This window comes from Varroa destructor, unplaced genomic scaffold, assembly GCF_002443255.2.
Source record: "Varroa destructor unplaced genomic scaffold, Vdes_3.0 BEIS01000006.1, whole genome shotgun sequence".
Lineage (NCBI taxonomy): Eukaryota > Metazoa > Arthropoda > Arachnida > Mesostigmata > Varroidae > Varroa > Varroa destructor.
Window position 1 is genome coordinate 28,960,182 of NW_019211459.1, and position 63,079 is coordinate 29,023,260.

At 41.9% G+C, this 63,079-nt stretch overlaps 1 long non-coding RNA gene across 3 annotated transcripts; it reads left to right on the forward strand.

Annotated features, from left to right (window-relative positions):
- The first annotated feature begins 14,310 nt into the window (after positions 1–14,310).
- LOC147755089 (uncharacterized) lies at positions 14,311–35,232 on the forward strand. 3 transcript variants are annotated; one of them, XR_015330167.1, is made up of 7 exons: positions 14,311–14,400; positions 15,282–15,372; positions 22,840–23,102; positions 23,485–23,880; positions 24,372–24,708; positions 32,097–32,173; positions 32,417–35,232. It is a non-coding gene; the product is annotated as an uncharacterized LOC147755089 (long non-coding RNA). The 3 variants fall into 3 exon arrangements; XR_015330168.1 differs by having other exon boundaries at positions 22,840–23,049; XR_015330166.1 differs by lacking the exons at positions 14,311–14,400; positions 15,282–15,372; positions 22,840–23,102; positions 23,485–23,880 and adding an exon at positions 25,905–26,011 and having other exon boundaries at positions 24,575–24,708.
- Positions 35,233–63,079: the final 27,847 nt, after the last annotated feature.

Sequence of the window (63,079 nt, forward strand, 5' to 3'; positions counted from 1 at the left end):
GGAAGAGAGAAATCAACTAATGCAATTTTGTCTATTTTGCGCCCACAAACATCCTTTGTCTTTGTAGCATCCACAACAGCCGGTGTCAACTGAGTTTATACAGACATACATATCTTGCGAAGGATTAGACCGTTGGTTGACAATATATCGGCTAATGGCTACAGCTTTTATGCCCTACCCGCTTTCGAACTAAAAGTTATTTATTATTCAGTTTCTCAGCGGTAACGCTCGACCATTATTTCCAGTGCAGCTGCCTTTACTTCCGGAAATTTTCGAGGTCCAGAGCTATGTCTTTAACGGTACTGCCCTGACTACACCTGGCCTTTTTTGTCCGTCAGGTCTTTTCCGCAAGGACTAATCCTTGACAGCAGAGTCTTGCTCGGCGCCGGCGACCACATGCAGGGATTGGCTAAATGGAAAACCCGTTCAGGCTTCGTGACTCCCTTACTTTCGCAGGTATGGTAGACCGTGGGCCTCGTCCTTTCCGCTAAACTAGAAGGGACAGAGTTGTAGATCGAACACTGGCAATATATCAGCTAACATCTAGGATTTGTACACTATAACGGCGTCCGAACTGGTAGTTATATTTAATTGTTTTGCCTTACGATTAATATTTTTTTATTCAGTTTAGGAAACATTAAACTAAACATTTTACGCTTATTGTACATAAACAAGTTGCAGATTAGTTTAATGTGTCTTTATCTGTTTAGCTAGTTATTAAGGATCTACGAAGCCAAGCGCTTTCTACCATCTTGCCTGACGAATTTAACATAATTCTGCTAACTTTGACCGAAGCCCGTCATTCGCCATATGTCCTTTGCTCCAAATTTCACTTTCCAAGTCACCTCTTTCCATATATCTTACTTGTCTTCAGTACAAATACGATGCCATGCACATTGCCTGTATACCATAAGCAATTTGTTCTAACTTTTCTACGAAATTTCTAAGCGTCTTCCTACATTTTGATCCGTTGGCAGTAACAGCCGCTTTTTACAAATCGTCTGCACCGTAAACACTCCAGCCCATTTAAACTGCATCATTGGAGCCCTGTTTCTGTCGATTTATATACTATTACAATAGTATCTGATTCACTTGCTTGCTGATAGCAAGTCCTCCCAGTAACGTCCTCATCCATGAATTAGTATTTGGTTAGTCTACCTACTTGTTTATTTACAGGGAATTCTGCATAAGCTAAAGTTCTCTGCAGTCTTATAAATTCCTTAATCAAGCGTCGACGAGATAATATGGCTTGGGTAGATTTCACATTATACCCTAAGGGGTCGGCATCCTAAACCGAATTCAGAGCCGCCCGTAGTTTATGTGCTATTACACCTAAACTTCGCTTAGCAGAACTTCGTAGATAACAGCTGGTTTCTGCAGCTGTTGAGCTATTGCAGTTTTCGATTGTGTTTCAATTGTGGGTTAGGCGATATACGGTACCAGCTCCTGCTTGTGTCGCGCCCAGGAATCTATCTGTGAAGCAGACCTAGTTCCATCAGCGTGCGGCGCAAGCGCCGCAGGTAACGTTTTAATTCGTTTCCTTGCGATGTCCGGCGGCGTCGTTCTTAGCGTTAGGTTCCCGACCTGCCTGTGACATTCATCGCAGGGTGCATCGGACACATGCAAGCACTAGCTCACGACGGGCAGTTTCCTTAATGCCTTCGCTGCTATATTTGATTTTTGTCAAAGACAACATCGATCAGTGAGTGCTTTTATTTAATTAGATAAAATGCTTTATTAGCAAAAATTTCCTGCCAACTGCATGCGATACGTGCGGAAATTCATAGGAAAGCCACGAGAAGTCGGTCTTCTAGCTTCTTTTCGTTAGGTCCACTTTCACCCAATTCAAAAGAGTACCAGTGGAATCTAGTCCATATATTAAAAATATGAATTTGAGTTCTCTTTCTTTGGCTGATTCGCGAATCATGCGAACTTACGGGTGGATTGTTAGCGGAAGCGTGCTTTTTGTTAAAGTTCACACTGCATGTACTATGTGTTCCCTGCAAGCACAAACTGTATAAACAGTATAATCAAGATTGACCGTTTCAGTTACTCAATTGTTTTATTCTAATTCATTTTTTTGACTATGCGATACTTCCAAACATGATCATACATTTCCTCTACACCGATATAGAAGCGGTCAATACTTGCGCGTTATATGGGACATTACATGAAAATCATTATTCGCTCTTGCCTGTCTAGCATCCGTGTCATGAGCTACATTTAAAACAGGCGTATGCCTTTTTTTCGATACGTTTTACTGGAATTATTGCCTCTTCGAAGCTGCTAATAGTCCTATTTGTAGATAGTTTGGTGTATACAACTAAAAATCATGTTCAACTTGTTATCGCTACCATTTACCGTGATAGGCCATGCACGCATACACACATTACCAAACTGTAGGCTATATAAATCTGTTTGTCAAAGTTTGGAAAGGGCGCTTTGCAAGGCTCTCACATTCGACAGAAAAAAAGCAACGACTCATTCCGCCAAGACGCGACGTATACACAGTGAAGAATTCCACTCTCGAGCACCTTTTTTATTTGTTTTTTTGCCTTTGCTGTGAATGGTAATGTTTTGTCGATGTAGTGTACACAGATTTCAAATATGCGTTCAAAATTTTACTGCATATATCAGTAGTCTCTGTCCCGCCTTGGTCGGAGACTGCTTGGATCTTTTCCCTACTGGCAAAATTTCTTAACGCTAAAGTCAACTACCCATTCTTCCGGACGGGATACGCGACTGCCAGGTGTCCACGAGGCAAGACAGTATACAGAGTTGTTTGCACGCGTTTCATTAACATGGTCAAGATTGTACCAAAGAAACAGATCGAAGACATTGTGTATGGTGACGACTTCAAGTCAATTAGAAACCCTACGGACCATGTTGTTTTACAAAATTCCCTTAATGACTTTGTCCAACGGTTCAAAGAGATGGCGCCCTTATTGTGACACCACTAGTGCAATCTCTTTTACTTCTGCAGCAGACACTCCGAGCTTAGTTGCTGAGATAAATCCAGTTGCCTAACCCCAAGGTTGCTGAGAACCTCGGCGTCTGATTTTCGGTGTCTTTTACGTTTAATAAATCACTTGAATTTGTAGTGCAGTGACGTACTTAGGGTATTTTGTCTAGAATCCTTAACGATTTATGTGAAACTGTATGACGCACCCCCACTCCTTAAAGCGTCCATAATCCGAAATTCGTGCAGGTTTAAGGGCTCGAACTTACTTGCAAACATTTGTAAAAGGGTTTAAAAGGGAGTTGAGTTTATAGCGATCGTGACAGCCACGAACTTGGCAAATTTGTTCAATAATGGAATTAGGGACGTGGATCTCTACGAGTTCTTCAGGTCTTTCCGCATAAATAACGGAACAGAATTTATACTCAATCCAAAGCCAATTGTCCAATCTGAAAATATTGATATTCTTTCATGGTGTGGGTCGCGGGAGTAGCCAATTAATATAATGTACTGTAAACAATTTGCTAGCAAATAATAACCTTATTACCAAATACTCTGACGCTGTGCAACAAAGCAAAATATGGAACTGCAATTTATGCGTGTAAATGAACACTTTTGTGAAATAATAACAGAGACGTTCTAAATTCAAAAGTTTAAGGGAAAGATCACTCGGTCGCTTTTTCGTTTCTTGCTTGAGACTGGCGGTGGCGTTGGCGGCAGTTATGGCAGAGTGGTCGTGGTGGCAGAAAATGACGTCGATGCTGCTGGTGGTTGTGGCGGCGGCGGCGACGAAGGCAGCCGGAGGATAGAGGAGAAAGGAAGAGGTAGAAGGGGCTGAATCGAGGAATAGAAGGAATGAGGGGCGGAAGGGGTGCCTGCACGGTTGAGTTAGATGGCTCTGCCCTTCATTGGTCGTTCGACGGAACCAGCGTTGAGCGCCTTGGGCGGCGTCAAATGATGATTTTGCTATGGAGGCTTCTAAGCTACTAGCAACCGTCGTCAGGGCACTTACGCCCCATGGGAGCTGTGCTTCGCGAGATACACGCGTTTCTCTTATCACTCTGGATGTTCAATCTTTCGGGATTGGAATATGGTTGAACATTCTTTTCACGAGAGTAGATTTCAACCGTGTAACGATTGTATTCGCACAGTCCTCTGATATTCGCCTTCTGCTTTCCTGCTCACTAAGTCGACAGACGTTCGTAAAGGCGCGCGGTATCGGCGCTAAATATTCCAGCTGTATTGCTACTGCTGCTATTACCACGATTTGGCCCTGTCCGGTCGCCTCATCCCGCATATCCATCTTGCTTCTCCTCACTTTCCTGTTCAAAAGGGGGAGAGCTGTCTACGAACAAAATTCTACCTTCAATAATGCTCCGCCGTACATCCGCCCGCAATACACAGGGATGCTTGACGTATGTGCATCGGATCACTTTAATACGAGGAGTGAACGAACTGTATGCGCATCTTGCGGTGCTCCTTCCCGCCTTTGCGACGCTGTTGGTGTTCAGTTGTAGTAATAGTAGTACTACGCTGGCGTGTTCGACGAAACCAGCAGAGCTCCAAAGAAACGGTGCCAATGATACTGAAGTGAAGGGAATGAGGGTGGAGGAGGGGGTGGCAACAAACGGAAAGGATCGTCTTGCGATTTGGAGATAGAAGAGGGGGGTTTCTACCATCGCCTCCAGGGGCTCAGCAGCAGTAGTCATAGTGGCCGGGTAGGGTGCTGTTATGGCTACGACTCGCTGTTCCCGGGCTGCCGAATCGGTGTAAATATTTAGGCATTTATGAATAAATATCTCGTACTTGTTCCCAGGCTGACCAAGCGGAATCATATATCGGCTTAGTTCATATGACGCTGGCTGAATCCCCTGTTACCTGCTGCGATTTCTGATGCTACAAACCCTTCTCGAATTGAATACTGACGTTAGCTCGTACAATCAGCGCGGATTTACTAGTTCCATGACTTCGAACCGAAATGGACTGGAATTGAGCCTATTGACTGCCACTGTTATAAAGCGTTAGTTGTTTCGCTGGTCGACTGGTTCACTAGCTAAGCCTACAGACCGCCACTGAGCCTTCTCCAGTTGTAAGGCCGACAGAACATATTTTACTGTGAATTTTGCAGATTTCAGACACCTAGGATGAGACTCCCTTGGCCTGGCTAGTATCTTCAGTTTGAACAGTTCACACTCTACTGGCACGTCACTTCCAAAAAGGCCCTATGTTCAACGCAGAGATGGGCAGCAGTTCTACACGATCATCCTCGTTCCACGTACACGTAAAAAGGATAGAACCTGAAGGGTTGAGCTGAACAGACACAAAGGTTTTCACTCAGTGCTCTGTCGGTTTTTCCAAGCGGTCATTTCACCAGGTCGAACTATTGAAGTGAGACCGCTGCACCCCCTTTAAATCAAACAGAAGCCCTGCGCGCCATTTGTTTGTATCGTTGTCTAACTTCTCTTGCTACAACAAAAGAAAGGCCTTGCCTTGATGCGTGTGAGCTGCAGTTGCATGCTGGGAGGGGGTTTCGGCCGAGTGGATGTGAATTGGCTGTTGGCTGGCAGAAACATCTTTTCTGCTCGCAAGCCCAAAGGTTTCGAGGTAGTTTTGCTGCTGCTCTGCCCTGTGCGTGAGGAGATTGACACCGAGTGACCGGTGCCGCTTCGAGGTTCTGTCCGCGAGAAATGCTAGCACGTGGGTGAGCAGAACCAGAGTGCGGATAGTGGCAGCAGGACGGACAGCGATGTGATGGCGGCACCCCATCGAACAACCTGACTGACGGGCCGCCCTCAGAAACAAGCGAGGTTACGGGGACAGAGAACGAAGGGCAGGCAAGACCGTGCTCCGCGCGCCCATCTCAGGCGGTGGGCTATGTACAGAACACAGACAAAAAGAAACACATTTGCGAATTGGGGCATTCGTCAGAATCAGACGGCATTGCTAGCGGGCAGCATCGCAAACAGCGACGCATTTCTTTCTTTGCTTTTGGCGTCCCTTTCTCTACTGTTCGTTGCAGACAACGACGAAAAGAAGAAGAGGAAATGCCCATGTTTTGGTGGCATCCCGTCCTGTCTGAACGCATCCCGTCTTTGATCCGCCTGGACTCCACCGAGCCCCTCGACACAGAGAAGAGCCAGCGCCACACTCAACCCAGCATCCTACGGCTGGACTTACGAATCGATGGCAGTCCAGTCGTTCGGGCCAATTCAGTTCGTGTGGTCAGGTCTCTCGGCACGAAGGCTGGGCTAATCTGGGTCGATCGTCGTCGGCCGTTTGACAGACGGCCACCTAAATAACCCGACCAGGAAGTCAAAGCGCAAACTGCATTTACGCCAGCATCAACAGCAAAACAGAAGGATATACTATACCACACTCCAGCCACTGGGATAAGCAGAGTCCTTTCTACCATTATTATCAGCAAGTTTGACGTCATCGCAGCCCCACCTTCACAGCTACGCTCTAAGCAGAAGTACAAATATGGCTTTGTCAGATACTAGCGCCCCCTACTCACCCTTTCTACCGGCAACTATTTTCTAAGAAGCAACCCCTAGGTTTGTGTGTGCTATATGAGAATTTTGCGGCAAGCGCGAACATCGACGCGAAGGCAGAACTTAACTACTTCATGAGGCATAAGACATTATTGGAAAAATTAAATATGCGAAAAAACCGAAGTCTGAGTAACGCGAAGGCTTTCGGTTTTCCGCTGACCTAAAAATGGCTTTTCAGATACACGTAACATTTCACGATAATGTACCTTGCTGTCGCTGTTTGCTTCTTATCTTAAAGAGTAACGAGAATACGTAATTCCTTAAGCATGGCGATGTATTCACGTAATACGCAAGTTGATGGTGGAGTTTTTGCTGCTGTCATCATCACCATCACTGAATAGACGTGTAGCAAGGCAGAGTGTCGCTGGTGCTTCCAGTTGAGGGCACGTTTATCTGTCACTGGAAGCGCGTATTTTGTTGTTGTTGCTGCTAACACTTCTTCTGGCTAGGCTAGGGGCCGCCGATCTTTGACGGTCGATCCGTGTGTTGTCTGCGCATCGTTTGCGGAAATATATCTTCTTTATCGATCCTCTTATGCATTCTCTCCTCGTGCGTTTCGCTACTACTCGTTTGGTTTGGTCGTCATTTGTTTGACTCGTCGCCGCGGCCGCCGTCTTCGTCACAGTTGACCGTTCAATCGATACCGTGACGACAGCGTCAATCGTTTCTTCTATTGGTGGCGCGTTTTCAGTGTTTAACGTCGACTCTAAATCCGCTGATAAAGCTCCTCCTTCGTTTTCTTCGTACTGATTGCTTTATCCGCCGCTCTTTTCGTGGTCATTTGTGAAGCTGTTATTGCTAAGAAGTTATCAAACTGTAGTTATTATCGCCTTTGTGTGGGCTAGCGGAGACCGTCCATCACTTGCCACCGCGATATCAAGCGATTTCTGCCGCCAAAGACTCTTCTGTCGATCGTCACCGCGCACTGCACCAACAGCTGCTATTGTATCCACCAGCAACGACGAGCTTATCAGCTCAGTTCATGTCAAAGATGACAACGCGCTCCTGTTGGGAATAAGCGGCCTATCATGTTTGTCCTCTCTTATCACTTCTATAATTCTACATTTTTTCCCTATTATGCCACAGCCATACGTGCCACCAGCCCTCACCCGATAGAGGATGGTGTTGATTAAAATTGAACTAACAGATATTAATCCAGTGTTAGGAACAAAGCTCTCGATGAACATCCAAGTCCTCAGTCGAGTGACGGTCATGTCAAGAAATACACAAATTCATTACGTGTAGTCGTATGAAAACCCAGCACATTTTTGAAACAGGCAGACTTTACTTTCCCTGCAGCAAATAGGCCTCTTGTGGAAAGGCCTTTCCAGATCACTTGAGTTACATGTGCAGCAGCAGTAGGGTGATCTTTATGTTGAACGGTTATTTTTTTTAAGTTTTTTTATTAATTTAATATAAATTTTATAAGGTACATAATCATTGTTACTCATAATGTGTTCTACGATATAGGCGCCTGATAAATTTGAATGCTGCTTGTGATTGGCATTATTCATCATTTTAATAACTTAGTTATGGGGACACAGAAAGGAAGAGCATACGTGTTTATTACACGTATGCTCTTCCTTTTTTCCATTACACATACAAACCTGCCCCACAGATGTCGGAACTGCTATAGAATGCTGTTTTTTTTACTTCCATGGGTGTTAGGAGAAAATTAGATAGGTAATTGCATCCTTTCGTCCACTACCTGCGAAGGTCATTGTCCTGCCCGACAATAATGACAGCCATGGAAAGTTAGGACAACAACCAGGACATAAAAAAGCCACGCGCGTGCAAAGTTGTTTCTTTCTCAATAATAATTTGACTTGTTTAATCTGCTTTTTTAAATGCTTTACTATTACACCTCGTGCATGATTCGAAGTATCTGCTGTCAACATAATTAACTTCGTATAACTTCCAGCAGTTCGTGCATCTGAGCCGATTGCTTTTAGTGTCAATCAAAAAAATGGTTGAACACGGAATGCGGCTATGGAACGCGTTAGGTAGACAAACAGATTTTTTATCGCAGAGCTTTTTGCTCCAAGGTGTCAGATGGGAAAAAGAGGAAGTTTAAACCATCATATGGCTTAGTGCGCGCTTTACGGGGTCTATGCTTCATTGACTAGATGAGATGTTGTGCAGACATCTTGGAATTCCATTCGTTTTAGAGCGTGATTAGAAGTCAGATGAACGTCACCAAGGTTGATCAGAAAAAGGGTAAAATAATAGGGCTGCTGCTGTCGCACAAAGACGAACCCTATGCCTTACCAATAGCGAAAAAGCTGTTAGTCCAGAGTACAGAAGAATATAGCATGTGTTGTGAGATCCGCCGCAAATTCGCCTGTGGCCATGGATCGGTTGGTTGAAGGCAGGCTTCCTTGTTTGAGTGAGACTGCGAGAAAACTGCACAGCCGAACTTGGTAGGCGACGAACTCGTTCCCTTAAGAATATATATATGTACATACGCTCGAAACAGTTCCATGTTCCAGTCAGTGATTTATGCTCCTCTAAACAAAGATTTTCGCCGTGCCCAGGAGTAAAGATCCTCCTACGAGCGCGTGATCCTTTATTCGTCTTTTCCAAAGCATATGGCCCATCTGACTCGGTGTCCCCACCTCCATCCAGCCGCCGCCTTTGATCCCTGGAGACAACCCCGGGCCCGGGCGTCGTCGTGGCGGTCCTCTCTTTGGCCGAACCGCACCGCCTCCGCGCCGGTAACGATAATGATGATAATAATAATGTCGCGATGTCACCGCTCGAGGGGCGGAGCAAGCGCGGCTACCTTCTCGCTGTGATTGGCTGTTTCTCCCAGCTCGAACCCTCAGCAGCTCCAGTGAGCGCTGCGGCCGTTCTTGTGGCAGTAGCAGCAGCATCAACTCTCGCTCTGGTAGCAGCCTCCCAACTACCACTACAGACGACAACGACCGTGGCCGGTGCTGCAGTGAATGTCGTAACGAGGGGACTTTGGCGACCATGGGCATTGCTGCTATGGCCAGACTGCGCTGTGGCATTGTGTCCTGCCGTTGTGGCGCTGTTAGCGCCGGTGGCCTATTTTGAATTTTGGCCCTGCGACCAATCGTTCCGTCGAAGTAACCGTGATGCTCCAGCGCCAGTGTGGTGGAAACTCTAAGTCAACGCAACAGAAAACAACTCGTTCTGCTGCTTAGCACTGCTTGTATCGTCTCTCTTAGGTCTAAAGGCGCATATCAACTGCTGTAGACGGTCGATGGTTATCGTGACCGTCCTTGTTTCGAGAAAGCATGTACTTCACCAAAATGGGGACACATAGAAATTATTTTTTTTTATCTCACAATCAAGTAAGACTATACTTGAGCTCACTTCTTAGCAGTGTTAATGGACGAAGGGCATACGCATTTTGGCAAGAGGACGTACCACGCTAGGTCTTTCGCAGACTATAAAATTAAGCTTACCATTGAAACTATGGATAGTTACTACCAGCAGTTACTTTACTTACAAGTAAATTCGAAATAATTCCGCTTGACAAATTGAACATTTCAACGCAATTAACGACTAACGCTTATTAAATTACAAACGTATTTCGATGTTTGTTTTATTATAATTCTGTTTTCTTTCTGCCTAATTCCATCGTAGGTTAGTATTGAAATTTGAAAATTAGACCTGCTACAGGATTACATTTTTGCCTTACAAAATTACATTTTTGCCAACCCCGTTATTAGAATCGTAGCTTTTCTTGTAAAAACCTCTGTCAATCAACCAGGGATGTATAAATATTTAAATCAGAACCTGTGATAATATCACGCTCGCGTTGTGTTAAATTTATTGCGGTTGACCGCACTTGAACAATCCAGTGAATCAATATGGTTTAGTAACATTGTGTTCGCCCGACGGATCGCAAAACATTTAAGTTCTTATCAAAAAAATCACCCATCATACATAGCTAGCTATTCAGTATGTTTCAATTTTTGGACAGGGATGAGGCCATCTTGCGTCACTGATCACTACGATACGCTAAAGGTGACTGGCTTGAGCTAATTTAATCGAACTTCAATTTCAGCCTAAAATTTATTTTCTCGAAATTTTTCAGCTGCGGTCTTTTCATAAGTAAATAATCCTTGGCGGTCCGGTATTTCAAAACTATTGATTTCATTGCTTCTGCATGCCACTGAATATATCAATTTTTTTCATATGCAAATTAGCAACGGAAGTAGAAATTTTCCGCTGATAGAAGTGTAGTCTGTGCATGAGTCACAACTCTAAAACCGGACCAAAGGCTGCGCACAAATGCTTGTTGGTACTTTTCTTCATTGAATCATCGTGATTCAATGGCTATACAGATTTTACCGATAGAAGATCAGCGAGAGAAAACGTATAACTTTGATCCCGGGCCTAGAATTAATATTCAAATATATTTCCATTGATTAGACGTATACGAGCAGCGAAGCTACGCTCCTTCAACTACTTTTACTGGTAGGGTGTACTTAAACCTCTTCGTCGTAGAATTTCTGGGGGTGCGCACCTTCTGGACTGAAAATTTTGCTTGTGTTTATCGCTGTTAAATGTGTTCATGTGATATTTGTTTAGGTTGATCTTAACACCTTCAACGTGGTAAACATAACAAAGCCGTAGGTAATACTATACATATGTAGACAGGTCCGAATTATTTCGAGTACGGTTGTACTGAGTTTGTGTGCTTCTCTTTCGTGCACGTTTGGCTTATCCAGAGCACATTCTACTGAAAACAAATTTCTTTGGCTCATATAAACTCAACTGAAAAAACAGAAATTTATATAGACCTTTAACTTACTGTTTACTGAACTTAGTGTTGAGGAGCGGCACGAGCTATTCGATCCTGGTACAATACGCAAGCCACACGTTTACATGACGTGTACAAAGCAATTAGGATCAGTACGATTTGATAGTTCTGCCCATATAGAATTTTCTCTGTTATGTGTGTCAATGTGCGTTCCACCTCAAAGTGGAAGAACGAGAGGGTTTCGGCAGCACTTCTAGCATCAGCATATCCTGAGGGGTGGTAAAAAGGAGGAAAGCTCCGCAACCAGGCTGAGCAGTCCTCTCATCATCTTTTGCCTACTTCCGTTACCTTCGTTGTCAATCTATTGGGATCGCTCAGGCCGCCACCGCTACTAACACTTACTCACACTCTTGCCATTGTTTTTGTTGATGGTGGCACCGCCGCTGCCATTGCACGTGCCAGGACACCATGTGCATGTATGTAGTGTCGTTTCAACTCTCTTTGTCCGGCTCAACCATCATTGCACACCAACGACTCAGACCGCTGCTGCCGCTGTCGCGTGTGGATATCACTGTTTTCGACAAGTTTTGTCTGCTCTAAGCTTAACAGACGATTGGGGGAAGGGGTCGGGAGCGATGCGACCGAGCTTAACTGATGCCAACAATTCGAATTAAATTGCTTACGACGACGGGGCGGACATATATGTATTTGTGTGTACGTGCGGCCACGGCGCCAGCGGGCCGAACAGCTTAGATGTCCATCTAGTGGACGACAATAGCACCAGCGAAAGTAGCATTGGTTTATGAAGCAGCCGTATTATGTATATAATCGTTACTGTCGTTATTTTTCTTGCTGTCGGCCACTACCGAAGGAGGGTCAAAGCCGCTCGTCTTTTTAGAGCTCTATCTAACTATCGTAAAGGCGCATCATACCTATTTCTGGCTTATATACAGAGACTGGATAACAGCAACAAATCACACTACCTCTTTTTCGATCGCTGTCGCTGGACGGTTGCTTCTGTATGGCACTCTCGTATCCTCTCCTCGCTCGGCTTCTATCCCCTCCCGATTCCCTGCCCCCCCCCCAGTTCAGCTCGTCCTTTGCGTTCCCTTTCGTTTTAACTTTCACACCATTTCTCTATACGGTCAGCTACTATTGACTAGGGCCACAAACTATTGCGTGTTCGTAATTAGATAATTGCTATTCCTGTCGCTTCTGTCGTTGCTGACGACGCGTCGGATCCCGATTGCTCCGAGCCCGTTGCATGGAGTCTGAGTTGGAACCAGGTGCTACACGACCCTGTCTATGGTTGTCAGGATATTTATCAAATGACAGAGACACGTACACGACACGACACGACACGATGTCCCTACATGGTGGTCAGCGGACCGGGACCTACTGGCTGCTGTAACCCCGGGGCGACTTCAGCTCATGCACGGTAGTCAATAATATTCATCGCTGTTAGATAAACTTACGGATCGTTGATCGAAGCAGCAGTAGCCATTTAGTGATTTCCAACTTTGCCTAACTAACCCTCACTGAACTTGTGTCATTAAAGTAACGTTTTGATATTAATATAACCTTACAAATTCTGCCTTTTTGTGAATAGCCAATGTACCACAACATATATACTACCGCATCATTTTACAGTACGAGTATGGAGAAGGATTCACGGTATGATTTAAAATCACAAACGTGTTGTTACTTTTGTTCTGTTTGAAGCAGGCAGGCTCTACGCTATGTGGCGACACCCGATGTGGCCTAAACTTTTATACTAAGTAGCCCAATGTTCTCAATTGTAGTACGAAAATATCACGGAGCCTTTGTGCTTTATTGATATCCGCTACAGTAAAAATATATCTCTGCCCATATCGTTCTAGAGTCAACGGTTTTATGAACAAGAGGCATCGGCTGCTTACAAATGTCAACCTTTTGTGATTGCCTATAAGCTATAGTGTGTATAAACTTGTGTGTAACAGCTGCTTGAGTCGTTAGATCGTACTGAGGCCGTTGTCTGTCCATTTGCAGCTGATAGCCGTAGGCTTGCATGACGATTTATATCTAAGAAGAATCGACGAGCGAGATAATTGACAATCGCTTTATTAGAGCACTCCTTGGCTAATTATTTCAATTATACGAATGCAGAACGAAAATCTGCTTATTGATGCAAAGCGACGTTTTATTTAAACAAGCTACTGCTTACGTTGGTTTTAGTTGAACGACCTAGCCTAAGGTGAGAATGTCGACCATAATGGGGCGTCTACGGTTGACGGTTTTGAAGACTTCAGTGGACATTGTGGGCTCCTAGTAGTTACAGGCAAGTGGCACTGAGTCAGGGACTCAGAGAGGCGGCAGACTACAAGAGAAACACAAGCAGCATATATATACATATGTATACTATGTCCATCCGTTTGAGTACCGTCTACTAGTGAGTGCGCTTATGAAGTACAGAGTCCGCGAAAGTGAACCCGATGTTATTCGCACAGCTTTATGGGCTAGCAGGATTTACTGGCCAGGTTACCGGGACTATTTCCTTCTGCCTGTACAGTCTTTACAGGGACACAAAAGAGACGATCGCAGAACAAGCGAACGTTGTCGTCGTCGTCGTCGCCGTGCCTCTTTGGGGTACCATCTGCCCAAGTATGTCTGCCGAATGCTATGGCGATATGTCCGCTATTAGGGACGGAGCTGTCGCGACCTAGCAACAGAGCAAAGGACAAGAAGACCGCAGCTTGTAACAGTAGCAGTATGACTAGTAGAAACATTATTTGTTTGAGCTTTGACACCCGCGGTTGATTCATAGTACTTGCTTGTGTCGTATGTTAACAGACGACATAGAATAACGTAAAACCATATCAACAACTATAGTACAACCACAAAACATCGAAGAGAACAACGAGTAGAACCAGAACAAAAAGATGGTTGTTACCCTTCCTACGTAGCGACAGCTCCTGCTGCTACCGCTTGTGTCGTTGTTCTCCGTCGAGCTTTCCCTGACCAAGTCCAAGTAGTAGCGACGCATGTCGCGCGATAGCAGACGAAAAGAACATCCGCGTGCTCGCAGCTGACAGAAAACGCATACACCTATCCTTTGCATCTACAATATGCTTGTGGAATTAAAAATGTGACGAACGGCACGACGCAGAGTCAAGAACGTGAGTCATTAACCTAGCGCGGTTTTGAGAAGCTTGTTTGGATAGGTTTCAGGGAAGCGATTTGCGTCGAATATAGAACTATTGTGATCCCGAACGCATCATAGTGGTACTTTATCGACCTCAGCAAATACTGCCCACGAAGCGTGCGCAGAAATTAGAACGAATTTAGGCAGTGTGTATTTGTCCCTACCAATACCGAATCTGTATATGATTATTACGAGCTCGAGAAGGAAGATAGGCTTTGTAGTGGGACACCTGTAAGCTGTAGTTGCAGCGAGTAGCGAGACGATGGTAGCATTAATAGAGCAAGGAGCGATCTCTATAATGCAGCTATCTAGTGTATCTTTTATCATGGCCTACTTGCTAAGCCACTCTGGCGGATCAGTCTCTACGCTTGCTTAAGTTTGATCTGCATGTGTCCGTGCGTTTACGCACGCAGAGTTAACAACCTACTGTCTCGTAGAAACGTAGACGGTGCTATGCATTCGTCCGTCTGATAAACGAACAGAGGCAACTGATGACAATGAATGGCTAACCACTAAGTCATCCATTACCAGGCTCTAGTCGTTCGCCTAATCTTTGAAAAAAAACTATTGTAAATATTTACATTCATAGCTACTGCCATGCTTCTTAAAATCCTTTAGACCGCAAATGAACTTTTCACGTTATCCAAGCCGAATAGATCTGTAGAGCCGACTGATATTCTCGGATGCGCGAGATATAGGTTTTTTCAAATACTGTCCCAAACCTGATATTTCATAGACATCTGAATAACGTGACACAGTTTATTTTGTATTTCTAAGAACAATTTTGACGTTATATTGTTACAAGTCCTAAATGAACCGCTATGTCGCTCTACATAAGACCTCTCTGCTTCGCAGTATTTTCAGTGCTTAAGGACCACACGAAACAAAGCATATGGACCAACGCGAAAAAAATGCCGCTCAAGCCTTTTCGGAGGGTTTGTAGAAAGTATGCAATTTAAAAAACGTTTTCCGCTATCAGGGAACAGCATGTTACTACCGACATTCCCATATACTGTCAAGCGCAAGCTCCAGCAGTTGTGTAGCAATGAGACAAAGATACTCAGTTAATCGGAAAAGCCCTTCAAAATTTTCCGTATAATCTTTACATAATGGGCAGGCTGTTTGTGACAGAGTAGGTCCCAGTAGCGAGGGTTTGAGCAAAAAATAACTAATTGGTACAAATTGGTATACAGGTTAAACCTGACAGATTCTTTGACACGTTATTGCAGATATGTATAAAATTATATTTAAGTTTAGATTGTAATACCTGGGTAATTTCTTATATCTCGGTACTGGCTGAGGCTCCAATGAAGCACGTGTCGTAAGCTATTTTGTATGAACTAAGCATTCGAATCTGGGCATCAGTGCAAAACATTCTGACAGACATTTATTTCACAAGGATGTGTTTATAAAATAATGAGAGAACGACGCAAGTTGGAGGGCTGGCATCTACAAATGTTGCTGCCAGGTGCGCGCAACTTCAAGTTCTCAAAGAGACTTGGAAGCACTCTAGGCTAAAATGGATTTAGTATTTCAGAAAAATATTACACTGTCTTTTTTTGTGTCGAATGCGCAACCAAATATAATTATCTGAGTAATATGTAATCTACGTACAGAGTAAGACAGCTGCTTTGTCACTAAAAGCCCTTTAACTCTCACTACGAATGTTTATGCTATACCTTTTCGCTATATAAAAACAGCAATGACAGGCACAACCGATAGCAGCAATGTTAAACAAACGATAATGACAAAATACCAAGAGGGCTATTCTATTTACAATATAAGGAATAATACCCACATAAATAGAGGCACTGCTCCAGATCTCTGGCAAAGGCTAAAAATACGTATGCATTTATTATTACTGAAATCGACCCAGTAGACCAAGTTCAAAAGAAGTTGTCGAGGAACATCCTGTGCTTAAATTATCGATTCTCTGTTCACTTTTATATCTGAGGCTAAGGTTGAGACTTGCGACTTCTAAGAGGCTCTTTTGGGGCTGACGTGCCTCTTTGCCGATAAGTCTCTAGCCAATGTTCCGCTCCCTGATGGCAACCCAACCTCACAGCTAAAGCAGGGCTTCGATTACTGTTTATGGCTGTGCGGCATTTGGTGTAGTCGCTGGCGCGGTAGCTGATTCTTGACAGACGCAAGACCGCAAAGAAACGCGTGCGCGTTCGCTCACGGCCTGCCGAGGGGAGCGAGGGACGTGCCAGGAGGAAAACAGGACAGCGACTGCGAAATGCGATTACCTTCCATTTTCTCCCGTCGGATGTGCCTGTGCCTGTGCCTGTGCCTGTCTTTGTAGGACCATACAGCCTTATAGTCTTGAATGCATTGTAGTTTTGCTGCCCTACCATAATCACATAGACGGGGTAGCAGACAAGCAGTTACACACTGCAGATATATATATATATATATATATAACTGCGGAAAGCTATAAGTTCGCCAGCACTTAGATGTGCCGTAGAAAAAGGAGGGAGGAAAATAAGAGGAACAGAAGGACACAGAACAAGAAGCTTGGAGGAAATTGAGATGACGAAGGTAAGGGGGGACGAAGGTGCTGCGCCCCTGGTCCAAGCTAGGTCTGGTATTATCCACTAGGCGTTGCGTCTTCTCGTAGTTCAGTAGCACACCGAACACTGATAGCTGCAAAGCGCTACCATCCCACTGGTCGCCACAGGAAGCCAATGAGAATACTGCAAAGTAGCAGCTGCAGTAGAAGGCTCCGAGGTTTTTGAACTATGACGCGAAACATCGGCACGGACATGCGCATGAAAAGATAGAGAAGGAGCGTCAACCAAATCGACGATGGCTAGATAACAACGACGGTTCGGGACTGAGCTATTTTGTCAGTCAGTCAGTCACTTCAAAGGACGACAAGTGGATTGGCTTGGATCCTGACCTCAGGCGATTTCTATTCGGTGAAGGCAATAAGTAACGATGCCTCAAATGCCAAATAAGCTGCTCACCTCTGTACATCCTAATCAAAAAGGACGAGCTGTTGCATGAATGGAAGCATTCACTGCCGCTGTCGTCATTGTGTAGCCTGAGCTGGCTTCTCTCTCGTCTCTCCTCTTGTTTCCTCTATGAAGACGCTTTTCATCGCGGACACATGTGGCCTCTAGGCCGCTATCGGCCAATCAGGCAGGCGGTGGCCAGCTGCGCCATGCTGACACGAACCAACCAGCTTTCATGTATTGCGCTGGCCGTGATTGTTTAGCATAAATCAGTCTTTTTTTTTCCATAACATCGTTATTTGATATATAGTTTCAGAGTCACTGACAATCCTGTATGGATATAAAGTTTGAAAGAAAATTCAATTATGCTACTTATTGTATTCGGAACTTTTTCAAATTATATACCACTATTGAGCATTACTCCGTTATTAACGCTTATGATAAAATTAGTAAAAAATTGTAAAATAATTTATATTACATTGTTAAGTTTCTTAAGGGCTTTCATATCCCATATAAAAGTTTTCCCGCAATTTTTTAGTACACTTTTTAGATGAATATTATCCACACAGGTTAAATGAACACCGAAAGAGTAGAATATCTATTAGATAATATCAAAGATCGCACAAGGGCCAAAGTAATTTAGAGATGATTTCAAGGAGGATCTACATGAGATTTGCTTCTTCCTTTGTCTGTAAGTCCTTGTCATTTCACTTCGTGGGTTTCCGTTGCGTCGAACTTGCCACAAAAGGCTCACTGAATCTGGAGATACCTTTTATTGAAATTCTAGCAGATTGAACATAGCATCATGAACGACAGAAACGAATAGAACGAAGATGCCTAGTTAAAAGCATAGACAGGATTACTATACTTTAGCTGGTCATTCGAAGTGCAAAATCTGGATCTTAAAAGGGGATGTGTTCGGAATTTCTCTAAGGCGTTTCGCGATCGGGACAAATCATACTTTTTACTCGGATAAATCACTCAAGGAGAGTAAAACCGAGTTATCTGTGGCAATTTGTTATGCAACACACTGCAGCAGACAGGTCAGTTTGAAAACTTCAGGATTTTAGGTACTAGTAAGCAGCTCGGGGTGCTCGTATTGAGTTTCTTAATTATTATACAACAATATGTATACCCAAGCCGTTGTTCTGTTTCCTGTGTTGGTAAAAATTTAAGACTGCTTCTCTAAAAATGAGCGTCTAGGAACGTATCAATAATAAAAACATTGCTTCTGCCTAACCTAACAACTTGACCATACGAAATTTTCGCAAATTTTTAAACCAGAAGAGCTTCGAAGAACTATTTAGATCACACAGTTTCGGACAGCTGTAGAATTTCCTGCACAGAATGACAGTGGGTTAGAATTGAGTCGTCCCATTATCTGTAAGATAAGATCTGCGATGTTTACAGGCTTATAGTTGTTCATTTGGGTCGAATCTGAATTTCCCTTTGCAAGTTCTTTTTCAACATGCTTATTTCAATTTGTCTAATATTGACTTAAATTGGCTACATCTTTTAACATCAGTGCCGGACGGGTTGACCAGTCATTGTAGTCTGGACAAAGACGAGCCTGTATTTGCTGTCACTTGAAGTTAACTCGTAAATTATAGTCTTCTGAAGTGTGGGGCCGTCATGTATATACATATATTGTATCTAATGTGTTCCATTGGGGGTAGTAGCTATGTCATCAGCAAAGTGGACAGCATTAATGATAATCGTGGTGGTTGTTGTACGTTGCTTTGCATGCTCACCCCTTAACCCTTCGTTCTTCAGTTGTTGAGCAGCACTCATCTCAATCTTTGCGATGCACTCCATTCCGCGACACGCGCTCTATCTAGAGTAAATAATCAATGCTCTACCAACGTTGCCGCACATTATGGGAGCTTTGAACTCGAACACCGAATTATTGTCTCACGTATATATTTTCTCTTTAAATGCATTCTTTTCATTAAATTCGATATATTTTGGATTGAGGATTTTTTGTGTATTATTCCTTGGTCATCGCCTGAGGGTCGCCACTCCGAACAGCAAATGCTGGATGAACACGATGTGTTAGTATAACAAGGCTTGAAAGGTAGTACGGGCTAAGGAACAGGGCGAGAGCTGAAGGCTGAGGAAGCGGAAATAGTCAACGGGTCATTACCTCAGACTGAAGGGTATACAGAGAGCACTGCCTTAAGCTGCATCAGCTCACCAGGAGCAGCCTACAAGTTCTTCGTGAGAACAGTGAGGTCAAGTGAAGGGTGTAAAGAAGACGAACAGTATACGCAGAATAAACATGTAGCACTGTGACTTTGCCCGCCCAGTCTCCATAGACAGATCCGCTATACCACTTTTCTACTCGCTTGTATTATATGTATATACATATGTACATCAATAAGAATCACCAAGTGTCACAAACTATTGGTCGTAAGCAAAACATCGCGTCCCGCTGTTTCAACGTGGGCTGTACCCGTACGCTTTTCACAACGTTATGGATGTAATAGTTACTATTGTCAATCAATCCCACTTTACTTCATATAAACGTACTAGAAGTTGGCAATATTCGACGCTGAAATACAGCGCGATAAACTACATATCCTGATTAACGTCTTCTCAATTATAAACGGCTACTTTTTCATTTGTCAAATACACCAAACAAACAAACAAGTTTGTAATACCAGCAATATCATTTGGTATACTTTGACCTAGTACGAAAGACTAGGGGGGGTTATTTTAAGACCACTTACTTATTAGACCAAGTTGCTTGCAGTATTACATCTAGGGCTGCTATAGTAAAGGAACATCAACGGCAGGCGTACCTTTCGGAGTCATATTTTCATTGAAGCCTAGACTGATTTTCATACTGTGTTCATAGCTTTGATTGTGCTATAATTTTACATTTTCTTAAATGAATAAATAAGCTGCACGTAGAAAATTATTTAGCTGTGGGGTTCGTGTACAGACGCACGGGTTCCGCTATCAACGATTTGACACACACAAAGGCAAGTCAAGTCTCCAAAAGTACTCAACGATTCGTCCATGATGTAATCGTCTGAAAAATGCTGGCAATCATCATAAAGAGTCTGCGCTGGTAACCGTTATGGCATTTTATTACGGTGATAGCTTTTTTTTGACCATCGTCACAAGTAAAAGTCGAAGACTGGCCGTCAAAGAAGTTGAGTAAAATTGCATCTGGGCATGTTGTCCACTTTTCCTTCGCGCTGAATTGTTTCCCTTCTCGAGCGGCTTTTCTTCTTCGTATTGGCTGGCGTCTTCGTTTTATTCGTCGTGGGAAAGTTGTGCGACGATGGACAATATAACTGAAGGGAATGACTACAGTAACCCCTCTTCCAGTTGTCTTCCTTGGATTTGTTGCTCCTACCAGGGTCGCTAGTGAACTGGGTGAGTTTATGCATTGTTTCGCTCTGCCAGGTCTGCTGCAACGGCGCTTTCGTTGCCAGGGGGCAGACGGTGACAGGAACAGTGACAGCCTCCACCAATCGCTAAATGGCAACCTGATTGTTGTCCGATGCCGTTAGTGCTTCAACTGCTCAGCCGTCTTTGTGTCGCTTTAGTAGAACGAGAAACATTTCACTGTAGTTTCATTTGTGATCGACACCTCGTGCGCTTCCGTACGCTCGCTCTCGTCAGTCGTTTTTCGACGGCTAGCCACCGTCGTTTTGGCCTTTCCTGACCTTCTTTCTCGTCTTTCGACTTTCAGCAGTCAAAGTAAGAAAATGATTCTCAAAACAAGCAGACCATTCGTTCTACGCCGAAGTGCCCATTTGTACATTCATTTGTATTGCACAACATGCATTAAGAAATGTGCTCATATAATCCATAGCAGTGAGTACTAGCGTCCGTGGCGCGTATCGACGAGAACTGAATTTTGCACAGCTGCTAACGGAGTCATATATTGTGTGCATAATAGGCATTTAACCCGCCTTGCGTGTTAAATATGTCATAAAATAAATTGCGGTTCACTAATAAAACAAGAGGAATACCTTCCAGCGATGAGTAATAAAAGCAGCTGAACCTCACCTTCGTTCTTTGCAGTTCGACACTCCTTCCCCTACAGTTTCGAAATAAAATAAAACATATCTCGCTGGTACTGGGGCCGATTGATCTTTGACAAACTTCGGATTGATGATAGACTTTGAAAATTCGGATCCAGTTGAAGCTGAAAGGTCCAGGCCTTCCCGACCCTACTTTCGTTCGCCATGGCTTTTTTAGGCCGCATTCGATTGTTGTTCATTCTCACCAGCCTATTCTACATTAAATTTCTTTCCAACGCATTTGATTCTAAAATGGCTTTGCTTGGGCGCGTGTAAGTACGAGACACTCAAGTAGCCTTAGTGACACGTTTTCAACCAATCCAAAAACGCTCTACGTGTTCCAGTGTGAGAGCGCGCTGCCGTTATGATGTTTCGTTTTACATGAGACGTTCCTCATTTCCGCCAACTTGGACGGGGAGCGCTATATATAGTCAATAGTTTACAGCTACTGGAAAGCATTTCGTGGTGAGTCTCAGCCACTGGACCGGTATTGGGTAGAGGGCAGTGATATATTATCAGAGCTAAACATTATTCTAACCTTGTTCTCTAACGAGGTCCACCGGTTTACATTTTACTAAGTAGGATAATACAAATTGCATTGCTTGCCGGGCTAGCTCAATGAAGATTTAGCACTTGCGCAAGTAATTCAGGAATCAAAAACACTTCACGAATTTTAGCTTGAAGTGTTCGCATAAAAGGTTCCAAATCAAGAAAAGAGGGCTACGGGGGTAACTCCTTTGAGTATATCCCGATCGGCTCTTACATTGATTTGATTGATTTAACTATCTTGTATCTTCATTGGATAACCGCTAGTGACTTGAAGCCGTCTTTGCGCTTTTACCTCAGACCTAAGCCGTGAATATTAAGCAAGATCATTATGCGATCATTTGGGGCGTTAAGGGAAGATTTTTTTAATCAAAAAACTTTTTTCAAGTTTCTCATTGAGGTGACATTAGCGATGACACATTACTTACTTTGAGTCTGGTGGCGGGAAGGAAACGTGTAAAGGTATAACACGTCATAATTATGCTACAATATTGAAAATTGTAAATTATAGCTAAAAGTAAATCATCGAAAATCACTAGTTGGAACAACGAATTTGAATGAGTTACCGTCACTGAACACAGCCCGCTCTTAAAATTAGGTTAGTACTTTACTCACCATGAACAGCCGTCAGCCTATGATTGCTACCATCAACCTAGTCAACAAATCCAGACAAGTCGCGCAAGGACTATAAAGATGGCGTTCAACTCTACTACAGTATGTGTATGCATGAATGGCGGGGCATTCGAAGACGAAACAAATAAGAAGAACATTTATTGGAATACTTATTAAGAATACTTATTATATCGAACACCTAAGAATATGTTTTGCATTAATGTTTCATTTTACTGAATTTGTCCGAAATATGCTTTGTAGAATCGCTCTGTCGAAATCGAAGCCTGGCTTGAGGCATTCCCTGTATTCGGCCATGCCACATTACTATGATAGAAGATAAGAAAGGAGAAGGAAAGGGAGGCTTAGACAATCACGGCTTTCGCGGAGGTTCAAGCACCGACCTCTGTTGCGGGGATTGCTTCGCAAGGGAGTCCTATTATAGATTGGCTGTCCTGAACAAACAGGAGAAAGGTTAAGCTAATGAGTTACCGTCCCGATATGCACTAGGTCCTACTCCGGCACGAGTTAGTATTACTAGGATGATAACTTTTCTAATTGCATAAATTGCGTTTTCGAAGGTTAGAGCCCGTCTTTTTTTTACTGAGAAGCGTGAAATAAGTGTCGCATCTTAGTGACACTCATCGAGATGATTGCCGCTCTAAACTTGATTCGGAATAACTTTGATAACTTGGCAATTACTAATGCCAGTCGACTAAAAACGAAGCGTCACTACTAACAATTTACGCCAATAAAAGTGCCAGTGAAGGAAAAAATAACAAGCTGAAAATATATCACAGGTTTGTGCAAAGATGAAGCAACCCTCTGCAATACTTCTGAGTCTTGCTCTATATTTTTTTCTGATTAAATGACAGGAACAAATTGGAATAATATGCGTAAACCTTACAGTTACAAATGAAGGAGACCATCATGTAGGGACGGCACGTTACACACTGCCTCGACCAAAGGTAACTGACAGCAGCAAATCATCGGTGGCTAAAGAAAACGTGTCGATTCGTTTCGATGGCCGTGACGAGCATAGGTCGATCTGTGGGCTCTTCTGCTTTTTATTATTTTTCTGATGATCTCTGGAGAGTGACGAACGTGTGGTCCCATGGTCCTGCTGTCGCCATTTCGGGAATGTCTCCGGAGCCCCTGTGGAGCGTCGACATCTGGCTCACGTAATTGAATTAAGTCGACGACACCACTCCAAAGAGGTGGAGAAGGAAGCTGTTGTTGGTGCGCCTTGTTCTCTTTTCTCATGCGTTCGACACATCGAAGCCACAGAAACTGCGACATGGAAAGGTATCACTGAAGACTATCACTTTTTCGTGCAGTCAGGATGGAGTGTATTCAATTTTCTATAGTGTAGGCAAAATGACCAAACAAAATTTGTGTTTGTTTATGCACTAGATATACAATAGCCATATATGTTGCAGTTGTGACAAACGAACGAGAAAGAACTTTCTGTTGAACACCAGATATCTTAACTAATTTCTGACACCCATATCTACCTGTAAATATGTTCCGTGAAAATGAAATGCTGTACCACATGTATTTTTCAGTTTATCGGCGTAGATTTGCGCAACTAAAATGCTAACTGGACGCGAATTGGTCTACACCATTTTACAGGAGTAGAGCAAAGATTTTCTGTCGTTACTAAAAGTTATGTGGATATTGCAAATGACGCTCGTGGGCTTTGTCAAGAGCTGCTTTTCTGCTAATTCTTCAGGTGGTTTTCTTTATTACCAATTCACCCATTTTTCCACCTCCTGGTGTTTCGTGTTTTTCTTTAGGTTTATCGGTGGATCTCAGCTGCCACATCTTACCCATTCTAATAAAGGCTGCTCTATCCAAATTACGGTCACTCCGGTACTTTGAATGGCAGATTATTGCGGGAGGAGAATCGTTCAAAGCTGCTAGACGCGTCGTACTATATTTCTCGTGTCCTACTCGTCATCATCATCGTCGTCGTCGTCGTCGTCGTCGTCGTCGTCGTCATGATTGAGTCTAAACGGTCGCTATCATCTGGACTGTTAGATTCACTCCACTGGGGTTCTGTCCCAACGTTCCCCTAAGCAGTCTGTGGAACCCAATTGCCTTAAGTAGACCAGAAGCGCTTCATTCCAATGAGTAAGTAATTGAACGCTGTTGATGTACTTTTTACTGTGGATATTGCTCTCTTATTGCTGAGCGCTGCGTTGGAGCATCGGTCGTGATGGGGTTCTGGGAATGTTTAATTACGATCTAACTTCGACCACTTCGCTCTGTCGTTCGAGAAAAGACTAACGACGAGAATGAAGAGAAGGATAGAGATGAAGGTGGACCTCAGTCGGGACGAATCTGGCCGTCGCTGTTGCCGCCACTGCCTCGATGCTCCGCTCTTTCGCATAGTAGCGGTTGACTGACGTTGCTCGCGACAGCATTTACACTCGCAAATCATTAGCTGACGCTCCTCTTTCCTTGTCGTATTGACAATATGGACAGGGCCACGATATCGGACTGACGTGTAGATGAACGGAGATCCCGAAGATATAATAACACACCGAGGAGCAGAAGCCGCAACAGCATTCGGCGGACGGAGCAGAAGTAACGAAGGTGACCCCTGAAGGTCACGATTAGTTGTACCTTTTTGTCGGTTCATTCACGAAATGAGCATCGATGCTCTGTACGCTCTTCATTCCCGTCGCACTAGTCCTCCAACCCGGATGCGATGACTGCATAACATCAACAACCAGCAACAACTACAAGCGATCTGTGAAGCTGCTAGGTCTGCGTCAACCGATGGCACTAAAAATTCTCAGATCCAACCTTTCTTGATTTTCCTTGCATGCTTGAGCCATAGTTTCAATTTTTCCCATTTAACTATACGGTATAAGCCAATGACGCGGCCTCGAGACAGATAGCGCCGTTAGGACAAGCAGGACCCTCTCCAATTATATGCAACGATCCTCGCACCCCGATCCAGTAGATCGCCTTTCAGAGAAGAATGCATAATAAGCGCATACACATCTATTAGGTAGCAGCAAGATAGTAGTTCTCGATAGCAGTAGCACTAGTGGATAAGTAGATATAGACAAACAGTCATCTGCATATCATACATATGCATAATATTTTATTATACATATGAATCAACAATAGCAAACACAACTCTTCCGTTAGGAAGTTTGCCTTTCTCTCTGTTCCGTACACAGGATGTAGACTGTACTAGGCGAACCAAAGCCTAGAAAACGTGTTGTCTACATTTGAAAAAGGTCCTAATGTATACACAAAAAAAAAAAAGTAAATGCATGTGCGTGTTCAAAACACTGCGTCTGGTGCATTCTAAGTTCAGGCTATTATTGGTCGTCAAGTAAATGCCATGGTGACATCATTGTTTGGGATCAGCAATTCAAGTCTCCTACAGACATGGAGCTGCCATCATCAACGTTTTAAGGTACGTGGGTTTAGCTTGAGCAATCTAAAGTCTCCTTGGAAGCATAACTTTTTCTATGACTCTCGATAATTGGAGTTTCAGTAGAGACCCATATGCCAGTTGTTTTCCGGTGTGACAAGACTGATAAGTTCAGTGATTTCTTCCTAGCATGCTGCAATAATCTCCGGTTTTTCACTACAAATTAAAAGGCACCTTTAAAGGCCTTTGAGCAAACGTTCTATATATATTCTGCGGTTTTATCCTAGCGTAACTGATTTTGTGTTCCGAACTATCCTTCAACCCTGAGTGAGCTGTGAATAAATGAATAGAAGCTTTCATCGGAAGAGACGCCTTGTCTATGGCCAACGGCCACAGTTTTGGTGTGCTGGTATCGAATACGGTGGTTTCGAGCCGCCGTCAAGTAAAGAACCACTCCAGATCACAAGGTACTTTGATAGAGAGCTAGTTACCTTTAACTTGTTGTTGAATTTAGGTGCGATAGAACAACGACAGAATTATAGAGTACTGCGTCTATGACGTATTTCATTAAAAGGTGCTGCGACCTTTAAGCGATTTACAAGGGTAATCTCACGCAGAGGTAGTGAAGGTAACTTCCCGAAGACAGTGAGTGGTCACCGATAAATCACCGCAGTGTTGGCGGTACAGACCAAAGAAAAAGTCAATTTTTTATCGTTAAGTTTGAGGTGAACCTGAATGTTGCGCTTATCAGCAAAGGTAAAACCGATTCAATGGATAAATTGTCAAATTAGTAAGAGTAGATCGAAATACGTCGAGTCCGATATTTTAATTACTTCAAGCTATGGCGGGTGCACATTACTATAGGGGAACCATGCGGGGTCTATATTTCAATGATCTATTGTCACTATTTCGCTGACGTGTCTAGTCAGTACGCATGATACATGCATACAAGATTTACGGATCGAGAGGTAGCGCGTAAAGGGCAGGAACATTTAGCTAGAGAAAGGGAGCGGTGTGCTTATTTTCTTCTAACTTTAACCTCTTTAGTTGATTTTCAATCGGCCTTTGACGATGTATTGCTGCAAGTCCGTGCAGTAGTAAGTCGCGTAGCAATGTGTTGTCGTTAGCTACTGGCAGTTCCACGATTGATAGGCTGATGAGTACAGCTGGATAACAAGGGCGTTAAAATAGGGAGGCATTGGGCAGCGCCGTCCGCTCCTAAGTCGAGCTTCCTTGCCCTTGACAGCCCGACCTGAGTGCTGCTCCAAAAGAGTAAAGACAGAAATGGCCGCCACGCTCTCGGTATAACTACCACTCGCAGGCTTACCCTGCTGCCTGTTAATTACGCTTGCTGTTGCCGCGGGTCCCGCCGCTTCGCGGTCGTCGCCTCCATTGCTGCTGCTGTACTGCTGTTATCGACAGACCGACCGGAAAGCGGTGGCAGACACCAGAGCGACTGAGATTATCGTCCATTGGAAAACGATATATGATGAAAGCAAAGGACTGAAACGAACGTTGAGGGAGCTAGCACCCACCAACTAACACCTAACAGAACAGCCAATTGCCCCCTTCTTACGAAGACGAAAGGGCAGCAGCAGCAGCAGCAAACACGATGACGAAGAAGAAGAAGAAGAAGAAGAGAAAGCATAAAGCGCATATTAAAGGGGCAAAAAGGAACAGAAGGGCACTCGGAGAGGCAAAAAGGTTGATGCTGCTGCTGTTACGAGTGTGGCAGGCGTCGCTTCAGTCACTACTTAGCTACGTGATAAACAGCCTCGCCAATAAAAGAACACCAGCTTTCGTTTGTGACAGTCGCACTTTGTGCAGGAGGAAATAGAACGACGTATTGCGACTGCGAAAGCTACTAGCACAACTGTTATTTTCATATCGGCAGGGAGTACGTTCTCACTGATAGAAGAAAAACAACTACAATTTTCCTATGCAATGGGACCGTTAGAAGAAACCACCGACTGTAATTATTGATACGTGTGTTTTTAAGAGCAGTGTTAACGAGTAACCCGTCCATATCGCAAAGAAGGGATCATTCATTTCGGACTAAGGCCATCACTTTAGATCTATTCGCTAACAATCCTTAAATTCTCTCAGCATCTACTTTACGAGGTAAAAGGCTACGACAGGAAAGAGTTAGACGTGAAGGGAGGAAGAAGCAAGCCGAAGAAAGGTGATCTAACCTTTGAAAATGGCCACCATCGCACAAAGCTGCCCTTACATTGTTTTATCGCATTGTTCTTCAAATAGAAACAACAGTTATTCGAGCTCATGAATATATGATCCTCACATCATCTAAGCTTCATTGAATAGCTACACCATTTACAACTAATATTATGGCTTCGATTTCTTGTGAGCGCGTTGGATTCATTCACTCTCTAGCCCGCGAAAACTTCAATGATTTTCATGATGTACTATAATCATCCGTCTAATTACTAGAGATGACACTTTCAATTATTCAATTCAGCCGGATGCTCGATATACCTTTTCTTGTCCTTCTGCCTGCTGCCTACAGGGGGGCCGATTGATACCTGTAAGTAGCATACACGCTCGCCGCTAGCCGTGAAGAAACCTATTTTTTTGAGCTCAAGCAAACTGATTTGATTCGTCTAATCGAAATGGGGTAACGACAACATGACTATCAATTTATCCATTCTAGATGTACAGATATAGATAGGTTAGTAGGCAGAAATGTGGAACAAAGTGGGAGTGGCGGCTCTTTACTAGGTCTCCGCTGCCCCCTCTCAGCCCCTTCCCACTGCTTTTCGCCCCCAACTACTCAGCGAAAACGGTAAACCGAAACAGCGAACTGTCTCCGTCTAAACACTCTGGGATCTTCAGAACAGTCTATTTGATGGCGCCTGTACATGCATGGTACCGGAGAACTAACCACTCCTCTGAATCTTCGAAAAGACTCAGATGATTTCGACTCATTTCGCTTCTCAGAACTGTCGCCGGCCTAAGAACGCAGGGCCTCTGTTAGAGAAGCAAGTCGGCTGTTCAAGAGGTTGGTTCGTCGACTTAGCTCGGCTCGACACACCAAAAGCCATTTGCTGCGGCTGCTGTGAAGGAAGACGACGTTTTTGTTTTGCTACAGAACAGAAATCTTGTCTTACGAAGTGTTAATGCCCATTTTGTTAATCCAATTTCCCTTCGAGGTCACCCACTCGATTTAGAGGTTCGGATCACATTTATCTATACGTGCACATGCTACCGAAATAGAGTTCGGTGAATAGGATCAGGAGGTACGCAAAGTACACGTGGTCAACCAAAGACGTTGACCCTTATTGACTTTCTTTAAAATTTGAACCCGAAGATTGTGAGGGACACATAGTCGAAAACAGCTCCAGCCAGTACGACAGAAATCTTCATTCAGACTACACGAATGGTACTACGTCACTGAAAGTGTTTTGCATCTAAACCTTATGGCTTGTCGCTGGATGCGCATCTGCGCCACCAGATCTGGTGCTACCATCGAGACGCTCCGTTTAGATTTAGGACGCATATTCCGACACGTTGAATCTACAAGACTGTTAGATGCCCTCGTATAGAACAGCAACAACTTAAATATGCCCGCAGCAAGTCGTTTATATACATAGATGTTTGACTGAACAACTTTTTCTTATCAGCGCTTTACAGTAGAGTTTGACCATTGAAAGGACTGGCCTCCTTTTTTTTTTTTGTTTTAGAGAAACTAGTAGTTTTATGGCAGCAGTAAAATAATGAAGCTTAATATTAGTGGTGAAACGTCGTCGAAAACATCTGCCATATGTAACAGTGATATACTGTTATCGTGTAAAGGAATCTTTCATATCGACACCGGTTTTAGAACCGCTAGATATGCTGATACAACTTAATTAGGCGAATAAAGGGCATACCACAAGTATATAAATATATGGGCATATTTATTAAGGCGGAATAAGTTCTACTCCTTGTTTTCTGCATAGAATGCCTGCATCTGTCACTGTATAGCAAATAGTTCACTCATCGGATTTTTCTAATGTAGAGAAAAAAAAAAAACCCTATGTTTATCATGTCTTATGATGTGTATTTATATTCTGACACGTTGCTATTGTTGTGACTCTTTACAAGGGGGGTAATGATGACGCGTTGGCCGTTACGAGTGTGTTTTGACTTGGTTCACAGTAGCCTTTGTCTCCTTTTCGTTCACGGTGTTCCAAAGTAGTTAAATACCAAAGTACTAAATAGAATTTTAGCGACAATACAAGCAACCGCGTTACTTCATTGGCTACCCGTTCATCTAACGGTGCATTGGTTAATTAAAAAAAAAAAGAACTAAAAAAAGAACATTGCTGCGTAGACGTCATTGCGTTCGGTGATTTTAAGATCTTCTCGTGCCCGTATGATGCTGCTTAAGCATCTCTGGCTGACTCAGCACATTCAGCTGATGCTGGCCATAGCACGAACAGTGATATTGTGCTAGCAAAGATGGCTTTGTTTTGACGGCACCGATAATGGTGGTGGTGGTGGTGCTTTTTTCTTTTCATCGTCGTCTTCGTATGATTATTTCTACTATTCTGTGTCACTTTCACTAACGTTGTCCATGTTGTTGTTATTATTAAGTTCAATGGTGTGCCGTCTCTTCAACTGCGTATAAAGGCAAGAACAAAAAAAAAAAAGGTGCTTTTTGGTCCCTTCGGCCATTTTCATTGTGATTAGATCAAGCGCTGAAGTCAGATGAAACCTCACATTGACCAACAAGTAGGGACAATGCCTTTGACAGACAACAATCGAAACCATTCTGCGTTTAGCTCATGCAGTTGTGGAGGAAATAGTAGCAAAAACACCAACACTGGGTGTCGTATATTTTCAAAGCATATACAATTCTTGCGGGTCAATTTGATTGTCATTTCATCATTTTACAACCGGAGCCCATTTTATTATTCCTTATAGTTTTTAAAGCATTAAAGATGATAACCTTATACACGAATTATTAATATTTAGCAAATCTATAATAAACATTTATATATATATATGATGAAAGATTATATCTGAAAGTCGATAGAAGTTTTGAGAGTGCTGAACCCGACTTTTAAATGTGTCTGAGAATATAGATTAAATCATAAAATGCCAGGTTGGAAATTAACATGAACTGATAACTTGCAAGGAAGCACCGTGTCATTCAAAGTAGGAAAAAAATAGACAACAAAAACGTTTGGAGAACGTTATCGAATGCAGCCCTTTCCTCTCTTCAGATGATCATCTGAAGTTGGATATGTTAATCTGAAGGGCGTTCTAATAGCAGGGATGCACTAAATGGACCAACTAAGGAGAGGTCGGCGACTTGCCGGGACAGTATTAAATGCAAGAATAGTTCGATGCCATTACGAAGATGCTTCGTCATTTGCTTTTATTTATATTTTGTTAAGTTTATTTATATGAAGGGTACAATTAGTAATTTACCACAATAATTCTCAGCTTTCATTGCTCGTCTTTAGTCGAGGTGTACCGACGCCGGTATGCAAAGCATTGGTCGAATTTGTGGACATAGGCATTTGGAAGTTTTCAAACCTTACCGGTGCACAGCGAACGGGTAGCCACAACGATTGGAAGGCATACGTAGTATTTTGACATGCTGCTTACCATAGCTGACCAGACACTAACCGCCGTACTAACGTTTTGGCATTTTTACCCTTAGCTCACAAAAGATGCCTTCAAATCAACCTAGTCTTAAAGCTCTGGCGAAACTATCACGCATGAACGTCTCTTGCTCGAATCTGAATTCTGACTGAATCGCCGATTGTGGCCATAATGGACGGCTTCAGGATGTCAAGCGCTTTGAGTGCAAGCTTTCTGCCTATATACGGTATCTGTGGCAAGTCTTCAACTGGCTCCGCTATCGGCTTTTGCTCAAACGACCCAACCTTTCCTGCCTTGCCAGCGCCCAACCTACTCTTCCCTTCTGATTTAGGCCCGATAGGGGTGAATATATGATATTCTTATGGAGACCATCGTCTCTCCAGTCGCGCAAACTAGCCCGCACACTGATGAAATTCGGTTCTTTGGATCTATCGTGTACCATTCTCTGCACATTGCGATACCTTTTAACTATTGTGCTTTGTATGTTTTTTTTTCTTTCAAAATATTATGCTGACAGACGTATGGGACGTTCCATTGGAATGATCAGGAGGTTCAGGACTCGCTTCTAATCCAAGCCGCTGCGGAGCATTCTAGGTAAGCTGGCATACGTAGTATGTCATGTACAATTGGAAACGTTTATGGAATACTCCCGGCTAATGGTGGCTTTTATTATGAGACTCGGACTCTGAGGGAAGCAAGACGAAAAAAGACTCTGGCTGAAGAGTTCGAAGGCTAGAAAAAGCTCTTGTTCATGGTCATTTATTGGAAAGTGTGTCCGAAACGAGATTTTGAAAAGACATTGATTTACGCTCTCTGTTTGACCCTTTGTCTCCGCAGGACGCCACTAAAAAAGCCCTGTTAGCAGTGCTTACTTCCAGTTAGTAGTGTTCTTCGAAACGCAACAAAGAACTCCGCGTCGGACTTGACCCAAAACACCTCCTACATACTTCGCTAAATGCAGGCAATGTTCTCGATGTCCAGATGGCCTCGATGGCCTATGCTCTATGTAGAGAGAATAAATGTGAGAATTAGCCTGAAGCTTTGAGGTCAACGAAATCAACCTTTTAAAATTCGATAGATTCTATTTACTGACGTAATGATTATAGATCAGGCGCTGCGGAGCTTGCATCTGCTTCTCTAACGGCTGCTGTACTCAGCTTCCTTAACCAGTTTGGAAACATCTAACGCGAACTCAGTTGGAGAAGCTCGTGGATCAAATCAAACCAAATCTCTCGAAATGACTCTGGGACTCCACGTGATTTTTTTTAATAAAATAGTTTTTAGCTTTTTTTTGAGGAGGTGCCATTGTTCGTACGATATAACAAATTCTCTTAGATCTCACAGGTAGATTTAATTGCATTCCGGAAGTGCAAGATTGCACAAATAGACTTAGATTTTTTGATTACGGACGCTATGAGCGACCTCAGCAAGCATTCCATAGTTACACAGTTTGATACCTACGAATCTTACTATGTGCTCCACACTAAAAAGGCTATGGAGTCCAAGAATTCTGTAGGTGACCCAGAAATGGAGCCCTCTGACCGAGGTACTGTCACTCTCTTACACTCTGGTCACTGGTGGCTCTTCTCAGCGTATCACCCGTCTATTTATCCGTGTCATATGTTAAATACGTATCGTAGGAATGATCAACTTAATGAACTGTTATATAATCATAAATCGACGAATGATCTGAAATTAATAAAACAATCTAAATTTATGTTACGTTTAAAAGGGACAATAACTTTTCCTTTGCGTTGCATATTTTTGGTTTTGGCAGGTTTTGGAGAGCTTCGTGATACTTAATGCGCCGTTAACGTCCAGCTATATTTTTCTATAACGAAGTAGTTATTTCTGCTATCTGTTAGCATTTACATGGTACGATTATAGATGTAGTAACACAATGCATTACACCACTTCGAAGCATTACATCACCTTCACTCGCGTTACTTCGTGCAACTTCGAGAATCTAAACGGACTCGTATGGTGATCGAGATGACAAGAAAGATATTAGATGTATCATATATAAGAACGAATTTATGTCAAAGAAAGAATCAGCTAAAATACGGTCATTGAGCAATCAAATATATTAATCTAAATAAATAATTTCCGACCTAAACCAAGTATCTGCATGCCGTTTGTCCATTTGCCTTCTGTTATTAAACAAGCCTCTTACGAAAGGAGAGGCACTCGTTGAAACGTGTGGTGCAACGGTTGTTCATTAGAGTTTGTTGAGGTCCCCAATTTCGTTCGTAGAAAGACCTAGATGATTTGAGATGCAGATGTACAACAATTATCGCTAGTAGTTGATGCTATTGTGGCCACAGATAATTTTGATGTGAACTTAAATTATTTTCCTACTTTTTGTGACTATAGTGAAACTCGTGTTGGAATTACGAAGAGACTTCGCGGAACAGCGATGGGTTACAATAGCCAGACTCATACAAGATAATGGATCACAGAAAGAATTTTCGCGAGTGAATCGGAATATTGAAGTGTGCAGTTGATAATGTAGCACAAAAGGTGAATTATAAGGTACCAACAAAAGAAGAAAGAATTATAAGACCTAGAAAAATAGCAGGCAAATTTCACAACGCAACGAAGATACAGAGCCGCTTTCTGGGTGCAGAGGGTGCAAAGGGTGGCAGACCATCGGGTGGGATCGACCTGTCCATAAGGACTCTATCAAATTTAGTGATTTTAGCTGTCGTAAATCAATCAAAAAACGTGGGCTGAACTATACACAAAAGTATGCGTATTTCAAATGAACTAAACAATTTCATGCGAAAGAGGTCATATTGCGAAATATTTATCGCCACTGTTGTAGAACTTCTGTCATATCACCCTGACTTTAATCCAACTGAAAGTGTGGAGCATTATGTCGAAGGCGAGTCAGCTCTGGCCAAAAGATCACGAACGTTTCACAGCTTCAACAACAGTGCTTGAGGTATGAGTCTAGGACTTGGGTGTGACGAGGATGCTGAGAAAGTGCATTCGGAGCATGCCTGACCTAGTTGCAGCCGTTGTTGTGGTTAGGGATGCCAGTCTCAGAAGGTGCCTTTCCTTTCACTGCAGCTTAAAAACGTCTCTCTAGTGATGACGCCGTCATTTTCGTCTGAAAACAGAGGAAGGCTGCCGTCGCACAGAAAAACCGTACACAGTTCGGCCGCTGTCTTCGATTCAACTCGACAGTGTGTGACATTGGCCTTATTGAATTAAAGACAGCGCTCATTTATTTATTGTCAGCCATTACAATCACCATAAGGTACATACTCCTCTATAGCGCGTTTTATATGTAAGCATTATAAGTTTACAGGCAAGGCTTCTGTCTGTGCATGTTTGTAGGCGTTTGGAACCGAATGCATTCGTAGCCCTTTACCGCAAATAAATCGCTTGGCTACCGAATTAACTGCAGTGCCCTTACTGATCCGATGAACTGGGTTTACATCATGGCTGCCTTATAACGAGCTACGGCGATTTAGGCGGGACATTCTAGCTATCTAGTGCTCGCTTGTGTACAGCTTTCACTCTTCTCTACCGCGTCCTGTGCCATAAAAGGTCGTATCACGAACATGCTATACTAGAAAACATATTAGAAGTCCATGCATCCTAGAACCGCATCCGCTTTCGAATTAAGTTTCTCTATAGACCGATAATATAAAATCTTACAACAAACAAATGTAACCACTTGTCATTTCAAGGCTCTAACTAAGGTCAAGGCAGCCATTGACCAAAATTAGTATTTCCGAGTTGTCATCAATCCTCGATAAAAATTGCACCCATACATGTGACTCCTACTCACGAGATTATGGTATAAAATAACCTTGTTCAGCATGCTCCGTTATTCCTGAACAAGTAATGGGCCAGTCTATATGGATCCCTTGAGAGGACCTATTCAAACTATGGTTTCCACAAGCTAAAACATTCAGCGCTGTGAACCTTGTGATTTAAGGGGCGGCATGTGTGGTTAATGCACATCTCCTTAGGCGTGTTGCCATAGAAAGCATAACTGGCAAGCACGCTAGTTCAAATTCACTATTGTCAGGGTTGTTATCAAGAATTAGTCATATTTTTAAGGAGGAATAAAACCGAAAGCAAGTAGGGAAAAAGGTCTAGCAAGGTTCACACCAGTTAGGCTTTTGATGGAAATGAGTCCTGGATGTTACATCTATGTCAAGGGCTTGCTTATATATAGAGAATAACTAGGCTAATTTTTTGGCCTTAATCGAGAGTCGCAATAGTAAGCAACTACTTACACAGATTCGCAATAAGCTTCGAAACTGAGGAGCTAGCTTTAGGGCTCTTTCTGTCACTTTTAGCGGTTATCATTTCTCGTACCGCAAATTCTAGAAACTGCGTTAATTGTATCTTAATATACAGTACCGCTAGGCTTGCTGATCAGAGTTTCTAAAGAGTATATATCGTGACCTTTATTGTTAATTGTTTCGGAGCTTCAGGGTGGAGGTTTATATGTGAAGAAAAGTATATGATAAAGGCTTTGTATGCTTTCTGCAGTCGGATTTGTAAAGTGCTCTTGTAAAGTTCTAAAACCGATTACAGCAGTCGTTCTCAAGGTATTTTAAAGAAAACTATTAATCTAGAAGTCTCGGGATAATTTTGTGCAACGTGTGGATTCTAGCCGACCTGCGGTGTCAAAGTACTAAAGAAACCACTTACAGACTGCTAGTATATCTTGTTAGTACCTCAACAACTGGTGAACTTGTGCTATGAAAAGTTATGCTAAGTTACTTTAATTTTCTCTCCGCTGTCGCAACAGGTAGAGTCATTAATTAGTACAGTAGATGCACTTATTTCACCGGCGGATAAACATACTTACTTGCGTTGAAAGTCCGGGACCCAAATTTGGAAATTGTGAAGCACTGCAGACTGAGTATGGGTCAAGAGAAAAAACATACTTCGCGCTCAGAAATTGGGCCCGCAATGGCGATATGTAATTTCTGCAGCTAAACGAACCTTTAGATAATAAAGCCAATCGGCAATGTATTGTAGAGGAATATATTGAAATATTAAGAGGCGTCAACAAGTATCGGTGTTTTTCGTCAAGGTAGACGCAGCTGCAATACTTCATTTAAGCCAGTGGACGTGACCCAACTGTCCAACCCCATAGACAAATCACCATTCCGCGTTCTACATAAAGAAATATGCAACGCTGGGCAGAGTTCAACAGCGTTGGGTAAGCTAGACATTCTGATAAGCTGCTGCCCGCCAATTACATAGTGACTATCGATCACATCGTTAGTGTTAGTAGAGAGCAGATTATAGAATCTACTTAGGAGAAAAACAAAGCGTAGGATACGAAAATGGTAAATATATACTATTTAGTATCAGTTAGCAAAGTTAACTATTTTATTTAAATAGCCGTGTTTTTGGGTGACAGTACAGATTCACACTTTAGAATAAACTCGCTTTAGAATTTTCACCTCGGATTAGACGGTAGGTCTTGTAGCGTATTCTGTTTGGCTTATGTACAACTAAACAAGCCTACGGAGTCGCTAGTTCCTATAGTATCTTTGTGTAGATTGGTTGGAGTTGGAAATTACTTAAAGTACTATCAACGTTTCATTTTTTCTAGAGACTCCTTAACCTATGTATTTTGAATTTCATCCCAGGGTTCTGGCTGTGCGTATTACTTTGATAAGTGGCTAAAAGGGTTCGTTTTGAATCTTGGCCTGAGTAAATAGCGATTTTCTAAAGCGCATGCTGCTTTTTTAGGGTTCTAGGTGCCTGCGAAGTTACACAGCGTTATTTTTTCATCGCTATTATAACGCAAATCTTCTTTTTTACTAGTGCATTTTTAAATAACTATATATATTTGAAAGTTGACTTACAATACGTTCTTTAAATAGTTCTTCTTTTCTTTCAGGCCACTGTTTTACTTTCTCAAGGAAAACTTCCTTAGCCACATATCGAAAGCTAGCTAACACCCTGAGTCTGGTCCCCCTAGTGACTTGTTTAGTTGTTTTGATTGCTTGTTTATTCTTTTTTAAAACGCATAATTTCTCCTTCGTTACAGTCGTCCGTTGTGGCTAAGAAAAATACAAGCGATAACATTTAAGAATGCTGAAAGGATAGAACTAAATGATTCATACTACATAAACTACGTAGTTCTAAACTATGTACCTCAAAGAAAATATTTGGGCTAATTCTATAAGCGGAATTGTAGTACAACAACTACAGAACTTTCGAACGAAAGCAGTGATAGTAACAACATATCTCCCATATAAATTCCCACTAGAAACAACAGACTGAATTTTTAAAATGCGAATATTGCCTTTATTATAGCATAACATATTGCTTTAATATAGCATCAAGTCATCTCTATTTGGCAAGCCTTCAGAATGTGGACAAAACAAAAACGTGCTCAATATGTGTTTAATGCGCAGTTAGTACAGGAGGAAATTTTCTATGTGGAGTCTGAGTTATACAGGCTCCAAAAAGATGCATGCGGGAGATTGGGAGTAAATTATGGAAATGCAAATTTCAACAACCGACAACAAGGCACGAACTCCAGCTCAGTATAGCCAATTAAGAGTCATTATAAAAACAACGTCGACCTGTGTGTTTTCTTAATAACAAATCATCGATAAGTACCATCTTGTCCCATTTAATGGTCTACAAAGAGTGTGTATTCAAGCCAATCCAACAGTGTTAATCGCACGTGGCCTGTATTTCTTATAAATAAGCTAAATAAAGCGATGTGGAGACTTTTTCTCTAATTTCTAAGCGCGTCTTAATTTAGCTAGTAGTAAACCGTGATTTATCTTCTTCCCGCGACCTTTCAAGTGGACTCTGTTTGAATCTAAGGAATCATCAAAACGAATCAACAAAGGTATATAATGGCCTTCAAATGACGAAAAAGAGTATGTAAAGTTTCTTTAGTATACAGAGTGTATAACGCTACCCTAAAATACTGTATAAGAAGTTGATTGCAGTCTTTTTAATACACACTACAGATCAACTTAATGCAGGAACAACATATCTAAAACCGAGTATGTCTCTAGATTCTGATACACAGGATAATGGACCATACAGGTAACAGTAAGATTCTCCTTTAATAAGACAAGGTTTAAGCAAAGGGAATTTGATCTTATAACGTTAAGCCAGCGTTAATTTATCAAAAAATTCTCGAGTGACATAATTCCAAGTCTGAGAGCAGCGGTCTTATATTGAAAAACGTTCAAATGCTACTGAACTTTTACGTTGCGCACCACCTCCTACGGTCACGAAGAGGAACGAGACAAGCTGCTCTCGAACCTCAAAGATTTCACAATTGGATGAAGTAGACCTAAGGCTCATTTCTAAATTTGTCGCTTCCTGGAAGTAGCGAGCTTCTATTCGAGGTCATTCTAAATGACCATAGACCTCCTTACCGAGCGAAGCAGTGTTGTAGCTTTAACTTTAGACAGAAAATGTGGACATGATTGGCAAAATAGAACGATCTCCTCAAGAAATAGATATTTAACTCTCAATAGAAACTAGTGACGAGAAGATACCCAAATACAACGAGCTTCGCAAAATGTTCGTGATGCCCAGGCACACATAATCAAGTTACAAGACTGCAGCTCATCTTAATAAATAAAAAGGATCTTAATGGGAGAGCTTTATCTACCTTCTTCGACGTGTCTGCGGGGCCTTTGGGCGACAGCGTAGAGACAGCACGCCAATCAAGAGGGGAGGGAGAGGGAGACAGCGAAAGAAGGTGCCGACAGTGACTTTTTGCCAAATGTGGCAACCCTTTGCATAGCTTAATGCAAGGGCTAAATCGGACGGAAAGGGATGGCTCGACTTCTCGGAATCCAAGCATGTGGAGTAGCCAATAATAGAGGATTCACGAGTGTATCAGGGGATACCGACTACAGTTCCCACTCTAATTCCCTGGTCAACGAAATACTCCCAAGGACACCGCCGTCTCGCACGAACAACCAGACATACCCATGACCAAGGACGCGATAAGAATAGACTTCAAGAGAAATGCTTACCAATCTGCCTACCACCTACTTCCTCCAGAAGAAATTTAACAAAGTGTTATCGTCTATGCCATAGCTGGATAGACTATGTCGAGTGTCCTCGGCAGTAGACGCGACGAGCCAGCTGTTTGGTAGTTTCCGAGCAGTCGAGCGGCTGGCCAAACTCGCGAACCAGTTGGCGCTTCTCACACGCCCGAACCGCACAAGAACTGCTGCCGCCACCACCATGATGTCCAACAAACGTCTGCGTCCTCTGTATCGCGTGACTCTGTATCCGACGGCCCATGCCACCCCCCAGAGGATGAAAAATCCCCCAAACTAACGAATCAGGGTAATTACCGAGTCCAAGTGGACCTCTCTCCTACCGTATCGAGGCTACATTGCAGCCCTATGTTTGCGGTCTGCGGGCAAGAGGTGTAGGCTGAGACAATAGGACGGTGAAGGTGGGGGACGACCCGTACAACCGGTGGCGTACAACGCGCGTTGAGCAGAGCTAATGAATTTCCTTGAATCATTCCTGGACTATATGTACATCTCTAGCTATTGTTAACGAGGACCTGACGGGCCACTTGGCCATTGGCAATGTTTCGCAAGGCGCTCTTACATAACGCAGTGTGCATATAAGCACAACTACTTAGAGCTACAAAGAAACCCTTTGGGTGATGGGTTAGAATAGCCGGATTATGCATCTACAAGCGTATGAACCTGCATAGTGGGTCCGTCGAGAAACAAATAGTTCCGAAGTCTCGGGATTGGTGGAACACCGAGGACTGAGGAAGATGGGCTAGACCTTAGCACAAGGCTGTGTACTGTACATGACCATCGATTCAATCACGAAAAGGAGCCACCAAGAGTCGGGTCTGCGAGTCGGCTGTCATGTGGCAAACTTCTCAAGCAGGGGACACGCACAAGACATCTTCGCATAACACAGGAAGAAGGGCCTTCAGTTCTGTCTGCCGTGAGTGTCTCCCGCGGGGATCCGTTCAACGACAGTTCGCGTTCTCCGATTCTCGCTACTCCTCCGCATGAAACATTCATCCGTCTATCCCCAACCAACAGCCTCTGCCGGGTTACAATATTTCCTGGCTGTTCAGTCTTGAGCCGCCTCACGCGAGAGAGACGAGCTGAGGAAGGGGCTGAGTCCGCGGGAGAGTCGTACCTCGAGTGAGGACTGAACGCCGGGGACAATGAGTGACTGCGTGGCAGATATGAAGTAGACAAACAGCAGATAGACACCTTCACACTAGTTGAAAACACCCACAGAAACTGCTGGTCGCTTACAACTGGCCCTGAAATTCTCCACACTAGGGTTGATAAACAGTTAGTTTCCAAGCAAGTGCCATATATTAAACGGTATGAAATTGCCTCTCTACACTACTCATGATATAGGCAAACGAAATCCGAAAAACGACCTCCATACTAAACCTGGCTGTCTTTTGCTTGCATCGCTTTTTAGAGGACGTTTCTTCGCAGCGATGGCATGATCCAGGCCACTGGCCACCTGCAAATAACGACTGGACCACAGCAGCACAACATCGCTTGTGTGTGTCGTTTTTTGAATGAGAGATTTCTTTCTAAAATCATTTGTTTATGTTCGTGTCGGTCTGTAGCTCCTTGACGTACGGGTGTTGTAGAAGCTCAGAGACGCTCAGAAGGACTCATGCAGCTTTTTAAATATTAAAAAAAAAAAAAAATAATATATTTATCTTGATGAACAATTTTACCTACACAATTACCACAACGTAAAATATTAGGTCTCTCTCTATGATATCCCTCAAACTCCATATCACTGCTCATTAGTCTTCAACATAAAACACGGTCGCGCATGTACATAGCCGGGTTTGGTCGTTGACCAAGCACATATCTTTGCCAAAGCTTGGTTTGTAATAGTATTAATTATAATTCGTACAATATATACACACTTTAAGACACGATAATGATTTATCTCATTTGTAGTGCATATTCGGGTCATATCTACATTCAAGTGTGAATAAGTTTGCATAGTACATATATAGTAGGCCAGAGAACCTGTTCGACCATTTTTCTCTTAGGCACATGATATGTATTGCCATACGATCTCCGGCGTGGGTAATTAAGCCAACAGCCACCTAGGCCCTTGATAGTTCAGACCAAGCTTTCTTTCAAGAACGCTGAGGTTTTTACCCTGTTCTTTTAAACGGCCGCTTGACTCATCGGACCCATCGTAGCATGGACATTTCGCTTCGATTAATAGTAGGAGGGTCGCTATCTCCAAATAGTCACCAGAGGACGCTCGATCTCATAATGGGTTGATTTAAGCGACTGGTTGGGAAGGCGAGCGCCATCTAGCGTTGGACGTTTGGCGTTGAACGTTGATCGCGTCGGGGGTGTCGTTGGTGTGGTCATATTGTTATTTTTTCTTTGTTTTATATTCCGTTGTTTGCTTTCTTTTTGTTGCTAATGTGTAGAAAAAAAGCTGGTTGACCGCTCCTAAAGGACCTGCCATATAACAATCGTTTCAATCTTGCATAACGTAACAGCACGAGAAGAAGCAGCAGTAGCGCAAAAAGAAATTGAAGGTACAGAAAAGAAAAACAGTCGCGGCCACCATCTTTTGGCCCCACCCAGAAGAAAGAAAGACGAAGCAAAAGCAGAGGCAACAGAAAAAGAATGAGCCACAATAGGAAACGTATCGCCGCGACGACAACAGTCATCTTACTGCCTGCGTCTATCGCTGATCGCAGACAAAGACGACGTCGCGCCTCATAATAAAAATAATAATAGCAGATAGCAGACAGATAAACAACTAATAACAATAACCACAACACCCTTCTGCCTAGCCGTTGAGATGACTGGCACTGCAGCACAGCGGAATATTACAATGACATAGAAAGGGTTCCAAACCGCTGGCTATAGGCTATGACAACGCGGAATAACATCGATGGAACCCTGTCTGTGTTAAAGATCGTGTAACAGTAAATACAGAAATTGGGTGTGGTGTAGAGCAGAACTACAAAATGGAAAAAGCCTAACTTTGGTATCGTGAGATGGTAATCTGTCACTCAGCAAGGTTGTTTCGTTTTCATATCGTAGGTTGCGTGCTTTATTCTATTTCACAGAATCGCGTATTAAATAGCAGCCCGTTTACGATAGGGAGCTCTTTTGAAAATCAAAATCATAACATTTCAGTCTACCCACTTTTCCTTATCGATGTTTTACTGTAATTCTTGACGCGTGAATAAATGGGTGTCTCTCAGTCGGAAACTAGCTATGTATTTTCACTATCCCACGTTCTCATATCAAAGCTTAGCGGTGGAGCTTCCAGCAGTCTGGCATCACTAAGTTCCATCCATTTCATGAACACCTGCTTATAACTTATGTTCATACGTACAATGTATACAAGCTCTGCGTTGTTTTCCATTTTACAAAAAACGGAAGCTTCTATAAAAAAAAAAATAGAAGAAAATCAACGTTGCAGCAATCATATAGTCTTTTCGCACTCGAAAATCTCTTTCTTGTTTCGACGTGTACTCTACCTAAAAACGCTTGTGTGGACCAATAGTCGTCATTATGCTAGGTTCTATTACCTACTTGCTATGTACGCTACATACAAGGTAAGTGCGTATTACGATTTTCAATCAACTGTAGTGGAAATCCTCATCGCCATTAATCAGCCTTCTGCATACTGTAGGATAAAATGTAATGTTTTTGAATGAATGTTAAAGTTACACCAAATAGTAATAGTGTTTTTTTGACAAGATTCATTTGGGTTTCGTTCCTGTTGTTGGGTATCAATGACCTCTGCATATTCCTTATAGTTGTAGTGTAGTCAACTAATCCAATAAAATAACTTCCTAATATCAAATGCTTTTTTTCATTGCTCTCGTTGCTTCTACAATCTTCTAATCTGGTTGGGAGCAAATTTTTATCGAATCTCAACGCCGTTGGTTACGTTAGGTACTTTCACGGCTATGTAACGAACTATAAAACGCGTCTTACTAACAACACTGGCCAACAGAGACTGGCCTGACCTTCTAGCTTGTTCGGTTTCCTCTGAAATCAACTTCAATGGGTTAAGGAGCAGCTAGTTCTGCTGATATCTAATCCCTCCCAAATTTCCATGACGTGTCCTTTTAAAAGTTAGGGGACAGCGGACAGACGAACCGCGAAGTGCAATATGGCTTACTAACCACTCGCTTGATGCTCCGCTTAGTTGAAGCCATCATGACCGTCAACGGTCGCAGTTCGTTTACGACGGGATCGATTCGGCAGCAAACCACAGCTGTTTCAGTAAAGCGACAGACCAAAACATACGGGCACTTCTAAAGTGGGGTCAAAAATTTTGTTTCGCGTCGAGCGCTATGGGTGTGGAGGAAGATGCGACCTTGTCGCCAAAGAGGAGACGACTGTCGAACCTTATGACATTGAGAATGAGTAGACAGCAATTTTTTTCTTCAAAATGACTCTCTACGGATAAAGACAGCTTCGGCATATTCAGTTTGCTGGATCTAACGTATTAACGCGTCTATACACCGTCTACAACCACAAACGGTGCTATATGCTATTCTTGATGTATAGAAGAAGAGTCTGATGAGTAGATGCTTTTGTCGAAGGTTATTCGTTTATCAGTGAATTGTGTGTGTACCGTAAGAGTAACGTGTTTTTTTGTTGTCCGTCGTTAACGTACAGGCGGCGGCATGTTCCCTCATTTCGCGGACACCTGGACACAGCCGCCGACAGGAATGCGACCGGCGAATGATGTTTCTTCAAGAAAGTTTCATTAAGTTCGCATAAAGCTCTCCAGGCGTCAGCTTTGGGGAGACCAGCCTCGATGGCAATTCTGCCTATCGTGAATGTGAGCCTTGCTCGCTGCTTCTCAGCCGCCACCCCTTAAACCAGAAGACACAAGACAGAAGAAGAGAAAGACGAAAAAGAAGAAGAACCGTAACAGACAACGCCCAACGCTTCCGTTCCTCTTTTGCAAGCTCTTCGCTGTCTTTCGTCTCGCGTAATCTCACCTAAACTTGGTTATGGGGCACTCGACTACCCGGATTCAAACAAAGCATAATTGCATTCGTTTGGTAGATGTGTTAAGAAACGGAAACTGTAATGTCATGTAATACCTGCCCTATCTGAGGGATATAGTGTTAAATCGAAAATCGAATGCAGATATGGACATAGATAGAAGCGTTTTTAGATGTTTTTTCAAGGACAATAACGTTTTATTTATGTTTTATATTGTGAAAGCCTGAAGTTTTCAAAGGGTTCGACTTGAATGAAAAAAGACATTTCTTTTTTTTTTTTTTTTCTTTAAAAGCTGTGTCTGTGTTTTGATTTGTTTGTCTATACAAGATGGTCGCGTTGATTTTGTTTCTGTGGACTGACAGCTTCATCCTGGGGTAAGTTGCGTCTTTAACTTTGGCGGTCGATTGAACATTTTTTCAACAGGCATTTTTCGTTCTAATCTTGATCAGGTTTGATCCGTTTTAGGTGAACTTTCCGATGACCATCGCAAACCCTTGAATAATATTATAATAGCGTATTTAAAAAATAAATAAAGTTTTTCCTTTTTCAAAAAGAGCTACGTCTGAATAAAATTTGAGAAACGGGAAATTAATTGCGACGAAAAATGGTGTAAAGCGTAGGAATTATAAGAATATTTCAGCGAGAGAACGACGATATTCAACCGGAAAATGGGATAATGACAATCAAATAGGTCTGCACCTGTTCTAAGGCCAGTCTGTTTATAATTCAATCAGACGACTCCACGAGGCAAAGTGATTAATAAATTGAGTCAGAAAAATAAGACTATTGTAACTGGATCGGTACAACGCAATGCTAGATTGGGTGTAATAATAATAATATAAACTGGTAATATGAGGACAGGCTGATGAGGGTAACTGCTACAAGCCGACAGGATTTTTGGGGCCTTTCAATGGGAGAAGGGATAAGTGGAGCGAGGCAGCTTTCTGTGTGGATCTGAGATACAAATTACGTTAGGCTGCTTATAACATAGGTGAATCGCGTTTCGAGAATTACTAGAAAAAAAAGCTTACACATGAACTGAGTAAATTTCATTTAGATCCATACTGGCAGTTCTGAAGTCTAAGTCATCAATTCCTATAACAGCAGGGCACGTGTAATGTGGTAACAGATTAATCGCAGTGGGAAGAGGAATCACTGAGACAGAAGAATCGCATAGTTGGAGCGACGTGTCGAGGTTCATGAAGGCTTCTATAAGAGAACGTGACTATCCCAGCAGAAAAATAGGGTTAATGCAGAAGCATAAGTGTTACGGAACTATGCGTTGGATTTAGCTAAAGGCTGGTACAGGGTAATAGGACGGTCTTACGAAAACAACGGAATCACCCAGAGAAAATAGTAGACTGACTGAATCAGGGCAATAAAATTCCTCTAACCAGAAAGTGGCAGCGCATGATTTGCTAATGATGAGTTGATGAACTACCTGCAGCAAGTAACAGGACAGGTAGCACTTTCAGTGGCATTATGATTTAGCTGCAAAACCTAACATTTTCCTCAACGCCTTCGGCTATTTATACTCTGTACATAAGTTTTCAAAATCACCACTTGGTTGGTTTAATATCAAAGATTCCTTTTTACTAGAAGATTTAGTCAGAATGGATTGTGCTGGACTTGTTATCTGGGGCTTCCTTAGCAGACCTATGTTTAAAATGCTGTAGAAACAACCATATGCCGTGCGAGAAGATAACGTAACGCCAGGGATAACAGATGGTGTGCACCAGACCAACTTTACGTAGGGTTAGGTGCGATCGCAGCGTATCAAATTAATGAAATCAACTTCTGAAAGGAATATATGAACTTCTTTTATTACTCCATTAAATTTCGATCAAATAGACATTGCAGCCAGTTTAAATCTATAATAATAGTAACGTTTTAAGTACAGATATCCAGACCCCGTTATTATCCTCTTTGGCCAAAAATTACGTCGTGAGGCGAAAAAGTCAGTTTTTGCACTTACTGCAGTTTTCTCAGTATTTACCTTAGGTGTAACTTTGGCAAACTACTATGCAAGTTAAGGAAAATCCTCTTTTTTAGCTCAGGCACATTGCTCAAGCATACACTTATAAAGCACATAGCTTTTAAAAGAGGCGGTTGCTAATTTTCTGAAAATAGCCGCGTTTTAATGTATCATCATCAGCACCTTGCGGTATCGCATATAGAAGTTTGTTATTATTAGAGGGGTCTAAATTGTTTTCCCTAACTGTTTACCTGTACTAACCGAATATGTCACGATTACGAAACAAAAGCAAAAAGTTATATTGTGCACAATATTCAAACATCAAAGTGTGATTGACATTTATACATTTGTAAGATGGAATCAATTTAGAGGGAGGGTTGGCCGCAGGTCATTTGGCTTTTGACAAAATAAAAAAACGCTGTATATTGTTAGGTTTATAAGCATAGGTTTGTCTACTGTCGATAAAGTGTATGGGTAAATAAAACAAGGTAACCGAGAGATTGGCACACTTAATCAACACATGTACTCGTTAAATTTCATTGCCTTTCCCCCATATTCAATAAACTAAATATGGCATCAGTTTCAGCAGCCAGGAATATAAGTCCAAAATAATCAACGATAAAAGATATAATCTACACAGCATGTTTGCCAATGAAAGAACACGATTTGAAGCTAGCACTTAGAATAGCAAACTCTATTCTACTCAGCAGGAGAAATAAATGTGAAGGGTTATAGAAAAAGTAGAGAACCATCGGATTATATCACAAAAAGCTATTAGATATAGTGGAGTCGTAATGGAAGGCGGACTAACAACTACATCCAATAGATAATAAATCAAGCAATACAGAAGGCAATCAACAACCTAAGAAAAGTGATGTCGAAAGGAACAGGGGCAAGCAGTAGCAGTTTGGTAGAAAGCCCTCCGCTTCATTTATTCAGGCTTCAGTCGAGCATAGAGCATTAAGTGAAATGCTTTGCGCAGATTAGGACGAGTAAGACAATTTCGACAGGTGTAGCGATGGCATCAGCGAGGTCGTCTCCTGGAAGCTCGCCCTCCACGAAGAAAAGAGAGATGGCATATAAAACATTTCGTTGCGGAACTAGGTTTCCATGTTTCCCAAACTGCACCGGAAAAAGCTATCAGAAATAATTAAAATCACACAATCGAGACACAGAGGTCAAAATTTTAAAACAGACAGCCGCGGACTTGTGTAAGCGTATTAGAGGATTGCTCGTTAATGAAAGGAAGTCAAAATTAGGGGATTGACTGCCTTAAGGTTACAAAATAAGGCAATTTCGTATAGAAGAAGATAGCAGATACTCTTGCAACCCACTTCACTAGAACTCTAAAGGCCAGAATATTTAAAAATGCAAAGGTTATTCCATTGCAGCAAGTTAAAAGTTTACAATCTGATTCAAATTGCTATTGATCAATCACACTCGCTGTTGGAGAGTTATTACTGATTGAAAACCTACTCGAGCACTGCATGAAGAAACAACTAATCAGCCGCAAGTTCATATCTTGGCACAGTTAAATCTTATAATTTATATTTAAGTAGTTTTTAGAACTGCTCTTGAAGCGGATCACAACTTCGGGTTCACAACAATCAAAGCATGTGTAACTATATCATACCCCTTCTATCTGTTTTGTGCTAACTCATTGAACTTTTACATCTTTCAGTGCACGCGTATATCGGACATGTTTTAAATTACTGCTCGGAAAATACGACTTATGTACGACATAGGCAAAACGCCCGTTTGTATAAATAAAGCATCATTCATGAGCTAAGTCTTCAAAGTAATAAAAAATAGGACCAAAATTGACTTGAAGGATCGCTCAGTACAAACTGCAAGGTGTTATGCTACCATCTGGTACAATTCCTATTGGATCATAACGCCTTTCAAGCCTGCTTCCGTCGATATCATCTAATAATACTTAGTAAAGTTTTAAATAAGCCTATAGGGTATTATTGTTTTACTCCATTTTTTTTTAGAACGATGAATTGGATACGACCTCCCATCATTGGGATTTCTTTTCTTTTCTTTTCGTTTCTTTTCCCAGGACCTGTTCACAATGATCTACTTGAGGAGTTTCAAATAGTCTTACTTTGTTAATTATTATTGCTAAAAGCATATCGGAGGGTGTACGCCAAATAGAAAACGAAGTCACCAGGTACCTTTGGGCATCAGTACCGAATAGGTCAGTTTAGCAGTGGTGGCAAGCGACTCAACGGTGAAAAGAACGCCTAGGGCGGTGTTGTTTTTTCTTGTCGTTGTTCAGCAATGATGGCCTCTTTTCCTTGCTCCTAAACTGAGCTCTGCCGCGGCGTTCGAGATCCGTTTCAGATAGGTTCTGCTGGCCGGTCGGTCACGGAGGATGACGTCAGCCCGATGAACTGACGATCGTCCAATGAAATGGAGACATGCTCGTTTATACCCACCATCTCGTTCAGTGATTCAAGCGTTAACCTCTAGTAAATGATCCACTACGAAACGAATTGCTAAAAGGCAACTCCTTCCCGTTTGCGAGACCCGACGCGATGCCAGCGTTTTCTTTCTTCGCGTCGATGTGTTGCCATTGCCGCTCTTGCTTTTATCATCATCGCTACTAACTGATGACGACTAACAGCAGTACACCGCCATTGGCCGACACTCGCCAGTAACGCGGCTGCAGTAACAACAAGAGCAGCGACAGGCAATTATGAATTTCACGATTTTTTGTTTCATTTCACCGGGGCCCCGGTGATCACCCGCGAGTGGCAGGCGGCGTGTTGGCGGACACAGGGTAAAAACAAAGGCCCAAGAGGCCAATACAAGGGCAGTCCACGAGGGCACTGTGCGACCACAGCAGAGGCAAATATGACCAAAAACCAACGACATCATAGATATGCGTATGTCCAATGAAGCTCATATCTTCAGATTCTAACAATTTTGTACTCATTGCATTTAATAATAAACATCGCTGTAGAGGCACACGTTAGAGCTGCTCATGATATAATAATTATACTCAATATTTAAGGCGGACGGGTCGACTGTGTTGACGCATTTTCTGACGTTTTCATTTTTTGTCCTAAATGTTGTAAACGCCAAGCGAAAAATAAGCGGTTAAAATTTGACGAAGCGGTGTCATCGACTTTGGTTACCGCGGAGGATGTATTACATGAATTGTTATCTTAACCAGGAAAAAGCTTTCCCCATCTCTCTGCTAGGTGAGGCATCGATGCTATATTACCTTAATACGCAAAAATCATTGGGTTTTAACTATAGTTGAGAAACTCATTATATAAAATTGAATTGTGTAGCAATAATTACGGTTGACATCATTTGATAGATTTACTGTATTCGTAGCTTTGTGCATCTGTGCCTTCAGCTTCTTCGGCTATGCAAATAATAGTAGGGTGTTTAAATTTATATGACGTTGCTACAAGAACACTTGGAGGTGCTTGTTGAATGTCCAAAATAAGTGAAAGCTCTTTCTTTTCGTGCTTTCACTATAAATGAAATATCACTTTTAAAGAACCACTCATAAAATTCACACATAACCCTCATACAGCACGTACCTACACACATACACTTAGATACTAATGAATTCTTAGTAGAGAATCACACCTCAATATTCTAAAAATTGGGCTCTTCATTTCGTCTTTAAAACTGTGTACGGTACGAGTAGCGACCCCTGCAGTCAAGTCATTATTTTACTTCAGGTATAGCAATACAACTGTTCCAGCAATTTTATATGAGTTGTTCAAGGAGCGATGTGCTACAGGAAGAGTTAGGCGTTACACAAAGGGCGATTATAGTAATAACCTGCGCTGTTAAGGAAGTGCCAGACGAACGAAGTGTCACTGCAGCTTGAACTCGATTTGTAAGAGCCGTTGCATTTTACTTCATGAGGAAGGAAGAAGCCCGCTCTGCCTTCGTTTTTTCTATAACACTAAAATGGACTCACAATGAACCCTGCAGTCAATGCAAATCTAAATGGCTATCCGTTTGTCCTCATGGCGATGAGAAGACATCAAGTGCAGGAAAGAAAGGGTGATGTCGGCCAGCTTTGTCGGAACGGTGACTGGAATCGCTCCGGAGAAGCCCAGCGTTGCTACTAGGCGGGATAGCGTTGTGAAACGAGCGGCAACAAGGTACTGCTTTTTTGGGACTAACAGCCAGGCACATGCTGGAAGTCGTTCAAGAGTTAAGGGGAAATTTGGCTAGGAGTTACGCCCCAAATTCATTGAGCTTCAGCTGTGGGTTAGTAGGCGGCTTGGAACCACTCGTTTGGGAAAAGCTGGAGCTGTTTTGACTCCTCTATCCCCGCCCCCCTCATATCACTCCCAACAACGAACGGATCGCCACCGCTGCTGCTTCTCCACTGTATTTGCCAGCCCGGGTTCCGGGCCGCTCTGCTTCTGCGCGTGGAACTCGGAAACGACTTACTTTGCATGCAAATTGAGAGAAAGAAGAGAACGCCGGACGAGTAGCAGCAGCCACTGGCTACGACAGTTAACTCGGAGTCGACCGTCAAGCCGACTCACATTTAACCACCCAAGAGACGAACAAACACCCACAGCGCTGAGTTAAAGTTTCAACCTCGAGGAAAAGGAAAACTAAACGACAGAAGCAAGAAAACGAAATCCGCGCTGGCGGTTGGGAGTCATTGTGCGCCTGCAGCGTCACTAGCGACCAACATGTACAGACAGTCGTGGCAGTTACAATCGTACGCTTATAACCCACTGCACGATCGTACGTCGAATAGCCTCGTGCACGGAAGGCTCATTGCAAGAACAGCCGATCTCAGACGCGGCGGTGTTAGCCGCACAGCCGTGTTAGCGACACCATTTTCAAGTTAGCGATTAGTCAAGAAGTCGTGAAGTAAAGTAACCTCTTTCGTTCTTCTTTTATGCTCCAGCAGTTCCATTAAGTAAAGTATTTTGTCCTTATGTGAACTGAACAAGCTCGTCGCTTCCGTTATTCGGCGATGGAGCAGAATTGCTTGCGATGTTGGTAAGGTTCGAAAAGATCCTGCGGATGATCCAAGATACTGGACCCAAGACACGGTGCTAACCCGTACATAGGACTCAGCTGGTATCACCACTACTTAGTCCGGTCTGATTGGGATGAAGTTTAAAGCACTTTGACAGAGGCTGCGCGTTAGGGGCATGATCCATCTTGCATGGATCGCCTTAGACTAACAGACTGCAAAGCGGGTGGCTCGATTCTTTGCATTAATCAATTTATTTTATATACAGTCTGCAAAAAAATTCAACGTTATATATACACACATATATATATATATATATATGTATAATTTGTATTACTTGAAAACCGAGGTCCGGTTAACATTGCCTGTAATCCTTCGGCCTAATAGATGTTCACTAAATAGTATTAATCAAGTGGATGCTACAAACTTGGTATTTTTCTTAGGTACATTATGGACTTCCTGTGGTCAAACCATTTGATTTCCAGTGTATATTAAATACAGAGCATATGTTACAACTGTTATGGTGAAATCGTTAAAGCGTCGATTGATGTTTGCGGTGCTTTGTTTCAATGAATAAGTATACTATCATTTAATATAATGGACATGCGCTTCATTGCAGTATTTAGTAGTAGTTATATTAAGGGTCTTTTCATTTTTGTCTGAAAAAAGGATTATTTTATACATGAAAATAGAAAATCACGTCGCCCCTTCCTAAATATCCAACGCACCTACCCTTCAGCAAAAAAAAAAGCTGTGTTCGTTTTGTATCCCATCGCGAAGTGTTTTCCAGCGTCACTATCACCGTTCCTATTAATTGGCGTCGGCTGGCAAGTGAATGGGGCTTAGGGATTGAGACCAAAGGAGAAGGCTCATCCTTCAAAGAGATCGTTCGCTCTCGTTGCTTTCGGTGGTGTTTTCAAGAAGAAGAAGAAGGGGAAGAGACGGCGGGGTTCCCTCGGGAGTCGCGTGTAGGGTCTACAGCCGCACATCCGCGCACCCGCAATATCGCGCATACACACGCACGGATAGGACTACGATGCGACAACTTAGTAGCACACTGTATGTGAAAACTGTCAAAACCGTTAAACTCTTGCTTTACGCCCGCTCATTGGTGTAGCCGACATGAGCCGTCTAGAGGCAAGTCTCATTTGGGAAGTCAAATCTGCCAGTCCCTAGGTTTCGTGTCCTGTACGATTTCTCCCTGGAGAATTTGAAGTGAAGCTGCTATAAGGGTGAAATAACTTACGATGGACTGTCACTTAAAAAATATGGTTTCTCTCTTCTACGTAAAAACGTTTCGTTTTAGAAAGGATCCTTTATGTATCGATTGTTGCTTTGGGAATTTCATATCGTCCTGTCTAGAGTTAAGTTTAATATAGATTAAGCCTACCTGAGTACTTGCCGAACTTCGACAATGTTTCTAGGTTGCTTAATATACTAAGTTCAGTGAGTGTACATAGAAGTGCAAATTGATGAAAGGGTTTGGTGGTCTCTCTGACAACGTGTCAGATTTTCTAAAAGGCCTATATTTCGCATAGAACTTGCTTAATTATTTCCAGCCTATAAAGCCTGATTATCTCGATAATTGTTTCATTTGTTTGTTTTGAAAGCTTCGGCGATGATTCCTGGAAAGTCAAGGTCAAATAGCTCTAACTGCTGTCTCCATAGGTATGATGGCAGAATGAAATAAATCTGCCTAGCTTATCTAATAAAAGAACACTTACTTGGAGCTCTACCCTATTTACGTAAAAAATTAATAGAAATTCAGAATGCCGTACGAGACACATGAATGGGTTATATTTCAGGACGGTGCTTTCCCATATTGCTAGTTTTTAAACGCCTAACCTTATCAGTGCTACATCGGCTAAATTACATATCTTCCAGTTATTTATCGCAGTGTTCTTGTAAAGTTCCTATGAATCCTCGTAACTCAAGTCAACAGTTGAGCTTGCAAATAGATAATAACACCGTCTCATTAAATGTACCTTATATGGGCAAAAAGTATCCAGTCTAATGCTAGATGCAAAAAGTTACCTACGTCAGGCTTTAGGGTACATTCAAGAATAGCGCCATCATTTGAATTTTTCTGACTTATTTGGTTGGCAGTTTTTCGCCCTTTTCAAATCAGGTCTGACGCTCTTCGTGAGCGCATTTCAGTCAGTCTGGTACTAACTTTCCACATTTGAATAATGTGTAATAGAAATACTCGTTAGGGGAATGCTGATACGTTATTGCATACTTCAGTAACAGTCATTTTGTGCGTCATTTTTGTGTATGAGCGGACTTCTTCTGTTAAAGACACCGTTCGATTATGGAGTACACTTATATGTAGCCTGTGTTTGTTCATTCTGCCTGTTTATACCTACAGAGTGTCGATTGATAGCGGTATTACTATTCCTTGGAATGTCTAGAGTCTGATATGTTTTTCTATTTGAGTCTTTTCTTCCCAGGTCGGCCCTCTTTGATAAAGTCGCTCCTCACAGATATGTTTGTCGGATGTAACACAATGGGTACTAGGATTCACTAGTCTTCTTCAAAATATCTCTTTACACATTTCACTTCTGTTACTCCGATCATGTTCAAATGATTACATATAAACGACTCGTAGAAGTTCTGTATAAAGAACGATGCTTTCTATGACAGAGCCACTAACAACTAGAGATAATACCCACTAGTGAATGAAGTTACTCAGAGTTAGACTTGCTGACATAGGCCATAGAAAGGATACGATTAAATTTTGTTCTTGCACCATCGAACCATAACACACTTACGACAATTTACACCGATTTCATTGAGAACTCGTATACACGAAGGCTAGCAAATGTCCTTTTTTAATTATCCCTCAGAACTTTGCCATTGTCGAGCTAAAATATATAAGTTGCCAACAAAGGCAAATAACTGAGAAAATACATAACGTAGAATACTTTCTTTTGTAGCGCGTTGGAACAGCAATTATGGCATCTCTCAAAACGTATGACAGTGATACCCTCGTCGCAAAATTGGTCATAATATTATTAAGGACAAGTGGGCATAACAGCTTTTTTCATTTATCAAGGCTCCTTAAATTGCCACCTTTCAATGAACAGTATAAGATGTTTTGATTCATTGGGTGTCATTACAGAAGTTGTTCTAGGATAATCCTCACTTGGTTGGGTATAAGTTTAAATAAAATATGAAAACATTTGTCTGACTGGAATATGAATTCAAGTTATAAACAGAATTGATATTTATTTGTACCGCCTTCACATTGCCTTGCATACGATTACGGCTGATGATAAATGTCGTTAGGAAAAAAATCGCACTTACCCAAATAAACGAAAGAAAGACCAGTTAAAATGATCAGTTAAGAGTTTCCGTTAGACGAAGTTACAGTGAGAGAACTATGCGCCAATTATTACGACACTTGAAAGGAGACTTAACTTTAATTTTCTCGCTTTTGACATTTGTTGTTTATTTCTCAAACTTTCGAGAGACGAGCAGACGGACAAAAAGGGCCTGGCGTTATCAACATTAGATGGGAGCAATCAGTGACCATCAATGCAGAAACATCATCTAGTGAAATGTCGTCACTGCGCATAACTGCTGAAATATTAGCTAATTTATCCGCTCTTCATCCCCTGCTGGTGTTCTTCGTTCCGATTCGAATCGCCGAAGCCTGTCAGCTTCTTGGCGGCTGCTGTTTCTCAATGCTCAATCCACAAACAACGAACCGTCCAACGGGAAGAATGAAAAAAGTAATAACAAGACAGAATCCGAAGGCAGAAGACAGAGCAAATGAAGGATCGCGCCGATGGAGGAAACATCAGCATCGGCAACCGTATCACAACAAAAATGTAAGCATACTACTCAGCCAACAAAACCAAAAAACAAAAAGTACACACACATATATATGTATGTATGTATATATATATATATATATATACCGTTGTAAAATCTGCAGAAGGCGAAGCTACGGCGGCGATGTTGGTCACCTGCCGATTTAAACAGGACGACTCAACTGAGGCCATGGCTAACCCGGTGACAAATTTGGCAATTTCTGTCCGTACTTCTTTTTCTTCGTCTATTGCTGCTGTCAAACGTGTGATAATTTCTTCTGCTGTTGTTGCTGCTGCGGCCGCCGCAACTGGCAATGGCCGCGTCCTTTTTTCTTCTGATGTTTTTACCCTCTGTCCTGTCCCCTGTCTATCTCCGTTCTGTTTCTTGGAGTTATTTCTTCTTTACTGGCTGCTATCGCCACCGTTGTGCGGGTCGAGCTGCTAGCTTGATCTTTTCAGAAGTGGAACCTGTAGCTTAACTGTTTTCGCCCGTTTGACGGCTCATATCGCGAAACGTTGCAGGATCTGGCCGGATGTCGTTCGCACGTTGCTCCAGCGTGGTCACTATAGACGTTGGATAACGCGGTTCTAGGTAGCGACTTGCTGACTTGTCCATCCGACTTGCAACGACTTTTACTGGGATCGCTGCTCCGCTCTACTCGTTGATGACGACCATGTTATCGACGAGATATAATAGCAGAATGGAAGTATTAACGTGGCGGGAGCGAGAGAGCGACAAACAAATAACAGCGACGGATTTGGGAACAAAAAGCAACAACGCACTTTTACGATTCCGTAGCTGCTCAGCAACTTCATCCATTGTGTAACGACGCATAGACAGAGAATATTACAAATGAACAACAGTCATTTGCGAAACAGAGGACGTCGCTTGCATAGACAACGGTTTCTAAGCAGACGAAAGATATGAATAGGTCTCGTCAGAGAGCGAGTGGGACAGATCGCGCGCGATAGTAGAGCATAGCGGAAAGAAGAAGACCGGCCATGAAACAAGGCAAAATGCGTGTTCCGCTCCAAGAAGGCTAAAACTAAAGTTGACTCATTCGATTAGTTCGTGGTAGTTCTGTCATCAGCGTTATTGGCCCTGTTGTCTTGCTGACATGTTTGTGACACGGAATCGTCGTACGGCAGACGCCTGTAGTAGTAGTTCCTCTTGGATAAGGTGATCATACCGACCGCGCAATCTCCCGTTCGCCGACGGAGTTTAAGTCGAAAAAAAAACTCAAGAAAAAGCAAACGGCTTCAAAGTAGATGAAAAAGGCCGACGAAGTTCTCGTGTTTTAATGAGGGTTGCAGAAGTTGTGAACGAGCGGGGGAATATTGGCGACTACAACCCGAACCAAAAAACAGCATCTATACATTTACATGGTCACCTCACACAAAACGTACACGTATACGTGCAATTCTCAATACTTACGCGAGACAAACTTGTCGAAATAGAAAACTGACTGACGATAAAACAAAAATAGAGAGATCTGAAGCTAACGGAAGGATGAGCACAGACAAAACTAGCAGCAGCAGCAGCAGCAGTGAAGTAAAAGAAACTCTGTTTACGTATTTCAGTGCTGCCTGCAGTGGTTGTTGTTGGGAACGTATCCCACACGAATCTGGTAAAGATTAAGTAATGCACAGATATTATAATTAGTGTTAATTAATCGAATAAGGAAAGAATAATACATTCGTATTCAGTGGTCCATTATACTTGAATTGTTTATCAACAATGTTGGTTTTATTGAAGGAAACGTCTGCGTATCGGGAAACATAAAAGAGATCCGTTATTGCGAATACGTAATTTACGTCCTGCGGAAAATTAATATCAATCATTGAACACATTAAAAAACGTTTTTCAAAGTCGGAGACGTATTAAACTAAGGAATAGGATTCGTAAGTGATGATTCTTACATAATTCTAGGAGTTAGTTATTTAAGCATCACGTTCAGCGGGAATTTGGTCTTAAAAAGGACTTTTCCAAAATAGAACTGTTTGTTTTAGTTAAAACCTATTCGCCCTGTTTGCGACCGCGCTGGTCAGTGTCGTTGTGCCTCAATAGTAAACAGGCTCGTTTTGAAGCTGTTTATAATTTCAATACTATGCAGAAACATTCGCCAATTGGATTGATTAGAAAACCAAATTGCGCCCCTCTACTTCTGCCATTGGAGCCCATCATATCTCATCCGCTATTATTGCACTCGTTCCCTCAACCGTACTCCGGCAATAGCTCTTTTCGTTCAAAGCAAAGGCGTTGTCAACATACGATTCACCTCGTGAGGAAACAGAACCTTTTTTTACATACGACTCAATAGAACATAATTGATTTTTGGCTCTGTTCTTAAGAGGAATACAGTGAATTTGCGACAATCAGTGTTTTCGCTAGCGAAACTAGTTTTGCGTACATTTATACTCACCAACTTTACAGGAGCAGCATAGAATGACAGCAGCAGGGTTACCTAGTTACAACTTGTGATAACATCATCAACACTTGGGCTAAACAAACAACAAGAAGGCTTTTGTCAAATGAAAGGGTGCGGCAAAGAGAAACGTTTCAAGCTTTTCAGCGTTAAGTTTTTCCTGCTTCTATACAAAATGCACCCGAAGACTTTGCACTGTGTCTATTTTGCCGTTGATATAACTCATTTTCAGTTCATCAGCCCAGCCTAAGGTAAACTTCAAATCGTTGCAATAATCCTATTCCTAATCGGTTACTTTTCTTATAGTTACCTCGTCAGCCTGTTCTAATATGTTCAGTAAGGAGCTCAGCCAGCTCTAGACCATGATATGTTGGCTTCTTTAGTGTTAACTGATTGATTTTGTTTCCAAGATGCGCATAGATAAAGTCGGTCGTTAGCTGATCTCTAAAGACGAGCGTGAACATTAATATACATTGCGATTCTGTTTGGTTACTTCAACATTACATAGGCAAGCCGATAGGAACATCGGGCTTTTCACAATGTTCACTTAAAAATATCAATTTTAAGTTTTCGGCCCATGGAGGTTTATTAATTAGCATCGACGAGAATTCCCTTTATAAGGAACACTACATTAAGTTTTCGCCCATTAGCGAACATTTGCAACATTTAGGTATATGGGCATGTATAGCATTTTGATTTAGTTCAGCGAAAGCTATGATTAATATCATAAGTTGCTTTCCTTATATAGACCTTTATGTAAACATTGGACTGTTATTTTGTCAGAAAAAAAATTTCGATGAGAATCCTATCAAGATGAAACCTACTTCATACATACAACGTTTACATGAGAATATCAAAACCTCCACAAACAACTAAATGTTGCAAAAAACGATAAATTTTCTTAAATTAACATTATGCTCTGTGGGACAGAGAAACAGACTCACCACGGAAAAAAGTGTTTATTCAACTGGCTCCATCTTGTGCGGCTCTATCCAGAATGAAACCCTAGCAACCCGTCAAAAATCAGCTTAATCCGACCATTTTAAAAGGTCGATTTGGGTCGTATAAACAAATAAGCAAACAGGCACACGGTTTTAGTAGTACATAGATTAGATGACTGAGGCTTGAGGAACTTTTCTTCTTTTCATGAGAAATAGTAACTAGTAAGATATGCTCTGTTCCCGGGATGCTTCCAAGGCCCAAGGGCTTTTTGTCCTTTTTTTTTCTTTTTGTTATAATAAGTAGTGACACATTCTTCCAATTAGAGATGTGTTTAATGTCACCCTTTTTCAAGTTTAAAAGTTTTTTTTTAAAGCCCTTTTAAACTTTAAAAAATGTCAACCTTTTAAAAGTTTCTCTAGATTTTCTAATTTTTTTAAAAATTAATAATTAGTCGCAAATATTGAAATTTAATATGTCTCGATTAGTATACTGACTTTATTATGCAAAATTGATGATCTTTTTCATGTTTGTTAAATTTCTTTACTAATAAATGTTTTTACCTCTTACATATCCTTAGGTGATTCGGCATTTGCTTTGAAGATTAATTTTTTTTTTAACATTTTTTTACGAGAATTAGCTTCATATTCGCTTTCCAATTGATTCTAGAAATTTTCCCCGAAGCACTTGAAACACATTTTATTTCACTGTTATATCGGCAAGTGAATACGGTTAATAGGGTTCTTTGCAACCTTTAGCCGAAAATATATTTTTTAGGTATAGGTACAAACGTTGCAGATCGTTAAGATCTGTCGATTGCCCTGCTGAAAAAACCCCTCCATAGAACAAACACTATGACAGGTTTCTATTTTTCAAACGGTATTCTTAGGCCGAAAATTGCATTTCGGTTCAGCTCATCAACAGCTCGGAATTCCTCCTAATACAGACATCTTTGTAAAAAAATGTTACCTCAGTAAATACTACATTCGATGTTTCACATCGAAACATCAGCTTTAGTTATAGGAAGATGTGCTGCATTTTAATCTAGTTCGTTGGGCTCTATTAGTTGATGTAAAAAACTGGCTGCAATGAAATAATCCTTTGCATAGAAAAAATGCTTTCGATACTCAAGTATATGTCTCAAAGAACATTTTCGAAAAAAAATGCTCATTTTTCTTGCGCTACAACTTTTCAGTTGGTTCAATTCGAAGATTCACTCAACAAAACACTCAAAGGCAATTCGATCACTTTCACATCGAATGATAAATATTAGGCGTAGGAATATCATTGGCATTTTACTTCAGGTTCGCTAGAGTAATATAAAAAATTTGCCTTACATAAACCTCTGTGTAAAAATCCGGCTACCATTTTCTTGTCGGGAAAATTTACTGACAAAAATCCCACTAAAATGCAGCTTAACTCAGAACTCAGCCCCTACAGCTTGTTAATAAACGTAAATGAAGAATTCCTGCAAAAAAAAACCGTCCGAACGTAAAAAACGAACAATTTGTTTAAACCAATATTGCACTCCACAAAATGGAAGAAACAAATTAATTAACGACAAAAAAAAAGTGTTGATCTAATCGGTTCCATCTTACGCGTAGCCCAGAATAAAATTCTAACGATATGCCAAAAACCGCGTCCAAGTCCACCTCTTCAAGGTGTCGATTTAGGTCGGATGGACAGGCAAAAAACGGCTTCAGAATTTTCCTAGTATGATAGACAAATATTTATAAACACAAAAGGATTTTTTTTTGTCAATTGAATGCACCGCAAAACGACACAGAAATAAATAAGAAAAAACACTCTAACGAAGTTTAAACTTAAGTCTAACACCCCCACATACAAAATAGGTTTACAAATTGATTCAAACTAGATAATTACTATATAAACAGGTATCGAATAACGAAAGCAAAATTCACGAGAAGCTCTTAGTAGGAACGGCATATACTAGCTTGTCCCCTATGAGGTTCCGCTACTTTTTGAGCACGCGGTTAGTCGAAGAATCGTCCCCAACGACCGCTATTACTTTTCATTGCTATTTCTGTAAATTGCAGTAGTTTTTCGTCGGATAATACCATATATGAACATATATATCGTAACGTTTTACAGTGTTTCCGAGCTTGAAAATGACAACTTTTTCCCCTGTATTAAACTAGCCCATGCATCTAGCGCTACATACTGTTAAGCCTTGTCGTCTCTGCACTGCACCGACTTGGACGCTATGCGGTGACGGCATACAGCCTTAACGGAGTCGGGAATATGACTTAACTTCCAATTCGTTGTATGCCCCAAAAAATACATGCACTACTTAACTAATTATCACTTTAACTCGTATTTGCTTATAGATACTACTTAAATTGAAAACGAACCTACGCTCCTCCCACGGATGTTCAAAATGTTTACCGTTATGGTTGACACACTGCTGACAACGGAGAGCAATTGATTCACAAACCTCAAAAAACATTTCATTTAATGTTAAAGTGCGACTTTAGTGTTAGATTGCAGCTTTGAATTTCCAACTGCTGCTGGTTTTCTGGGGTAGACTTTATCTTCTAGATGGCGTATCTGCAAGAAAAGGTCCACTGGTGTCAAGTCTGAAGAACGAGTAGGGTATTCTATGGGACCTTATTGTCCAACCCATCTGTTCGGGGGATCCTCGTTGAAATATGTGCATACATCACGATGATAGTATGCATAATTTGCCCGTTTTACCAAAGTCCTCTCGAATACATGGTAAAATAGGTTTTTGCAGTAAATGCAAATGATTGAGACCAATCATTGTACTGTTAAAAATGTATGGTTCAATGAACTTCTTGCTATAAATATCACACTGTAATTCCTGGGAGATTTATGGGGTGTGCTTCCGTAACATGTGGATTTACATTTGTCTTGGAAAGGGAATTACGCCAATTAATTGTACCGTTTAATTTCATCCTTCTAAGCAATTTTCCCGAAAATTTGTTTACATTTTTTCAAATATTACTTGCAACGTTGTTTTCTTCTGTCTGGGTCATCGTTATTGATAGAATGTATCTATAATTGTTTTTATACCCAGTTTACTATAATCAGTAATAATAACTAGTGTCAGATAAACACTTGATTTGTTGATGTTAAACTCGCGAATTGGTTGTCTCACAGGTTTGCGCCATGTCCTGCTATGGGTTTTCAGTATTATTTCTTTGTTAATATGGTTCATTGATGATATTCTTTGTCATCCTGAACAGTTCCATCCATTTCAAACTTACCTCTTATTCGATTCATTGTAAGTAATATGTGATATTGTTTTTGTATCTCTGCTACATTTTTATACGTCCAACGCCATTTCAAGATAAATGTTCAAAAATAAATCTTGCCCCATTTTCTGTTCCTAATTAAACTATATATCGAAACTAGAAATCAGAAAGACCCATTTCTATCCTCTTTCGACTAGCTAACAAACTATATTGGAATCATAAGATGCGATAGTACATTGCCATTGAGGGTTAAACAACGCAAGGTCCACTCTTAATTACGGCCAGCACTCGTAGGCAGAATTCTGCGTCTTTAACTGACATAACGCGTGGGTACGGTCAAACATCAATTTAGTTTTGTCTCAGACTACGTGCATAATTCCGCAATATATGCATAAAGTATTTCAAGCAAGACAAGTTTTTTTAACGTAAGAAAATTAGTGCTTGAAAATGGCAGCGTAATATTATGAGCTTCGGTACTTACCTTCGGAGATCGCCTAAGAGGTCGCGAAGGCAACTCACCGAGGCAAAACAAAAGACCAGAGATACAGGACTACAGAAAAATACAACACTGCCAGGCTAAGCAGTTTGACACTAATGTAGCTCGTTTAATTTCGAAATGCTGCTATCAATGCCGTAAACACGTTGAGGATCTAATAATTGGACGCCTAAAACATTTACTAAGCAATTACGCACACTGAACAATGAAAACAATAAGGAGAAGGAAATGTCTCTAGACGTTACAGCTCGTTTCCTATTCTAACAGTAATGTAGAAAAACCTTATCTGTTTCCTAGCGTTTCTGTGATAGTGTATTTGCCTATTACACTTAAAGGCACGTGGTCTAGGTTTGAATTCGGGCGTAAACACACAATTCGTTGAGGTGACGACCAGAACATCTCAAACAGTGCCTAATGGTTTAAGTACCAGAAGCAAAATCCAAAAGATTAAACATCAACTACTTCTTAGTGACCAATTCAATCTTAGTTGGTTAAATTAAGTTAATCCCGTTACTCACTTCACCTTAATTATGCGAGCCCACCCCACTCGCTTCTCATATTGCTGGAATGAAAAACACGAATTCATTATTTAAAAAGCCCTGACTCTCTATTGGCTTCAAAGAAACACTTCGCAGCAGTTTTTCTGTAT